The sequence below is a fragment of the Hakea prostrata genome, chromosome 10, assembly GCF_041222555.1.
Source record: "Hakea prostrata isolate BN-2017 chromosome 10, UWA_Hpros_2, whole genome shotgun sequence".
Taxonomy (NCBI): domain Eukaryota; kingdom Viridiplantae; phylum Streptophyta; class Magnoliopsida; order Proteales; family Proteaceae; genus Hakea; species Hakea prostrata.
Genome location: NC_142609.1, coordinates 9975157 through 10047245, shown reverse-complemented (window position 1 = coordinate 10047245; position 72089 = coordinate 9975157). Strand labels below are relative to the sequence as shown.

At 39.7% G+C, this 72089-nt stretch overlaps 2 protein-coding genes across 2 annotated transcripts in view; both read right to left on the bottom strand.

The window, feature by feature from the left end:
- Window positions 1-50182: 50182 nt before the first annotated feature.
- Window positions 50183-51031, bottom strand: LOC149001833 (uncharacterized). The gene has a single exon (XM_089138589.1). It carries the CDS (start codon window positions 51029-51031, stop codon window positions 50183-50185), a length of 849 nt encoding a protein of 282 aa, XP_088994715.1.
- Window positions 51032-62913: 11882 nt separating this feature from the next.
- LOC149001832 (binding partner of ACD11 1-like) overlaps window positions 62914-72089 on the bottom strand; it is a 9566-nt gene continuing 390 nt past the window's right edge. Inside the window, exons 2-8 of the mRNA XM_089137516.1 lie at window positions 72047-72089; window positions 71764-71839; window positions 67020-67085; window positions 66864-66929; window positions 66083-66423; window positions 65122-65245; window positions 62914-64513 (exon numbers count right to left, since the gene is read on the bottom strand). The exon at window positions 72047-72089 is cut by the window's right edge and continues 61 nt beyond it. Of these exons, the coding sequence (XP_088993642.1) occupies window positions 64493-64513; window positions 65122-65245; window positions 66083-66423; window positions 66864-66929; window positions 67020-67085; window positions 71764-71839; window positions 72047-72089 (737 nt within the window). The 3' untranslated portion in view covers window positions 62914-64492. The remainder of the gene's footprint in view (window positions 64514-65121; window positions 65246-66082; window positions 66424-66863; window positions 66930-67019; window positions 67086-71763; window positions 71840-72046) is intronic.

Sequence of the window (72089 nt, the reverse complement as noted above, 5' to 3'; positions counted from 1 at the left end):
CCATCTCAAATCCGTGTGAGATGATTACCTGATGAAATTTAAAATACCATTGACGAGAAGCTTGCTTAAGTCCATAGATGGATTTATTTAACTTGCAAACCATCTTCTTCGCATCTCTAGATACAAAATTTTCTGGTTGCACCATATAGATTGTCTCATCAATGTACCCATTGAGAAACACAGTCTTAACATCCATCTGATGAAGCTCAAGATCAAAGTGTGCCACAAGTGCCATTATTGTTCTGAAAGAGTCCTTCGTTGAAACTGGAGAGAAAGTCTCTTTAAAATCGATGCCTTCTATCTGTGTAAAGGCTTATAGCAACAAGACGTGCTTTGTACCTCTCCACATTGCCTCTTGAATCCCCTTTGGTTTTAAATATCCATTTGCATCTAATGGGTTTCGCACCTACAGGCAATGGGACAAGATCCCAAATGTTATTGTCCTTCATTGACTTCATCTCATCATTCATGGCATCGATCCACTTTTGAGCTTTAGAACTTCCCATGGCTTGACGAAAGTTGATTGGATCGTCTTCCACCGCACCAATGTCATACTCATGTTCTTGGAGAAATATGATGTAATCATTTGGCACTGCACTTCTCCTCTCTCTAGTGGATCTCCTTGGTGGCACAGGTTCTTGAGGTGGCGGAGGTGTTCTTCTGGAATAAGAGGCTCTTGGATATTGTCTTGATTTTGGTTTGCTTCTTGAACAATGTCAGGAACAAGACCTTGATCAATGTCAATAGCAGTTGTAGGAATTTCAACTAATTCCTCTTCTTCTTCAAAGAAAAAATCCCCAACCTTATCTCCCCTCGCAACCTCAACATCCTCAAAGAACCGAGCATTTCCCCTTTCAAAAATTGTCTTAGTAGTGGGATCGTAAAATTTATAACCGCTAGACCTTTCAGAGTATCCAACAAAATAGCAACTTACCGTTCTTGAATCCAGTTTACTTTCATTAGGCCTATAAGGCCTTGCCTCAGCTGGACATCCCCATATGTGTAGATGCTTCAAGCAAGGCTTCTTACCTGTCCATAGCTCATAAGGGGTTTTGGCAGTTGCTTTAGTCGGAACCCTATTAAGGATATATGCTGCAGTCTTAAGTGCTTCTCCCCAGAGTGATTTAGGTAAGGTGGAATGACTAATCATACTCCTTACCATGTCTTTAAGTGTTCTATTTTGCCTCTCAGCAACACCATTCATAGTGGGTGAACCTGGCATAGTGTATTGTGGGACAATACCGCATTCATCTAGGAACTTAGCAAACGGTCCTGGACGTTGTTCACCTGAACCGTCATACCTGCCGTAGTATTCACCACCACGATCAGATCTGACATTTTTAATCCTTTTACTTTGTTGGTTTTCAACCTCAGCTTTGAAACTTTTGAACACATCCAAAGACTGTGCTTTTTCATGAATGAGATATAGATAGCCATATCTGGAAAAATCGTCTATGAACGTTATAAAATATTGTTGACCATTCCGAGTGGCTACAGGGAATGGCCCACAAATATCCGTATGTATAAGTTCCAAGACATCTAAAGTTCTATTGGCTTCAAATCTCCTTTTATTGGTTTGCTTCCCCTTAATACAATTAACACAAATGTGAAAATCTGTAAAATCTACAGGTGCAAGAATTTCATCTGACACAAGTCTCTTAATTCTCCGTTTGGAGATGTGACCTAATCTCTTGTGCCAAAGCGAAGCTGAATCCTCACTGGTTAATTTTCTTTTAGTACCTTGTGTAGTTAATTGCATGGATTCATTAAATGAAGCAACTAATTCAATTAAATAAAGATTATCATAGCCTGATAGAGAACCAAAACCAACCAATTTTGAATCATGAAACAGACTAAATTTCCCATTCCCAAATGAACAAGAATAACCAGATCTGTCCAAAGTAGAAATAGAAATCAAATTTCGTCTAAACGACGGTACAATAAACGTTTCATCAAGATCCAAATAGTATCCAGTTTTTAACAATAATCTAAATTTTCCTATTGCCTCAACTTGAACCATCTTGCCATCGCCTATATAGATGTATCTTTCACCATCACTTGGCTTTCGGCAACTCAGGCAACCCTGCATAGACATACTGATATGAGTTGTTGCACCGGAATCTATCCACCATGTGTGTCGTGGTACCGAAGTTAAATTAACCTCAGAACAAACCAAATTAAGAAGCATACCTTTCTTAGCACGCCATGCATGATAGTTAGTGCAATGCTTCTTTTGATGACCTTCAGCTCCACAAAAGAAGCAACCTTTACCGTTTGGTGTCTTTTGTTGTTTCTTATTAGGTGCTGTATTTGCAACCTTATTATCCTTCTTCCTTTTCTTCCCTTTGTCCTTGGAAATACTAGTCAAATGAGCACTTTTTGTCTTCTCTTGCATCAACCTTTCCTCTTCTTGCACACAATGAGAGATGAGCTCATTAAGAGACCAAGTCTCCTTTTGACAGTTGTAGCTCACTTTAAATTGACTGAATTGTGTGGGAAGAGATATAAGAACTAAATGCACTGACAAATCTTCAAAGAGATCAAGCTTAAGTGCTCGTAATTTAGAAGCAAGATGACACATTTCCATGATGTACTCCCTAATGTTTCCTTTGCTTTTATACCTCATTGAGATTAGGTTTGCCAAGAGTGTACTTGTTTCAACCTTTTCATTTTTGGCAAACCTCTGCTCAATATCTTTAAGGAACTCCTTGGCCGTAGTTATTTTTTCTGAAATTGTGCCCCTAAATGCTTCGGGAATGGCCTTCTTGATGATCATTAGACACATGCGATTTGACCTCTCCCACCTTTCCTTGTTCCTTTTTTCATCAGAGGAACTTTCATTTGTAAGAGGTGCTGGAGGGTCTTCCCTTAATGCAAGGTCAATATCCATGACTCCGAGAACTATGTAGAGGTTCTCTTGCCATGATTTGAAGTTAGAACCATTCAACATAGGAATAGAATTAATGTTGGCTGATATATTAGAAGCAGATCACATAGCTGAAATAGAGAATATAACAATTCAAATAAACATGCTCACAAATAATAATAACTTTAATCTATAAATTCAAATAAGAGTAACCCATCACAAGATATCGGACGTTCCATTAATATTTATTCTTTGGACAGAAATATTAACTTACGATTGATATCTTGGTGTGATAATCAAACACAGATAATAAAGAACACGTCGAATCAATAAATCTTCATTCAATAAATCTTCCTTTGGGCCGATTTATCAATCACTTGTAAAACTGAATAATTGTCACATGCTTATTACCACAAATGTATATGCAATTCTGTTGAATATCAATCTTCCTTTGGGCGGATTAATATTCACATAAGTCACATGCACATAACTGTTTGTAATTTGGAATAAAATTAATTTTCACAAAGAGGTCACTTTGGCGACATATTGTTTCAACCGATTTATTCCAAAATACATATACTAATATTTGAATTATAAATTATACCAAAATTCAAATACTGAATCCATAATGAATTTTCAAATGAAAATAACATTAACTAACTAGGAAATGTACTTTCATAATTAATTAATCACTTAAATAACTTAATTAATTGACATGAATAAAGGGAACAAAATAATAACATATTAACCATAATAATGAGAAACAATCATCTGAATCCATAAATGTGTAGCCAACAAGAAAATTAGTAATCCACGAATAGATTTGTTTCTGAATAAACCCCCCCCCCCTTTTTTTTTTTAAAAAAAAAATATATCCCTAATTCTCAACTCACATTTTTCATATGATTTAATCCCAATGATTCAACATGAAATAGCTCTGATGCCACTTGTAGAATCTTAATTAACCCAGGATCAAACATGTCAAATCATTGAGAAAATATTAAGTGCAAAAATTTACCTGAATCCATAAGATTTAGAAAAGATTCAATTTGGATCGTTGATCTGAATCCTTGAGATTGAATGATGATCGTTGATCTTCCAAGCCTTGAATGCAAGCCCTCCTTTTGAGAAGATCTTTGATCTCTCTATTCTCTCTCTAATGACGGGAGTTAAAGAGAAAAGCAATACATTTGGCTTGGGGACCATGAACCTTTTATACTACTCAATATTGAGCAGTTTCTATTACTAACTTAACCCATCATAAAGTTTAGTAATTATATTGATTTTATAAATAACCTTAACTTCCATTTGCTCTCTACACATAGGAGGCCACACTTTACGATGCTTTATAACTAACTGATAACTTTAATATGTTATGTTATAAGATAAGCATAAATACACATTAATTTAGTTAATATATTGCCCATAAATTATATATATATATATATATATATATATATATATATATAGAAATCGAACAAACATATTTAAAATGCTTAACCAAATATTGTCAGACAAATTGCAAATTTTTTTTAAGAGAAAATTTTAGAGACACCTCAAAATAATTGGTGAAAAGCAACAACACCTCAAAACTATGTTTAAATTGGCATTCGCCCCATTTTCTATTACAATCATTAGATAAATGAAAAATATACCCTTGATTGTACTATACTATATCTTATGATATAAAATGATGAAAGAAGGAAGAAGAAAGGACCTATGGGCTATGGAGGAAGAAAAAAAGATGAAATCTATGAGTTTTTTTTTTCATGTTGATGCGTCCAAAATCTGCTCAGCCCTTGGATCTCCACGTGATGTCCTGCAAAACGAAAGCGTCAGATGTGGCCCGACCGCTGGAGTCGGGAGTCCACCTCCGAAGGCTAAGTCAGTTGATGAACTTAATCACAAACGGCTCTGCTAGAAGCACAGAGCTAATGAATGAAGAAACGGGAAAGGTGATCTAGATAGCAGGACGCTGATAGTTTGGATCTATCAGTATGTATCTGAACCTGAGTCTCAGATAGTATTCTTTTTGATCGATTGATCCCTCCCTCACCTTGTATGGTAGTGAGGTTTATATAGAGTGTACCTTCGAATCTCCTTCGTTGGATGCACTCAAGCCTTCTTCGGGTAGTCGTTGGATCTTATCAATGAGATCCGTTGAGCGATAGACTTCTACTAGTTTGGACTAGTAGAGGACTCCTGAGATAACCGTTAGGTTATGCGATAGTTATCCCTTTGATGATGATTATCCGCAGCCGTCAGTTTGAGTCTGCTGTCATCAGGGTGATTACCCTAATCCATAAGTAAGATTAGGGCACGCTTGCAGCCGAATAAGCTTTCTTCTTCAGCAAGCCATCTTCCGGATCCGGTTCGCTCGGGAGCGATTCAGTTTTCTCCGTCTCGACCGGGGTCGAGGGTCGGACCAGGTATGAACCCGGTCTGATCATAAACTCTCCATATCACATGTTGTCCACTTATGTTGGGCCTAACTTTAGTCTACCCACTTATGTAGTCAATGTTACATGTTGCCCAAACTAGTGAATTTGAGAAATTACAAGTTACCCATAGTTACTTTTCTATTAACTTTGAAATTGTAATGACCATATTGCTCATGGGTTGAATAGAATATAAGTTTTTTTATTTTACAAAACTTCACTTAATTTTTCCAAATTTACAAACAAAACTCCATATTCACTTGAGAGCCACTGGCACCAAAAAAAAAACCCCTAGAATGAGCAAATCGAAGCCTAGAAGAAGGTTGTCGATGTTGTTCATGCCAAGGGCTCTGTGATATTTGAAAAACAATACTACCTGTGATGAGTTAGGATTTCTGCTTTAACTTGAAACTCTTGGTTTGCTTGCCATCTGATTCATCCACTTGAAAACATTGGAAACTCAAATTAGTTGCTCCCACATAATCAAAGTTTCTAGAGAAACTCAGTTCATCAATTGAGATTTTGGAGCTACCCTCTCTAGAGAATCAAGGTGTGTCCAATCTCCCTCACCCCTTTATCAAAGTCAACATGACAAAGACGTTACCCAGGATAATGTGAAAAAGTTTCTACTATATAACCAACACGATCATGTATCTGCTTTAAAATATCTCAAATATAGAAAACAAAGAGTTTCACCTATAGTGTGGACGCTTTGTGCATTGTGCTCCATATTCTCGCGTGGTCTTGGAGATCTGCTACTCAAAAGCTACTAGGTCAATGCCTCTTCTCCAACACCGGAAGTCTTCCTCAGTCTCCCTCAAAATCTGTTAAATGAATGAACTCATGATCTCAATATGAGATCATAATGTTTATATTTATAGAATATGACAATTGTACAATATGTAAAAAATAATACTCATGTGCTATACTCTAACACCCTCCCGCAAAGTCAAGGGTCCCTCAAGAACCTTGAGTTTGGATCGAAGAAAACAAAAACAAGCAGAAGAGAGAGCTTTAGTAAGAACATCTGCCAATTGGTCAGTGGTACAGACATAGCGAATGCAAAGATCATGCTTAGCAACATTGTCACGAACAAAGTGAAAATCAACCTCAATATGCTTCGTGCGAGCATGAAACACAGGGTTTGCCGTCAAATAAGTGGCATCAATATTATCACACCATAAGACCAGAGGAGAAACTTGGGGACCCCCAATTCCCTTTAGAAGTGACTGAATCCATGTAAGTTCAGTAGTAGCTAGGGCTAAAGCACGATATTCACTCTCAGTGCTAGAACGAGCAACAATAGACTGCTTCTTGAATTGCCAAGAAATAAGATTGGAGCCCAGGTAAATAAGATAACCACTCTGTGATTTTCAATCAACAACTCAACCCGCCCAATCAGCATTAGAGTAGGCTTCTAAAGATGTAGAAGAAGATGGCGTGATATGAAGACCAAACAACAGAGTACCCTTCAAGTAACGCATCAATCTTTTAAGGGCAAACCAATGAACCTCCTGTGGAGATGCCAAAAATTGATAGAGCTTATTTACCGCATATGATAAATCCGGGTGAGTAAGAGTGACATATTGAAGACCACCAACTAAGCTTTGATATAGTGTGGGATCAGCCATGGGTTTATCAAATGCATCAGAAAGATGAAGAGAGGAGGACATAGGAGTGGAAATAGGCTTCACATCCAATAAGTCAGCTCGATCTAGAAGAGTAGTAATATATTTTTGTTGTGATAAAAGAATGACGTTTTTTAGAGGAATAAGCTCAACTCCCAAAAAATAATGAGCGAGGCCTAAATCTTTGAGAGCAAACTCAAAAGATAAAGTGCGTAATAAAGCATCTATAGCACATGAAGAAGGCCCAGTGATGAGTATATCATCAACATAAACAAGGACATACAGTGGTGTTGTAAGATGATGCCATATGAACAATGATGAATCAGTTTTAGAACCAATAAAGCCATGTTGGAGAAGAAAGGTACTAAGGCGCTGAAACCATGCCCGAAGCGCTTGTTTGAGACCATATAGGGATTTCTGTAGTTTGCAAACATAAGAAGGATATCTAGAATCCACATATCCTGGAGGTTGTTGCATATAGACTTCTTCAGTCAGGGTACCATTCAGAAAAGCATTGTTGACGTCAAGCTGTCGAATAGGCCAGTTGGAAGAGACAGCCAAGGCAATAACAATGCGAATGGTAGTGGGTTTCACCACGGGACTGAAAGTTTCATCATAGTCCAACCCGTATTCTTGGGTATACCCCTTAGCCACTAAACGAGCCTTGTAGTGGTCTATAGTCCCATCAGCCTTATGTTTGATACAATAAAGCCACTTACATCCAATTAAGTGACGGTTCAAGGGTGGAGGGGTGAGGACCCAAGTGTGATTGGCTAAAAAAACATTAAACTCATTATCCATGGCAGTACGCCAAACAAGGGATTTGGATGCTTGACCATAAGAAGTTGGCTCGTCGTTAGAGGAGAGATGAGTAAGAAGAGCTAGTGGAACCAGATACCTAGAAGCATAGTACTAACTCTTAGGTACTTTGAGAGTACGGGTCCCATCTTTGGAACGAGTCACCATATGATGTTTAGAGATCACATTAGGATGTGAATTGACATCAAAATGTTGTGAATTAAAAACATCATTAACAGAAACAGTCCCTGGTAAATGTTCATAGACAGTCCTTGGTTTATTTACATCAGCATGACCAAAATTATAAGGCCCATTAACAAAATCAGGAGTAGTTGCAGCAAGCTTATCATGTAAAACAGCAATAGTAGGCCCACAGGGAAGTTGAGTGTGTGCTGCAGATGTATTCAGTTGAGATGGATCAGCAGCAACAAGTACTCCATTCAGAGAAGTATGAGAGCCATTTGAAGAAACCAAAAGAGGATCACTTGAATAAACAGCAACTTCATAACGTGCAGCTAAAGAAGCCAAATCAATTGCAGAATTTTCATGAACAGCAGCCTCTGAAAAGTCTTTTGTAGGAACAGCAACCTCATAATTCGCAGGCAGAGGATCCAAAACAGCTGCAGAATTTTCAGGAACAGAAACCACTGAAGGTTCATGCATACAATCTGAAACAGAGGCGAAGTCTTCTTGCAGTAGTCTAGAACCAGGAACAACAAGCTTTGAAATGTTGTCCAGAAAATGTGAGTCAGATGCAACAGCAATGGTTGATTTTGCATAACAGTGGGTGCAGGGGTGGATGCTTCAGAAATGTTTTGTAATATATGTGATGTATTATGAGGATTCCCATGTGAAGAAGGAACAGCAGAAGCACAATTTTGAGAAGCTGATTTGAAAAACGAATGTGCTGGTAAAGAAGGATAAGAAACATATAAAGGAGATTCTAATAGAGGAGAAGAAGGGGGAGAAGGCAGTGAACGAAAAGGAAAAGAAGATTCATCAAAAATGACATGATGAGAAATGATAACTCTTCTAGTGGATAAAGACAAGCATTTATACCCATGATGTTTAGAACTGTAGCCAATAAAAACAGAAGCAGAAAACCTAAAATTGAGTTTGTGATTATGAAAAGGTCTTAAATATGGAAAACAACTACAGCCAAACACTTTAAGAAAAGTATAATCCGGATGGCGATTGAAAAGCTTATGAAAAGGAGTGTCAGACTTTAAAGCAGTAGTAGGCATGCGATTAATAATGAAGACAGGCAGAGAAAAAGCCTCAGACCAAAATTTTAATGGCTGATAAGGAAAGAACAAGTCAGGGGCCGGGCGGGGGGGGGGGGGGGGGAAGGGGGAGGGGGGGGGCTGTTGGGGGGGGAAGGGGGGCCCCCAAACTAGGGTTTGAGTCTCACTCGAACTCGTACGTGGAAAATCTATAAAAAGGTAAAGGAGCACAAGAGAAAGGTACGCTGAATAGAATTATCACTATTCGTATTATTATTGTTCATTACTTTCTTGCCTCCCTTAGTCGGATTTCTAACTAGATCGTCGGAGGTGAAAACTCGACCTCCACGGTCGAGCTCATCTGTGTAGGTTTAACCGGTTGAAGGGACGAACAGGATTGTGCAGCAACAATTGGCGCCGTCTGTGGGAACTTGATCAAAAGGCTATTATGAAGACGAGATCAGGTTTGGTAATCGAGGAGTTGTCTGGTGGAGAAAAGGAGGTCGACCAGGGTGGGATGGAAAAAATTCCCGAACTCCGATTCAGCAAGATTCTCCAATTCTCCGCAGACACCCAAACAAATCCATATGCGACAACACATCAAATTGTTGAAGTTCAAAAGGAACAAGTTGAGATGAGAAAAGAAATCTCATCTTTAGGCGAGTTGATCAGGATGGCCATACAACACATAATTGCTCCAGAGGCAGATTCTCAGAAAAAACAAAAAAGTCTCGAGGGGAGCAGGCGTGACCGACCACCAGTGATCGACCGGATCCCTCAACAATCTCAAAAAGAGTCACGAAATCTCGAGCCTCGAAGGAGGATAATCCTCCAGTCAACAACGATGAAGATCGAGGAAGCAGTACAGATCCAGCAAAGGCCTCAAAGGGCAAAAAAGATCATAATGGTTCAAAGAAGCGTGACGACGAGATGAATAAGAAAATCGCCGACCTTGACGAAACAGTCAAAAAGGCGTTAAAACTCGGCAAGGAAGAGTTATACGCCGTCTTAAAGGAGGACCCTTTCATAAAAAGCGTCTCGGAGGCGGAGATGCCAAAAGGCTTCAAATGTCCGACCTTCAAGGCGTACGATGGATCTAAGTGTCCTAAGCACCACATCACCCATTATAAGTCTGTCATGTCTACTCAAAGACATAATGAAGCAGCCATGTGCCGTAGTTTCCCAAAGATCATTGACCGGAGCTGCTTTAGATTGGTACCAAGCTCTGCCTCGGGGCACAATAAAAAGTTTCGAACATCTAGGTCGGACTTTCTTATTGCGTTTCCAAAGCGGAGTAGAAACCAAAAAGAGAGAAGATACCCTGTTTGCCGTAAAACAGGGGCGAACGGAGTCCATTAGAGATTTCCTTGAGAGATTCAATAAACTGACCATGCAGATTGAGAATCTGGATGAAAAGATAGCCTTTCACGCTTTGTACCAAGGGCTCAGCCATGAAGGCCTACTTGAAAGACTTTTGAATGACATGCCAGAAACATATAACGATCTCCGTGAGCGATGTCACAAGCAAGCTGAGATATCAGAAACAATTGAATCTCGAAAGAAGGAGCATCCGACCATGGAGACACGAACATATAAAGAAAAGTACCAACCTGTCAGAAGGTCGACCATAAACCCGACCAGGGATGGTCGACCTGAACAGGAAAGGTTACCGACCATGAGGAGATCGGAAATCCTGATGCAGATTAAAGATCGAGGAATCCTCCAACAACCCGAAAAGTTACATTCTTGACCAGGAAATCGGGACAAAAGCAAATATTGCGACTTCCACAAAGATCATGGACACTGGACAGATGACTGTCGACAACTAAAAGAAGAAATTGACAGAATCATCGATCAAGGACGACTCGTAAAATACCTCAAACCTACCCAGCCTGATCAAAAGCAAGTAGAAGGGGGTAGGAAGAGGCATAGATCTCCGAGCAGAGATGGACGCCAAAACAAGTCCCGACCACGAGAAGGAGGAGATAATCAAAAACGACCACCAATATTTACTGTATTTGGTGGTCCAACTGAGGAGTCTAGTAGGCAAGCCAAAAGAAAAGCACGATATGTGGGGAATGCCGAGCTTGAAAAACCAGGTGAGAAGATCACTTCAGAACCAATCACCTTCTCAACCAAAGATAAGCAGGGGGTAAATACTCCCCACGATGATGCCCTTGTCATCAAAGTCACTCTGGCCAGAACAGAGATCCATAGAGTCCTAGTAGATACTGGATCATCAGCAGATATCTTGTCATTAGAAGCTTTCCAAAAATTACAGCTAGATGAGAAAATGCTGATCCCTTGTGGGACGCACTTGTACGGTTTCACAGGAACCTCAACCCGAGCAGAGGGCACTATCAGATTGGATCTTCGTATTGGTGAACACCCCAGAGACAGGGTCGTCCACACAAATTTTATGGTCGTCCGAGATCTGTCAGCTTATAATATGATCTTAGGACGACCAACCCTTTGTACCCTGGAGGCGGTAGTATCATCCTTACACATGAAGATGAAATTCCCAACAAAAAAGGGAATAGGAGAATGTTCCGCCGACCAAAAGGGAAGGGCAGCAGCTACGCCAATTACATGAGAAAGAGAGTAAAAACAAGCTCTACCATGGCGGTTGAAGTCAGAGATGATCGCGATGAAGAAAACATGCAAAGAGCCGAACCGGTAGAAAAATTGGAAAAGATTATGCTGAATTCAAGGGAAGATCAAGGAACTATGATTGGAGCAGAACAAGAAGAAGAATTTAAAAATAGTCTAACCAGCTTTTCTACGAGAAAAATACCGACGTCTTTGCATGGTCCGCCGAAGACATGCCCGGAATCGACGTAAAAGTAGCCGAGCACAGGTTGAATATTGACCCGCATGCAATTCCAATAATACAAAAAAGAAGAAATTTTTCTTTGGAAAAGCATGAGGCAATCCGAACAGAGGCTCAGAAGTTGAAGCAGTCCGGATTCATTAAACCCATCGACCACCCAACTTGGTTGGCCAATGTGGTGATGGTAAAAAAGACCAACGGAAAATGGAGAATGTGCACAGACTATACCAACCTCAATAAAGCCTGTCCAAAGGATTGTTATCCTCTACCAAGGATAGACTTGCTCATCGATGCAACCGCCGGGCACGAGATGCTCAGTTTCATGGACGCTTATTCAGGATACAACCAAATCTTGATGAACCCAGACGACCAGAAACACACAGCATTCATGACAGACAGGGATAGTTATTATTATAAAGTAATGCCCTTTGGTCTAAAAAATGCTGGGGCAACCTACCAGCGAGCGGTCAACAAAATTTTCGAACAGCAGATAGGCAGGAATATGGAGGTATACGTTGATGACATGCTGATAAAGAGCACATCTCAAATCAACCATCTGAAGGACCTAGCAGAAGTATTTGAGGTACTCCGAGCATACAAAATGAAGCTTAACCCAGAGAAATGCGCTTTTGGAGTATCTTCAGGAAAATTTCTGGGGTTCATGGTATCCCGAAGAGGAATAGAAGCTAATCCAGAGAAGATAAAAGCCATACAAGAGATGAAACCACCAAAAAGCATCAAGGAAATACAAAGTCTCACTGGGTCGGGTAGCAGCCTTAAACAGATTCATAGCCCGGTCAGGAGAGAGATGTTCACCTTTCTTCCAAGCCTTAAAAAACTTATCCAAGAAGGGAGTACCAGAATGGAGTGAGGAGTGTCAACAAGCTTTCGAACACCTAAAAGAAAAGCTAACTACTCCACCTCTGCTCGTACGACCGACCACAGGAAAGGAACTGATCGTCTACTTGGCAACTTCACCCCTGGCTGTTAGTGCGGTATTAGTGCAAGAGGAAGGAAAACAGCAAAACCCGGTTTACTATGTGAGCCATGTGCTCCTTGATGCTGAAACAAGATATCCAGAAGTGGACAAGCAAGCTTTGGCCTTAGTCATAGCAGCCAGAAAACTGAGACCATATTTTCAGTCACATCCTATTGCAGTACTGACAAATTTTCCCTTGAAGAAAATACTGCACCGACCAGACTTGGCCGGAAGATTGGTATCCTGGGCAGTCGAGCTAAGTGAGCATCAAATAGAATTCCGACCAAGGCCAGCTATTAAAGCTCAGGTCCTAGCTGATTTCATCCTTGAAACTTCTGAGCCAGAGCATGAACAAGAGGAAGAGGCCACTCCCGACAACATCAAGAGATGGATACTTTCAGTGGATGGTTCCAGCAACGCACAGGGGAGTGGAGCGGGATTGCTCCTAATCAGCCCAGGAGGATTCCACATCCGGTATGCCCTACGCTTCCAGTTCAAGGCCTCAAATAATGAAGCAGAATATGAAGCACTGATAGCCGGTCTTCGCATAGCAAAAGCCCTCGACATTCAGAATATTGAAGTTAGAAGCGATTCACAACTAATTGTGAATCAAGTGAACGGGCTATATGAAGCAAAAGAAAAAAGGATGACTAAATATCTGACCATGGTCAACCAATACAGACAGTTCTTCAAAAACATCCAAATCCAACAAGTCCCTAGAGCAGAAAATGAACAGGCAGATGCCCTATCTAGGTTGGCTACGGATGAGATGGAAGCAGACCCGGTTGTATATATGGAAGAGCTACAGTTTCCGAGCATCAATCTGACCTACCAGATGCACATTCAGTCCGAGCACGGTTGGATGACTCCAATAATCAATTATCTTGAAGGAGATTTACTACCAGAAGATCCAAAAGAAGCTCGAACTGTAAAGCAGAGAGCAGTTAGATACACTGTCAGAAATGACAAGTTGTACAAAAAGTCTCTCACCCGACCATTGTTACGATGTGTGGGGGCTCCAGAAGCAGCCGTCATCCTAAAAGAAATTCATGAAGGAAATTGCGGAAGTCATATAGGAGCCAGAGCCTTAGCAGATAAGGTAATAAGGCAAGGATATTATTGGCCCACACTACAACAAGATTCGAAGGCTCACGTCCGCAAATGTGACAAGTGCCAGGCACACGCCAACATACCTCATGCTCCCGCAATGCCTCTAACATCAACTCTTTCACCGATTCCATTCGCTAGATGGGGGATGGACTTGGTAGGGAAACTACCAAAGGCCACATGAAGCAGAGAGTACTTGGTGGTGGCGGTCGATTACTTTACTAAATGGGTGGAAGCTAAAGCATTGGCATCCATAAATACCGATCAGATGAAAAAATTCGTCACGCATAATATCATGTATCGGTATGGTATCCCAAAAATCATAGTCACCGACCACGGTAAACAGTTCGAAAATGCTGAATTCGAACGATTCTGTAAAGAGCAAGGCATAGAGCACCGTTGGTCTTCTGTAGCATATCCACGAGCAATGGTCAAGTGGAAGTGACTAATAGATCAATGTTGGAAGGATTAAAGAAAAGATTGGACCAGTCTAAAGGCAGATGGGTAGAGGAGCTACCTAAAGTTCTGTGGTCTTACCGAACTACTGCCAGGACGACCACCGATGAATCTCCATTCCGACTAGCTTATGGAGTCGAAGCTCGGATTCCCGTAGAGGTTAAGGTCGGATCTATCAAAGAGGAAGAATTCAATGAAGAAGCTAACATCGAAGGAATGAGGGCCAACATAGACTTCATCGAGGAAATCAGGGATAAAGCACAATATCGATTGGAGGAATACCATAGACGCATTGCAACACATTACAATGCAAGGGTCAAAATGCGACAGTATCTTCCTGGAGATCTGGTCCTCCGCAAATCATCTGCCTCTGATCCTACAAATCAAGGAAAGCTTGCGCCTAATCGGGAAGGACCGTACATCGTAGTACAACAAGTTGCCCCGAGAGCATACAAGCTGCGCGATCCAGAGACCGGCCAACTCATACCTAGGACCTGGAATTCAAACAACTTGAGGAAATACTATCAATAGTATAAAAGCCTCAACAAATTTTGGAATTTTCTTTCAGTTTTCGTCTTTAAATTGTTTAGATACTCACTCTAATTGGTGATTCAGACATTTTGATTTGAATAAAGTTTTTGAAATTTCTACATATCATTACAGCTTAAGCTAAAATGATCATGGGGGTATTGACAGATAACTGAAATTCATCAACCGACCTACTAAGGTCGGAAAAACCAAAAGCCCTAAGTCAGGCATCAAAAGCCCTAAGTCTCTTAGGCCACCGACCTACTAAGGTCGGAAAAATCAAAAGCCCTAAGTCACTTAGGCACCAAAAACCCTAAGTCACTTAGGCACCAAAAGCCCTAAGTCACTTAGGCATCAAAAGCCCTAAGTCTCTTAGGCCACCGACCTACTAAGGTCGGAAAAACCAAAAGCCCTAAGTCACTTAGGCACCAAAAGCCCTAAGTCTCTTAGGCCACCGACCTACTAAGGTCGGAAAAACCAAAAGCCCTAAGTCACTTAGGCACCAAAATCCCTAAGTCACTTAGGCACCAAAAGCCCTAAGTCACTTAGGCACCAAAAGCCCTAAGTCACTTAGGCACCCAAAAGCCCTAAGTCACTTAGGCACCAAAAGCCCTAAGTCACTTAGGCACCCAAAGCCCTAAGTCACTTAGGCACCCAAAGCCCTAAGTCACTTAGGCACCCAAAGCCCTAAGTCACTTAGGCACCAAAAGCCCTAAGTCACTTAGGCATCAAAAGCCCTAAGTCACTTAGGCACCAAAAGCCCTAAGTCACTTAGGCACAAGAAGCAACTTAGACATACAAAGACTTAAACTTTGGTGTTCGGAAGAAAGGGGTAACAATTGACAAAAAAAAAAAAAAAATCTGTTATAGATTAAAAATGTCTTTCTATTCCGAACAAATAAAGATTACATTAAGCCTCAAAAAGAGGGCAATATAACAACAAAAAGACATTTAAAAAGTCATCTGAACTAAGTCTTCTTCTCAGATTTACTGGAAGAGGTCGAGCATCCGACCTTGGGCATTGGATCTCAGTTCGAATCCAAAAAGTCGGTTGCTTCAACATTTGAGGGCTTTGGGAATCGAGGCTGGTCGGCACACCACTGGGGACGAGGAACTTTCAGATCGTCATAGATGCCCGGATCAATGAAAGCTTTGAAAGCCTCCAAATTCAAATCCCTAAAAGCTGCTATGATCCCCTAGTAGACTTGGCAACGAGCATAAATATACCCAGGGGCAGCAACCTTCGCCATAAACTTCCTGCATCCTGCAGTCTTGATCCACCTCTTAATGACTTCATGACGAAGCTCGTCGGAAAGATCTTCGAAGACACAGGGAGCTTTTTCTTCAATCATCGTGGTCAACCGAGCAACCTCACTATCCGAACTCTCCAACTTTGCTTGCAGACTGCTGATCTCTGCATCCTTTCCGACCAAGGAGCCTTCAGCCTCCTCCAAGCTAGTTTGCAGAGTAGATTTTTCGAGTACTAATGCATCATTAGTACCTTTCACAGCTGCAAGCTCGCTTAGCAGCTCGGCTTCCCGAGCAATCAAAGAGTCATTACTCGACTTCAAAGCTGACAACTCCTCTTTTAACTTTTCGTTACGTTGCTCGGACTCTTGAAGAGAAAAGTAATCTTGCCGAGCAGAGCCAATACTTTGAACCAAGGATTGGATCAAAGCACAAGCCATCCTGTACACCAGGAAAAAAGGGTAAGATTACATATACAGTAAAGAGAACAACAGCTAAAACAGGAAGAAAGTACACATACCTCACAGTAATATTATGTGCCTGAAGACGACCAAAGGTATGGAGGTATTCAAGGTCGGATGGCAGAATAGCCCCAGTCAACCACTCGTTGGCAACATGGGACATGGAGCGAGGATCGCCTCTAAAAACGGATGAGTTACCATCCAACGACCAATCTGGTCGAAGAATGTTGGTAGACCCTGAGGTCTTCACTTCATCAGGATTACCCTGACCTGAAATATCTTCACCCAAGGAAGGATGAGAATCAGGATCCGAGCTACTCTTGCTAGCCATCCTCTTGGTCGGTCGAGGAGGAAGATCGGATGAGTTGCCTTTCTGAACACGGGAAGATGATTTGTCCTTCATTACACCCTTTTCTTTCGAAGGGGAAGACCGATCAGTAGTTGGGGCCTTATCTGGTTTAGTAGGATGCTTGGCCTCCACTTCCAACATACTAGCTGCAGCATCCTCAAAATCTTCCTCACCGAGCATCACTGCATCATTTTTTCCGAATAAGGTGACTTTGGAAATAATAAGATGAAACGAAAGCAGGATGAAAAGGAGAAAAGACTCGTCTTACCGGTCAAAAACCCCCAATAACGGAGGATGTTTGGATATTCCGGACAATACCCATTAACAACAAATAAATTCCGATCTGCGGTTGGGATCTTCCGAATACGATCCCGGGGTTCCTGCTCGGAACAAGTAAGAGGAGGAATGGCATTTGAATCCTCCTTAGGTGCCTTTGGCCACAAGGTAGGGAAACCAGGAGAAGAGGGAGGACGAACAAAAAAGTATCTAGACCTCCAACCCTTAGTGTTGGTAGGGAGAGTACCCTTCCCCACAAAATTCCCTTCCCAACCAGAATGAGAAGGAGTACGTTTGGAAAGATAGAACCAACGATCTTGTTCTTGTTTTTTACACATAAAGAACTGAAGAAACAAATTCAAGGTCGGCACTACACCGACCTCATCATGTTTACAGAATCCCCAAAAACAGATGATATTACGCCAACTGTTGGGTGCTAACATTCCCGGACACATCCCAAAGCGATTAAGGAAATCAGCAAAAACAAGGTGCACGGGAAGCCTAAAGCCACTAACAAAGGCATCTTCGTATACAGCAAACTCACCAGGAGGAGGTCGGTGAGCCCGATCATAAAAAGATGGAACGCTCAGTACGAAGCTATCAGGAATGGCATACCGAGCTCGAATTTCCTTCAGATCAGCTTCTGTAAGCTCGGACGGATAGAATTTGGGACCTGAAGTACTAGGGTCGAAATCTATGTGTTCGGAAGTTTTAGGACGACTTCTCTCAAGAGCTAAGGCTGAGGGGGAAAGGCTAAACAACCAACGCTTCCTATTCGTACTAAACCGACTACGAATGCTCAATGAAGCTAACTCAGCATCACTAAGTAGGTTTGGACGAGTACCTGGAGACAAGGTAGGGTCAACAGCAGTGTCACTATCAGTGTCACTGTACCCAGAAGAGGAAGCCCCACTGTCTCCAGAACGAGCAGTGGAGCTCCCCGAAGAGGGTTGGCTAAAGGAGGCCCTGGCAGGCTTAAAAGCTTTCCTCTTCACACCCATTACTAAACAGAGGCGAAACAAGCAGAAAAGAACAGAAAAAGAAAATACAAAAGAAAACTCAGAGATTGAATACAAATGCAATGATAAAGGTCATCAAAAGATTCAGAAGAGGCAGGTAAACTTACTCGTGAAGGAAAAAGCAGAACGAGCACCAGGATAAAGCTTAAAAGGACTCTTCAAAAGAACTGCAACTCCTTTCGTTTTCACAGAGAATGGAAATGAAACAGCAGAAGCAAATGAAAGAGGAAGAAGAAAGGTTTATGTACCCCCAAATATTCCAATCTAAGTGATAAAGTAAGGGGGCTGCAGAACTTCCAAGAAGATTCTGATCCTACGACTGCAATAACACCCACCTTCTGATGAATCTCCAAATGATGGCAACCGTACATCTTCCTTAAAGATTCTAATCTAAAAGTGAGGATTGAAAATCAAAAGAGAAGACAAACGGTTGCAATTCCAGATTTTTTAAAAATTAAAGCATCCTCATCCAAAGTCATAAATGCAAGGCCACGTCTCCAAAAAGTCTTCCTCAAAGAACGTGCACTGTCATTCTCAGCTGTAATGGCGCAGTACCTTGACAGCTGACGTAAGTCATCAAACTTCCACATATCCGATCACTAAATCTCTAAAGTCCGAACAGGAAAAAGCTCGGATTTCAGAGATTGGGGGGCTTATGACAAGGAAAGAACAAGTCGGACTTAAACCAGCCGCGTTTGAGCCGCCTCAGGCCACCGAGATCCGAATCAAACCAGTTCGGTTTGAGCCCAGTCCGACCAGATCATAATCAAACCAGTTCGGTTTGAGCTTAGTCCAACTAGAACGGATCCTATCAGACCGACCAAGTCAAAGTCAGTCGAATAAGTACAAAAGCTGAATAACAAGGTGAATCCGAATAAGATTCTAGCCAAAGTTATAGTATTCAGTTACGACTCAACTACTCGTATTTGAGTAGGACACAATGACTAAGAATCAGATTACAACCAAACTAGGGTTTGAGTCTCACTCGAACTCGTACGTGGAAAATCTATAAAAAGGTAAAGGAGCACAAGAGAAAGGTACGCTAAATAGAATTATCACTATTCGTATTATTATTGTTCATTACTTTCTTGCCTCCCTTAGTCGGATTCCTGACTAGATCGTCGGAGGTGAAAACTCGACCTCCACGGTCGAGCTCATCTGTGCAGGTTTAACCGGTTGAAGAGACGAACAGGATTGTGCAGCAACAATGGGAAACCAAAATGAGCAAGCAAAGAAAGACCCATTTCCACAATATGACAGTGTTTACGTTCGACACGGCCATTTTGTTTAGATGTGTGAGGACAAGACAATCGATGAATAATACCACAAGACTGTAGAAAAGTAGTGAAACTCCTAAATTCCCCACCCCAGTCAGATTGAAAGCTTTTAAGAGTGCAAGAAAATTGGTTTTCAGCAAGAGCCTTAAAGATTTGAAAAACCTGAAGAGCATCAGACTTTTTAGTAATTGTGTAAAGCCATGTAAAGTGGATAAAGTCATCAACAAAGGAAATATAATAACAATGACCTTTAGTAGAAAGAACAGAGGAAGGCCCCCACAAATCAGAGTAAACTAGTTGAAGTGGGGCAGAAGTAGTTGTAGAGCAAGAAAGAAAAGGTAATCAATGTGATTTACCTAATTGACAAGCAGAGCAAACAGAAGAGGGGCAAGAAGCAGAAGAGGGTAGGTGAAATTGATTTATTAAACGAGTCACAGTGGGAAAACTAGCATGGCCTAGACGAAAATGCCAAACATCAGAAGAAACATAGAGACTAGAAAAAGCAGTATCAGAAGTATCATGCAACATCACTAGGAGTCTGTAAATTCCATTATCAACAGGACCTCGGAGAAGGACCAAGCCCGAGCACGAATCCTTGATAACAAAACCACAAGCACCAAATTCATTCACAACATCGTTATCACAAGCAAACCGATGCACAAACAACAAGTTATGAGCAGCAGTAGGCACATGAAGAACATTAGCAAGATGAAAATTATGATCATTAACAAAGAAGGACGAAGATCCAGTATGAGAGATTGACAGACCTGAACTATCACCAAGGCGAACGGAATCAGGACCAAGATACTCTGTCGGTGAATGAGAGCACTCAAATCATAAGTAATGTGATGAGAAGCACCCGAATCAGGGATCCAATGCATTACATCACGATTTTCTCTACATGACTCATATCTTGAAGTAGCAATATTAGCTCTAGGAGAGTTCCAAGACGAAGCAGATCCTGAAATAGAGCTTGAAGCATGATGCTAAAGATGAAAGCAAGATCGTGCATTATGACCGGGATGATCGCAGATTTGACAAAACAGGGAAGAACCACGACTACCATGACGCCCTCCAGAGGAGGCAAACCGACCACCAAACCGACCATTAGAGAACCTAGAATTGAAAGAACGAGAAGCAGAACCACCGTGAGACAAGCGAGAAGTAGAGGTAGTTGCCACTTGAGCAGTAACATTGGTAAGATAGTGCAAAGCAGAAGATAACCGCATCTCTTCACAATATAAAAGACTATACATATTGGAAATCCTAATCGGAGTGTCGCAAGTAGTGACTAAGGTAACGAACGCCTGATATTCAGAGCTCAAACCACCAAGAATAAACAACACCAAATCTGAATCAGAGATCGGCTGAGAGGCGAGAGCAAGGGCATCAGAAATTTTCTTGAGTTTGAGCAAATAGTCTGCCATTGAATCATAACCCTTTTTAACGTGATGAAGTTGCATACGCAACTACATAACCCTCACTTGAGAAGACGAAGCAAATGCCGATGACAACGTAGACCAAACCTCAGCAAATGTGTGAAGACCGACTACTTGCGAATGAACAAGCTCCAAGAGACTTGACAAAATCTAGTTGAGCAGAAGTTGATCTTGATACTGCCAAGTTAGGAATGCAAGATTTTCGGTTGGTGAAGCCGAATCGGAATTCAAAAATGGTGAAGGCCTAGGGTTAGTACCATCAATTAATCCCATCATGCCAGAACATCGAAGTAGAGGAAGAAATTGACTCTGCCAAATGAGATAGTTTTCAGAAGTTAACCGAATCGAAAGAAAATGATGGATGTGGAAAAACCCATTGATGGAGGAGAAGAACCAGTCGGAGACACCATGGAAGGAACATATGCAGATGTAACCGAATCAGAAACCATTTTAGGGCAAGAAAAGAGCAAGAACCGAGCAAAAAACAAGAAGAGAGGAGAGAGAAAAGAGCACAGGTGAGCAAGGAGAAAAAGACCAAAAAGTCCTCAGGAGCGAACCTTCGGTGATGATACCATGTTAAATAAATGAACTCATGATCTCAATGTGAGATCATAATGTTTATATTTATAGAATATGACAACTATACAATATGTAAAAAAATAATACTCATGTGCTATACTCTAACAAAATCAAAGGTAGATGAAATTTTTGTTAAAGTTCAAACCAACTTGTGGAAGTTGTAGAAACTTAACACCTAGCAAGGACGATGTCAGAGAGCCATAGAACTTTGAAGAAAGGCGTAGAATTTTGAAGAAAGTAGAAGAACCTTGAAAAAGCTTGTAGAACTCTAAAGAAATATGAAGAATCTTGAAAAAAGTTGTAGAATTTTGAAGAATGTCGTAGAATTTTAAAGAAATATGAAGTTTGAAGAATGTTGCAAAAAGAAGAAGAGGTTTGAAAAACATTGTAGAATTTTATAGAAGAGAGTGGAAATTTGAAGAAAAATGTAGAAGTCCGAACAAGAGAGAAGAAATTTGAAGAATGTAGAAAAAGAGAGTAAATGATTGAGGAAAGAAGTAGATGATTGAAAAAAGAAAAAAAAATATATTATTTTATTCGTATTTGTCAGTTTACATCCCTTATAAATATAAATGAATCTCTCCCCATTTGTAATAAAAAAAATTGAGGTAGAAAGAGAGGTAGAGCCTTTAAGAAATTAGAAAAGTGTTGCAACACCCCAGCTGAGTATAAAGTTTCTCTATTCTTAGTACAATTCTATTTTTTTATCCAGCTCGTACTATCTTTGTGAGTGTGTTATACCACCACTCCGCTGCGCAATAATAGTCTATAATGATAGATCTGTGAAGGTACTTTGTTCTTTCCTTTTTTTCCCCTAACTCTTGTTTAGCTCTAACATTCCTAGGAGCAGAAGCAAAAAAATCACTTAATGGCTTTTGGAAGCGGGTGACACAGCAATGAGTTGGAAAATGACAAGACTCAGAAATCAGAAGTTGTAGAGTCTCTAATCAAATCGAATTTGAATAACATGAACAGTATCCGATCACTCTTCAGTTCCAAGAAGGAAAAGCCAAACTCTAATCTCAAGGATCAACCATCTTGAATCATAAAATCGTATTGCTTGACAGAAATTCAAGAGGAAAATCTCAATCCTCTGGCAGGAATTAGAACTTAGAACCCTATCCCCACTCTTGTTTATTAGGAAGTCCACTATAAAGTCCCAAGAGATTAATGGCAATTTCAAAATTGTGAAATTTATATCTAATTATTACTTGACAAAATTTCTCTAGAGTATACAATTGTGCAAATCAAGTGATATCCAGCTGTGGAGTTCATTGTCAATTTGGCATAGTTTTGGAATATATGTACTTTTTACCAATTATCTTAGGATGTTGTAAAAATTTATTAATTAAATATTACCTACAAAAAAAAGACGGTTTATCATTTGATCCCAGAGTTTCTCAGAGGTTTGTTTATTTTGCTCAGGTGACGAGAAAAACGCATCTGAAGTTTTGTGCAAAAAACACAAAGGTTTGTTACTTATCCAAACATAACAAGCTCACCACCTACCCTAATATAACCACAATCAGAGATGGTTGAAAGTTTGAAACACGATTTGGAGAATAATTTAGTAACAATATGTGGATTTCAAAAAGAAAAAACGCAGTCAATTAAAGAAAAGAAAGACTTAAGACTTGAAAAGATTAAGTTGTCATTAGTCATAACTAATCTTCTGCAGATTCATCTATCATCCACCCACCCTAAGTATATTAGCAAAGAAATAGTTGTGGAAGGGGAAAAACATAATTTAAATTGAGGATGGACATTATTAAGAGATCACAAGTTCAAACGAATTTGTTACATAAATGGTAGTATGTCTGTGCACCATTTCAAATTTTTTTCTTTCTGGAACTGAGATTCATCCGGACCAACTTACATGCATCACCATGTAATTCTAACAACCGATTGTTTCTTGAGGTGGTAGAGTTTGGAATTGAAGATTTCTTTGTCTCCGTGGTTGTAGCTAGCCTTGTGGCTTTCATTAATTATCATACCATATATATAAGGTTGGATTAATACAGTTCAATTCATCTTCCCTAACTGTATTTTATTTTGAGGCTAGGGTAGAATAAGCAGGTAGGAAAGGAAGTGCAGAAGAGAAATTAATGGCTTCTTATCACCCATTAATGTTTCTAGTTCCTCTGCTGTTCTTTCTTTTCTTCCACCCTGCGACCTCCTCATCTGGAAGATCAAAAACCCAACAGTCTCCGATGAACCAACATACAGCAAATATTCTAATTGATGAGATTTGCTCTTTCAGTGGTGCACTAGAAATCTGTTATGAAGCTATGAACAAATCGGTTAAAGTCCCTCCTGCAAAGGTGAAAGATCTTGCAAATGTTGGAGTCAATCTCACCGAATATGCAATTCAGAAATCAGGAGATACTATGACGTACATCAACACTTTGAAAATACACTTTCCGAACCAAAATTCGACTCTCAGTGCCTGTTTGACTTCATATAATAACCTGATCGATTGGTTTAAAAGTAAAGCCAGAGTTTTCTCCAGCCAAGATATGATAGCATACGAAACTCTTGGCCCCGAGTTGTACATGGCCTCCCACGACGATTTTGTGTGTGAGTCCACCGATCGTGGACTAGCTGCTAGAATCCATGAAATTAGGGTTCTTGTTTCAATGCTTGGTTCCATTGGAGATAAGTTGTATAATGCCATTAACTAATTCGATAAACCTTGGCTATTATCATTGGGAAAATTTCAATGTCATCATTTGAGTTACCCAATAATATTAATGTCATTCCTTGAGTTTATTCAATTTTTTAGACAGATTCTCTACTACTAACCCCATTAGTCTTAGTTAGTTTTTACTTATCTATTTCTAGTTCCCCCATATCTTGAGTTTTAAAAAACTTTCCATGATATATGATTCCCAAACTTTGTGAGGATTTATAATTTGAAGAGGAAGAGGTCCCAAACAGTAGAGGGAGACGGAGAAAACGAGTCAAAGCGTGGGTTTTTTATTCGTAGTTATTCTTGTCCTTTTGAAATATTTATCTTACTTACATCAATACCTAACTGTGATTTTCTAGCGTCTCTGATATATTTTTCACCTTTAAGGAGTCTAATTAATAAATTGTATAACTTACGGGGTGATACAATTTTAGGGGGTAATTCAAGGGGTGGCACTAAAATTTTCCCATTATTATTTGTTGCATGTATTAGGTATAATTGAATTTTGATTTCCTAAGAAAATATATTCGTCTTTTTTTTTTTTTTGTGCTTAATTGTCTTATCATACTATCATATCATATCATACTACTATTATAAAAACATGAACTCAAAAGTCACGGCTACATTTTGGTTTCCTTAAATACCCTTATGTATTCAATTAATTAGAACTTTAAATCACTAATAAATAATGTTTAAAATTGTAAATTTCATTAACAAATAAAATTTTGAAATTATTAAAATTAATTTAATTCTCATTTTCTCTCCTCATTTTTCAAAGAAAACCATTAACAATAACTAACTTATACAATACGAAGAGTTTTTTTCCAGAAAACCAAGAAATAGTAATGAAGGAAGAACAAAGTGAATTAAAAACATTTAATTTAATAAATAAATCACATATACGAATGGTTTCAAGAGACCAACTGCGAGAAACGCAACCGTTCCGTTAACCGACTGCTCTGTCATTCCACGATAAATCATGGGTAATTAATGTCTCCAATTCTCCACTTCTCTTCGTTCATCTCCACTATAGCTCGTAAGCTGATACTCTGAAGAGCTCGCCTTCTTTGTTGTTTTCTTCTCCTTCCACGTAAACACTTTAAGCTTTCTCATGAATTTATTTACAAAGTTCCTTTATTTATCTTAAATGATGTAACTCTTAACATCATGGTGTAAGTCTTCTCTCTTTGATCATGTAACGTTTAATCTATCTACTTAAGAAGAGGATAAGTAAAACAAAAAGCATGGACGACGACCATTTCTTGCCAAGTGCGGGTAGGGCGCCTCGGGCTTTTTTTGACAGAGGTTCTTTGTTTGCCCATTCTTCCAATTCTTCGGTGTTTTTAGTGGATTTTTTTAATAAAATTATTTAATGTAAATTAGGAATGTAACGATACCTTCCTTTGATTTCCTAGTTTGCGCTATAACTCCTGTGCATACTGCTGTAACGCCGCATCACATTTCACCAGGTTCCCCTGTCAGAGCTCTGTTAGTTTTCATCATCGCGGACTACGGATCTGTCTTTTTGTTTCCCTGTAATTGTTCAAAGATTCACAAAGCTGCTTTGGAGGATTCAGAGGTGAAAGATTTTGATGAACCAATTACTGACCAGGTTAGTGTTCCAAATTATCACTCACGATTTCGATCATTCGCGATTTAGTTTATTTTGATTATTCAAGAATTCATGCTAGTATAAAAATGTTTAATTGCATGTGCTGGTAGTGGTAGAAAATTGGGCTTCGAAATTTAAAGGATTCGTTTTTACTTCTGAATGACACGCAATTAGTTTCGTTATTTCATTTTATTCCATTTAAATGATAGCTTCTTTCTGTTGAATTGGTAGTTCCAGGGTTTTTGGTTATTTATTTATTAGCATTTTCCTATTAGATAATCAATCAAAACAGGAATGACATTCCTATATTTAATGATCCATCATTGTTACATTCATTAGACGAAGAAGAAACTATATATATATATAAAAGTAGGAAAAAGGAGAACCACTGCTGACTAATTCCTTGTACAAGTTGTTGCATCTGCATTTTTGTTTTACAGATCTTTAATTACCAGGGTAATTGTATTTAGTCTATGAACCTTGCTTCGGTCACACTTTTGCTTTGGCACTTCAGAAGCCTCACAAGGAGAGAAACAGGATCAGATATAGTCCATATAAAACCTTAGCATATCCAAAGATACTCTTGAATATGAGTAAAGCCTTTGAAAGTAGATTTTTATTCACAACTGGCTCACCACTCATGAATGAAAGACAAAGATAATGATTAATTATTCGAGGGGAACCTGAAAGGACAAGTTTTAAAAAAAATGCTCCGACTAGAACCAGGGTCTGTCTTTGATGTATTTTATATGGTGATTGAAGCATAGGATCAAGGACATCTGAACATGTGATCCAAGGTGAGAAGACTTAGACCTCATGAGCACTTTCTTGGGGGTGGGGGGTTTAGGACAGGATTAGAAGCTTAGTATTGTGTGGATAAGTCTTCCTTTTTGTGTGAAATGGATTGTTTAAAGTTTGGGTCTTAAGAAAGGGAGGTTTAGGGATGACCCAAGAGTTTTCTTAACTTACCAAGTGAAGCAATACATGGACCACGGTTGATATTCTTTTGAGTTCTTATAAGCCAGAAGTGTGCATCCAATTGACAGATTTTCCTTAAGCGAAAGCGTAGCATGTGGTGTGACCTATCCTCAGGAAACATTGGATGGAGCAGTGCAAAAGAACAGCAAGAGGGAAGGAAAAGCCCTGTCAAAAGAAGGGACTCATCACAAATAAATTGAATTGGAATGTGATTGTGTTCGTCTTCCCTATGCTTTTAAGCAGTTCACCAACCCATCTAGATTTCCTAGGCAAATTACTTGGTAGTGGGATTAGATATGGTAGTACATCTAAGAAAGGATGAGAAGAAAATAATCCCTTGCATTTTCAAATACTCTGGCAATGTTTTTAGGTTCGGCTTCCATCTCTTAATCATTCATTAATGGCAATTCAAGGCAATCTCCTCACCTGCTTTCTCTTCATCTCGTACTAGGAGGAGATTCTTTCAACATGATCTCACCAGTATGCAAACTCAGCCTTTTCACCTCCATGACCTCTACAACTTCGACTTGGTGTCTCCCACCCAAAGGTTCCCTCACAATGTCCTCAGTGAGGATGGGTATGCCATTTTTGTTTATTTTTCCATCACTGTAATCTGGTTTTGTTCTCTTCTAGCTATGTATTTTGTCATTCAGGTTTCAATTAGATAGTTCCTAGCTAAAATTATTACACTTTTCTCCTGTTAGGCTTCATCCATTTGAGCGATTGTGATCCCAAATTGGTGTGTGCTGGGATGTTTATATAGTTATGCTTTTTTCAGCTTCTTGGTTATCTATCTAACATTAGAGGTTAGTCTAATTTTTGTTTTATCTGGGGATCCACTTAAATTTGTAATAATAGTTGAGACTGTTGTTTTGTTTTGGTCAAAGATTTGGTTAGAGGTAATATAATTAAGTTTCCTCTTCTATGATTCAGCAATTATTTTCTTTTCATGCTTATATGATTTAATCTTATCTTTTGTTAGGTACTTTGGTTTACATTTTAATCACATGGTTTTTTCTTTGCAGGGCTAGGTAGCCCGCATTCATTTGATATTTGGAATTGCTTTTGGGCTTGCTCTGACATGGGATCTGAGGGAACTCTATCTATCACTGTCCATGTCTCTAGATTCAAAAAAAATTGAAGGTGTTGTTGAGAGTCCTAACTACTGAGACAATAGCCAACAACCTGCAAGAGATTATGAAAAATAGAAATGCCTAAAGGAATTATAATAGGAAGCTGCACCATTCTTGAGACAACTGGTGTTGGTGCTTTGTCCATGCTCTATTGAACCATGGATATGGCATCCCTAAGTCGTATGTGGGTTCTAAATCTTAATGAATAAGCATCTAGGTCACAACTTCAATTATGCAATTCTCCGTTTCTTTGTTGTTTTAACCCTTTTTTCTCTCTCCTAATTTTCTTGGTGACTAGGCTAAAATAGTTCTACTTATGTTTTTTCTTGAGTTCCCTTTGGAAGGTATGATAATTATCCGCTCATGGATGAGCTAAGGTCTGGTGAGTTGACTTGTACTTGATGATTAAATACCTGTTTGTGTAGAACTTATTTAGCTAGACCTAAATGGAAGTGAGAAAGAATAGTTGGTTCAGTTTCTTTATGAGTAACAATGCGACTCTGAAGAAGTAGCTGAATTGTGGGGTGACCATATATTTGCTATTGGTATTTGGATTTTAGCTAGGTATATTTATCTTCCTTCCAACATTAATTCGGTAGTGAAACCGATTGCTCAATTCTATGAAATCTATACTTCCTAATTCTAAAACTCTACCTTCTAATTTCAAGACCTGTACATATCTTTACATCGGGTGATTAGAGTCAATTGATATTTGGAGGGCTTTACAAACCCACAAGGGTCTCCACTTGAGGGGAGTTTCAGGCCCATTGTTGATTAGTTGTTGATTAGTTGTTAGAGTTCTATTACATAAGGCACCTCTTGCACTACGGAAAAAAGAAGAAGACAGGATTAAAGATCGATTACCATTAGAAAATTGTTCTCTTCATTTTTCTATCGAATCATACTACTAATATAAAAGCACGAATTGAGGGACAATGCTTACATTTTAGTTTTCAACAAAACCCCTTCCCATTTACACATATACCCTATGCTTGCAACCACTCCGCATTTCAACTTGTGAGGTTCATCTCTCCATTTCTTTGTTCATTAGGCTAATCAGTCGTTGAGTCTTTGTTCCACTACTTTTTTTTGTTGATCCACTTCATTTGTGCATTTTTTTCAATAATAATTGTGCAAGAACATCTCTGCCTAATCTTGATGATGATGCGGCGCTTGTGAGGATAAGCACAGCCATTTGCACCAATGAACTTCACCACAAAGTAGAAAGTCTAAAATAAATTGAGGCCAACCTAAATATCCCAACCTTAGCCATTGTTAACGGTTCACTTATGCACATGTCATTCAACTTCCATGGCTAATACATGATGATTGATAAATACCACGTGCATTTGCACATGTCACTTTACTAGTATATATATATATATATATGGTAGAAAGAAGAGTAATATATTTCATATACACGACATGGTAATTAATTTCTACAAAAAAAATTATAGTAATTAAATTAATTTTTAGATTTAATGTACAAAATTATCAATAGGGGATAATTATTATTGCCCCCTATACTGCAACTTAATTACTTATCAAACCCTATACTTTATGAAATTGCTGTTGTCCGGTTGTCCCCCTCACTTCTAACGGTATTAAGTGTCTGTTAAGTGGTAGTACATAATGTCCATGTTATCCTTCATTCATATAAATCTGATTAATTTTTACTTGTTTTAAGAGATCCACCTTCTTCAATCAAACGTGAAAGAGCTTTGATCTGCCCTATGGCGTTGCTACTATGATGCTTGGTGACGAGTTTAGTCAACTTTGCAAGATTTTCTAAGATGGATAAGTAAAGTAGTCTAATAGAAGGAGATTGACAAAAGAAACAAGATCAAACATTAAACAGAATAGAAATTAGTGTAGTCACCAATAAACCTAGATCAACATCAGGAGAAAGGTCACTGGTTTTTCATTCTTTTGTTTTTTTTTTTTAATGGATTTTTTTTTCATCTACATAATGTTCTAATCATGAAAAGGAAGATAACCAGCCATTAAAACGAACAAAATCATTTCCCATGACCAAATACTCAGTGACATTGCAAGCCAGAGCTTCAGGGGCTATATACGCAAGGGTTCTACAAAAGGTACGTAACAATCCATCCTACCTAATCTGATCTGATACCGCGCTAGGCCAAAATCAGAGACCTCAAGATCGTCATTCTCATCTAATAACAGGTTTTCAGGCTTGAGATCACGGTGGTAAACACCTTTTGCGTGGCAGAATCCAACTGTAGAGCTAAGTTGTGGGAAATACTTTTCCAACAATATTTGGATGTTGAACACAATGAAAGATTGAGATCTCATGCTTGATCTGAGCAACCAACCATCCTGATGCATCCAAAATCTGCTCAGCCCTTAGATCTCCTGAGAATGACCTGCAAAAACGAACGTCAGATGTGGCCCGACCGCTGGGATCGGGAGTCCACCTCCGAAGGCTAAGTCAGTTGATGAACTTAATCACAAACGGCTCTGCTTGAGCACAGAACTAAGGAATGAATAACGAGAATACGATTCAGATTGTATATATCATTCTACCTTGTGAGTAGGTGATGTCTTATATAGAGTGTACCTTCGAATCTCCTTCGTTGGATGTATTTGAGCCTTCTTCGGATAGTCGTCGGATCTTAACAGATAGATCCATTGAGTGATAGATCCCTACTAGGCTGGACTAGTAGATGACTCCTTTGATATTACGATCATTATATGGTAGTTATCCATATAGTAGCGATAAGTGACAGCCGCCAAATGATGCTACCCATCTCTTTGTTGAATAGCCTATTCCGATCATAGCGGATTAGGGCGTGCTTGTGACTGAGTTAGTTTTCTTCCTTAGCAAGCTATCTCCTGGACCCGGCTCGCTTGGAAACGAGTCGATTCCTTTCGTCCCGACCGGAGTCGAGGGTCTAACCAAGATTGAACCAGGTTCGGTTATATTTTCTCCATATCACGAGCCCCCTCAGACCAAGCGTTCGGACGATCCCGAGGGCTTGGTTTTTAACTGGGTTCTCTGTCAAACAATAGTTTTGCATAATCCCCAACCCATTAAATGTCATATCACATTTAATGCGGTTGTGTTGCTTTTTCCTCGAGCATTGTGAGTTTTTTTCACTTTTTGTGGGGGTGACGCCATGCGTCCTCTGTAGCCGAAACTATCGTTGCTCACGAAATCGAAACAACGGTTTCTGAACGCCTGTTTTTGATTCGTGAGTTCAAACTTTTGAACCATCTCCAAATCTCGATCATTGATGTTGAATCCATCTCGATCGTACACGTCCTCGAACACTCGTGTGAGTACTTAAATGCGGTTCGTTGTCTTCGTAGGTTTCATTCTCTTTGTCTGGAATTTTGAAACCTCGTCGTCTTCTTTGCACCCTAATGATCTTCTTGCTCTTGAGCATTCTGCTTCAGTGATTCAGTAAGTCTATTGACTCCTTTGCAAAGCTTACTGTCGTCTCTAAGTTTCTTTTTTCATGCTAGAAACCACAATTAGACTTTTTAGTTATGGAGGGCGGTAGGATTTCTTTTGAAATTCCTCCTGAACTTAGCGCCGGTAAGGGCGATACTGGTGATGAGGCCTTTGCCTCTATCCCCTCTAAACAGTCGGATAGCGACAAGAAAACCCTAACTGCTCTCTGGCGTGACTTCGCAGAAGTTAGCCAACAGAGAAAAGCAGAAGAAAATGCTGAGGCTTCTTCTGCCCTTCCTGAGTCTGGACCATCTAGGACTCCGTAGGTCACTGCCGAATTCTCTGGGCAGTCCAAACAACCTATCAAGTCCACTGATGGACCTGGTACTGTTGCCTCCTCCTTTACCAAGGAGAACCTTCCTTTAGCCATCAAACGCTTCGACTTTCCTTCTTCGTACCAACTTAGGGCTCCCACTTCTGATGAGAGGGTTGATTCAACCCTTCCTGGCAAATTTTCCCTGTACATAGATACTCTGGAAAGCGGAGTTCACTTTCCCTTCTTCAATACTTTGTTTTCTGTTGTTCTCAATCATTGGGACATTTGTCCCAGAATGCTTCTTCCCAATAGCTGGCATCTCATCGTCGGCTTCTTGGGTTTATGTTTTGAACTCAGCATCATACATTTTCTTCCTCTTTTTGTATATTTTCATGTTCTTTCTCTTTCCCATCCTCCTGGCTGGGTTGTGCTTTCCAAGCGCAACAAAGTTGAGCTTGACTGGTCAGACAGCATTCTTGCCAGGGGAACTTGCCCTTCCAATCACAAAGGGTGGTGCAAGCGGTATTTTTTCTGTCGGGCGCCTCAATCAGATCTTAACTTCCCGACCACCTGGAAACTGTACACTTCATATTCTGAGGGCAACCGGGTCCCTCAACTATCCAAAGAAGACCGAGCTGCTGTCAGGAAGATCAAGTCAATTCCATGGTATTAAGAGATACATGGATATGAGATGGAATACAACTCCATTCTTTAATATTGGGGGCTGGCTCAACGTGAGCTTTCTAACTGCCACGTTTCGCTTTCTTGAATGTACAGCGAACTTTTTCAACTTTCTGACTTTCGTCTTTCTTTGTAATGCCTCCAAGAATGAATCCAAACAACCTTCGGGTGAAGGCTGCCAAGGCCGTTGTGACTGCAGAGCAACGGTCTTCTTGAGCATTGACTGTAGAATAGGTGGCTTCTATGCCTCCTCCAGACCCTTCTTTTGAGGGTATTAGAAACCTGAAACCAGTGGTTGAGGCTTCTGGGAGAGGGAAGAAACCGATGGTGGAAGAGGTCGAAATTCCCTCTCCTGTCCGAACCAAAAGGAAGCATGACTCGGTCGATGCTTCTGCCCCGAAGAAATCCAAAAAGAATAAGAATTATGAGGAGATCTTCGTCCCTCAGTGGTCGTTGACGGAGACAGACCAAGTTACGTAGGACCACGAGAAGGCTGCCGAGTGGAGCTCTCTCTACCTTATGCCTGCCGATCGACAGGCCTTTGAAACCCTGCAAGACGACACTCTGATTCGTCTTTCCACGAGGTATTACTTTTCTTGAGTTTTTCACTAGTTGCTTTGTAATCTCTCCCGGGATTTCTGATAATTTTCCTGCCTTTCCAGGAATGCTGTGTTGAGCTTCTATCAACACATGGAGGCATTGAGCAGAGTTGGTCGTAGCGGCTCCTTGCTGCAGACCTGTGAAGAAAATTTGGTGAAGGCCAATTTTGAGGTGGACCGGCTGAAGAAAGTAGCCGAAGAGTCAAAGGAGAAGAAGGACGAGGCCATGAGTTCTCTGAGAAAATAACTTGACCTGTCGGTCAGTCGTGCTGCTACTGCCGAACGCGAAGCCAAGAAACAGAAAAATTTTGCTACCGCATTCGGTGAGAGCCTTGAGCTTCAGGCCCTGGATAACAAACGCCTGAAGAAGATGGCAGTTCCTAGCAAGCCCGAACATCTTTCACAAGATCTTCGGAGGGACTGTATTCGGAAGTATCTGAACAGCGTTCCTTTCACTGACCTGATGGGTTCATTCAACCTTCAAGCTTATCGAGAGGGGCAGAATGATGTCTGGAAAAATATCCTTGAAACTGACCCTTCCTTTGACACAACTCCCTTTCGAGGGGTGTGTCACAAGGAAATCTTTGAGAAGCTTAAGCTGCCTTTCCCTGATTGGGTTTTGGAAGAGGAGGACCCCATTCCAGCAGATCCATACATCGAGAAGTATCTTGCTGATTCGTCACCTCTTCCCGAAGAACCTCAAAAGTCTGCCTCAACTATCCTTCGGCTGAAAATGTAAAAAACCAATAGGAAGCTATCTTTTTTTTGTGTGTGTAAGGGTTGGCCCCCCACGGCCTTCTATAATGAAATAGAAATTTGCCTCCTTTTTCTCGAACTCTTCCAATGATTGCCATAATACTTTCTCATATCATATCTAGGGATTTGTCTATTCCCTCCAAGAGATATTTAAGAATGAGATAAGTTATCATGTAGATCAACTTGTACCTTAATTGAAGCCAACGCTCGGGACATTAGAGAGATGTGTTCGGGAGCATTAATTTGATTCTTCCGAACCTTTTATGACACCAACTTTATCTTCTGACTGCTCTTTCTTTATGATGAAGCCCAAACGTTTCTTCGTATTCGCGTACAAGTTGCTCTTCCCAAGGAATTGGAAATACTCTCTTATTTACTATTGGTGCGACGGTTGGTGTTTGGCAGTATCCTTGTATAAGGTGTACACTGTTCCACGTGGAAATTTAGGGCAACCTTCAAGTTTCGAATTTGAAGCGTCATTATCTCCTGACCGTTGATCTTGCATTTTTCGGAATTCGAAACGTCTCTTCCATCCTATCCCTTGATTAACTTGGGCTTTCAACCGTCGCATCACTCCTTGAGGCTATTTAAGTTCCTCAAGGGTGCTTCATCCTTATCCTTGCTATCTGCAAAGTACTTTGTCTTCCTTTGCTGTCTCTATACTCTTATCTTCCAACAATATCTTCAATCGAACCTTGAACAAGTAAGTCTTCTCTCTTGTTATTAAGTTTTATCACGAACTTCTTCCTTCTCCCTGAGTAATCTCCACAGTATTTGTACTTGGGGTTTACTCATTACAGAAGTTCCCTGTTGGGTATTCGTTGCTTCATCTGTTTGACATAAATCTAGGGTTTTCCCTTTTGTGCAATATTTTGTTGGATTTCTCATACTGACGACGCTTGCCTTTTATTTGCAGTGCCTCCTAGAATTAACTTGGATAATATTAGGGCAAGATCTTGCAAGAAGACTGCTCCAGTACTGGACAAAGGTTGTTCCCTCGAAGTGATTGTTGTTGGTGAATCTTCTAAACGTGGGGAGATTTCTGTTGGTGAATCTTCAGATTAGATTCCCACAGCTTCTATTGATGCTTCTCCCACGCTTCCTTTGCCCAGAGAGACCGTTCGATCTTCTAAGGAGGATGTGGCTCCCTTCGTCGTTGTTAGCACTGTTGAAACCTCTGCTGGCACTACGCTGGAATCCTCTTCCATAATGAAGACCCTTCGGGCTTCTAAGGAAGATGTGGTCTCTGCAGTCGTCGTTCGGGCCTCCGAACCCAACTTTAGTGCTTGTTTGGCATCCTCCTCCAATCCTTCCAAGGAGGTTTTCCAGGAGGCCGAGGATTTTGCCACTAGGAAGCGCCCTCGGTTGGCGGATGATGTGTTCCATCCTTCCTGGTCGTTGAAGAGGTCTGACTTGGTGACAGGCAATTTTGACAAGGCACTAGAATGGTGCACCTCTGTTCAAATGCCTGCTGAGAGCAGAGCCTTCTCTACGGTCCCGATAGGGATTTTATGAAATCCCTGGTGATATAAGTTTTTCTTCATTACCTTTTGTTCTGAAGATTTTTCTTTTGCTCTTGACTAACTTTTAAGTTGTTGCAGGAGTCTTACTGGTAACTTCCACAACCAAGTGGGGGCAGCCTTTAGACTCAGTAGACTAAGTGATGAGCTCTCCAGGCTTCGGGAAGAATCCAGAGCCAAAGATGCTGAGAGTGCTCGTCTTGGAAACCAAGCTTGGGAGATTGCCTGAGAGAAGAATTCCGAGAATGAGCGTCTTCGTTCAGATTTGGATGGTGCCAAGGAGAAGATCTGGCAGCTGGAGCGGGAAGTTGGAAAGTTTTCAGCAAGGGTGAAAGGGTCTGGAGCTGTGTCGACGCCCCAAAGGCAAGCTGTTACCCTTTTGCCCGAGTCCCTTCCGACTGATGTTCGCAGGGCTTGCATCTTCAAATATTTGCAGAGTGAGCCTTTTGTTGACATGCTGAACGCTTATAACTTGCAGGCATACCGGGATAGTGAGAACGAGGTATGGGATCGATACTAAGGAGAAATCCTTATTTCAACACAACTCCCCACCGCGCCAATTGTCATCCTGAAGTGTTTGCAAAGCTGGGACTTCCTCTTCCTGCCTGGGCCAAAGATGTGATGGACCTTCCACCTCCAGATCCGGATATAATGCATTATCTTGACGACTCTCCTCCTTTGTCTCCTCTTAAAGGATTCAGCTATGAAGAGCTAGCCTTAAATGCAGGTTTGATCAAAGATCACGCTTCTTCCGGACAAGCTGGATAAAGAGTATGGAATTGCGGAGGATTTTGTATTTACAGAATGCTTCGCAATCCCCGAGGGAGATAAACAAATGATAAAATATGTTTTACCGACTCTGTTCTTCTTCTTGAATCTGTGTTGCTTCTTGACTCTGTGTTGCTTCTGACAAAGCTGCTTCGATCTTGTTTTAAATTCTTGATGATCACCGACGATGACTTTCCTTTTTGACCGAACGAAGATTGTACCTCAACACTTGTTATCTCATATGTATATTTGATGTAAAGGTTGGCCCCTTCTGGTCATTTAAAGGAATAAAGAATTAACTTCATCTTTGAACTTTGTCAGTCACTTGAGTCTCTGTTGTAGTAGGTCTTAGTCGTTTCAAAACAATGCCTTTACTTAGAGACTTCCGTAGAAATTCAATAAGTTTGAGAAGGAACTCACTCGGGTTTTAATCCGATGCCTTGTAGAAGGTCCCACACGGGTTTTAAATCGATGCCTTTACTTAAGAATTTCCATAGAAATTCAATAACTTTGAGAAGGAACTCACGTAGGTTTTAATCCGATGCCTTGTAGAAGGTCACACACGGGTTTTAAACCGATGCCTTTACTTAAGAAGTTCCGGAGAAATTCAATAAGTTTGAGAAGGAACTCACTCGGGTTTTAATCCGATGCCTTGTAGAAGGTCCCACACGGGTTTTAAACTGATGCCTTTTCTTAAGAATTTCCAGAGAAATTCAATTAGTTTGAGAAGGAACTCACTCGGGTTTTAATTCGATGCCTTGTAGAAGGTCCCACACGGGTTTTAAACCGATGCCTTTTGATTTTGTTGCTGGATCTGATCTTGAGTGTTGTGTGATGCCCCCAATCAAAAGACAGTATGTTGAAAACTGAGAATCGTATTGATTGAGTTGAATTTTGTTACATCATGAATGAAAATGATAATCTCTTCAAGGATAATATTTCTTCAAATGCCTGGCATTCCACGAACGATCCAACTCCTTCTGGGTTGTCATGTTCTTTAGCTTATAAGCTCCCGAACCAACCGGTTTAATAACCATATATGGACCTTCCTATGAAGGGTCCAATTTCCTTTGATGGCATGAATCTGAAGCTAAGGTATTCCTTAATACCAAGTCTCCCACTATGTATCGGCGATTCATCACTCGGGAATTATAATGTGACGCTATCCTTCATTAATAATGTTGAGTTTGTGCTATTGCTTTTGCAAGAACTTCATCTAACAAATCAAGGCTATCTATCAATCCTTGTTTGTTCGCTTTTTCTTCGAACTCTCTTTCCCATAGTGTTCCAGCCATTACTACAACATGTGCCAATGCTTCAGATCCATAAGCCAGTTTAAAAGGAGTTTCTCCTGTGGGTGTCTAAACCGTAGTTCAATAGGCCCACAGTACTTTGTGCAATTCTTTGACACATAAGGCTTTATCAGCTTCGAGTCTTCTCTTTATCCCCTCAAGTAATGTTTGGTTTGTAACCTCTACTTGGTCGTTGCTTTGGGGGTATGCCACTGACGACATACGATGCTCGATCAAATAAGTTCCGCAAAATTGTTCAAATTGTGGATTATCGAATTGAGTGCCATGATTGGTCACGATTATTTTTGGCATCTCGAACCAATATATGATAGACTCGAGCTCGAACTTCTCCACCTTTCTTTCAGTGATGGTTGCCAGGGCGCTAGCCTCAACCCATTTGGTGAAGTAGTCAATTGCTACTATAAGATATTCTATTCCACCAAATGCCTTGGTGAACTTTCCCATGATATCGATTCCCCACATCGCAAAAGGGATGGGGTCTAGAATCGAAGTCAGGGTTTCAGCTAGGCTTTTAGATACCATAGCATGGATTTGGCAATTGCTACATTGACGAACATATTCCATAGCAGCTTGCTGAAGCTTAGGCCAATATAGACCGAGCCTCAAAATTTTGTGTGCCAGGGCCCGACCGCCCATGTGAGCACCACAAATTCCCTCATGTACTTCGGCCAGAGCTAATTCCGATCCTTTGGGACCCAAGCATCTCAAGAGGGGTCAGGAATAAGATCTTCTATATAGCCTTCTTGTTCGCATAATGAATCGTGCTGATCGCACCTTGATTAATCTTGCTTCCTACGGATCTTCTGGCAGTTTATCATCTCTCAGATATTCCATGATCGGATCCATCCAGCACCGTTCCGCTTCAATATAGGATATCTCTTTCTCCCGATAACTTGGGAATGTTATTTCTTTTATGTAGACCGAAGGGTCTAAATTCTTTTCTTTGGCATTGGCTAATCTTGGTAGCTCATCTGCCATTGTGTTTTCCTTTCTTGGGATCGACATACTTTCCAGACACTTGAATTCCTTCTGCAATGCTTGCACAATCTCTTGATATTTTTGTAATCGGGGTTCTTTGATGCCATACTCCCCTTGTACTTGATTAACAATAAGCTGTGAGTCACTAAAAATAGTTACGTCTGCTATTGCCAATGCTTTTGACAATCGAAGTCCATCTATTAGGGCCTCATACTCTGCCTCATTGTTACTCGCTTCAAATGCAAATCTTAATGCATATCGAATAATAAAACCTGCTAGACTCTTCAAAAGAATTCTAGCCCCTGCTCCTTGGTTATTACTCGAACCATCCACATATACCTCCCAAACGGTTGGAATAGTGGGTTCAGCAATTTCCTCCACCGGTGCAGTAGTCTCTACTACGAAATCGGCCAATGTTTGAGCTTTAATTGCCGTTCAAGGCTTAAAGCTTATTTGAAACTCACTGAGTTCGACCGACCAAGCTACCATTCTTCCAGACAAATCAGGTTTACGAAGAACTTTACAAAGGGGAAAAGTAGTAAATACCTCGATTGGATGAGCCTGAAAGTATGGCAGCAGTTTTCTAGCTGCTATCATAAGAGCCAGAGCCTCCTTCTCGATCTGAGAGTACAGTGTCTCCGCTTTGAGTAATACATGGCTGACATAATAGATTGGCCACTGCTTTTTGTCTTTTTCCCGAATGAGTACCGCACTTACCGCTGAAGGGGATGCTGCTAAATATAGCTGTAAAGTTTCTCCCTTCTCGAGTCGAAGGGAGAAAAGTAGTAAATACCTCGATTGGATGAGCCTGAAAGTATGGCAGTAGTTTTCTAGCTGCTATCATAAGAGCCAGAGCCTCCTTCTCGATCTGAGAGTACAGTGTCTCCGCGTCGAGTAATACATGGCTGACATAATAGATTGGCCACTGCTTTTTGTCTTTTTCCCGAACGAGTACCGCACTTACCGCTGAAGGGGATGCTGCTAAATATAGCTGTAAAGTTTCTCCCTTCTCGGGTAGGGACAATAGCGGTGGTCTTCCCAGTGTTTCCTTCAGATCTTCGAAAGCCTTCTGACACTCCTCAGTCCATTTTGCCTCCTTACTGCCCCTCAAGTCTTTGAGTGCTTTGAAGAAAGGTAGGCACTTTTCTCCTGACTGTGAGATAAAACGATTCAACACAGCTACTCTCCCCATTAAGCATTGCACATCTCAAACAGTCTTGGGGGCTTCCATATCAATCAAAGCTTGTATTTTGGCTGGGTTAGCCTTAATACCTCTTTGTGATACCATAAAGCCCAAAAACTTGCCCGACGAAACTCCGAAGGCACACTTTTCCGGATTCAGCTTCATTTGGTATTTCTATAGTACTGAAATACCTCTGCTAAGTCTTCAATGTGCTTTGTTCTTGTAGTGCTTTTTACCAGCATATCGTCAACATACGCTTCCACGTTCTTCTGGATCAAGTCTTTAAAGATATTGTTGATGGCTCTTTGATAAGTAGCCCCTGCATTTTTCAGGCCAAATGGCATGACTTTGTAATAAAAACTCTCATGATCAGTCATGAAAACCGTAAACTTCTCATCCTCTTTATTCATGAGGATCTGGTTGTATCCTAAGTATGCATCCATGAAACTCAATGTTTCATATCCTGCTGTTGCATCTATCAACAGATCAATATTGGGCAACGGGTAACAGTCTTTTGGGCAAGCCTTGTTGAGATCTGTGTAATCTGTACACATTCTCCACTTTCCATTTGCCTTTTTTACCATTACCATGTTGGCCAACCAGATTGGGCATTCAATGGGTTCAATGAAACCAGAGTTCTTCAATTTTTCAACCTCTCCCCGAACGGCTTCGTACTTTTCTATGGAGAAATTTCTCCTCTTCTAAATTACTGGTTTCACCTTCGATCTATCCAAAGTTTGTGCTCTGCAACTTGCCGATGAATTCCTGGCATATCGTCCGCAGACCACGCAAACACATCGCTATTTCGTTGAAGAAAAGATTTCAACTCCTTTTTGAATTCTTCCAGTTGCTCAGACTCGATATAAGTAATTCTTTTTTCATCATCAGGATATAGCTGGATTTGTTCCAACTTTTCTACCGGCTCGGGCCTTTGCATTTCTACTTTGTCCCGATCATCTTGTACTTCTATTGGTAACACAGTTACCTTTCTTGGGCCCTCCTTATCCTTTAGATATAATACATAACATTGTCGAGAGATTCTCTGGTCAGATGAGACCTGACCGATCCCCATTTCTATCGGGAATTTTATTTTCAGGTGCTTCGTTGAGACTATAGCACCTTACTTTGATAAGGATGGTCTTCCGAGGATGACGTTATAAGCTGGAAGCTCTCGAACCACCAAGAAGTTTACCTGAACAATAGCCTCTTTGGGGAAGCTTCCAATCGACAGATCTAGCTATACTAATCCTTCCGCTATTGCAGACGATCCCGCAAAGCCATATAAATGCGTGGATGACAGCTCCATCAAGTCTTCATCCACTTTAAGCTTTTAATAAGCTGCATAAGACAAAAGGTTTGCAGCAGACCCGGTGTCAACTAACACCCTATGTACTTCTCGGAGCGCGATTTCTACCTTGATGACTATGGCATCATCATGAGGTAAATAGACACCTCTCTCATTTTCCTCGCCGAAGGTGATCGAACCCTCACCATTCGGCCTTTTACGCTTCTGTGTTTCTCCGGTCCCAACAAACTTGGATTTCGCTTTCAGCTTCCTGAGTGACTCAAGTTCGGGACCCCCAAATATTGTTAGTGTGGGTGACCGAGTGGCATCGATCACTTCCTTACCTTTCTTAGATTTTGGAGCCTTCGTCGGTTGTTTTGGGCTAACCGAGAGGTCCCTTTTGTTACTTGCGTCCCGCGGTTTCGCTCGTCTTCCTCTAACGAAATTGGACAATTGCCCTTGAGATATCAATCTCTCAATATCTACTTTTAAATGTTTGCAATCATTGGTATAGTGACCGTAATCCTTGTGGAAACGGCAATACCTTTCTTGATACTGCTCCCCAGGCTTGGTGGGAAGCTTTGGAGGCCACTTCAAGATATTCTGTTTCTTGATAATATTTAAAATATTAGCCCGAGGAGTATTTAATGGAGTATACTCACTTTTACCGGGAGATCTTTGCTGCCACGCCTGGTGAGACTTTCCGACTCGATCACGAACATTTTGTTTCGGCTTCTGCTTGTTCTCAGGAGCCTTCTGTTCTTTTGTAGAGGCTTTATTATCCCCTTGGCGTGCGTCTAGGATCTCCATGACCTCTGCCTGCTTTTGGCATCTTTGCACCAGTTCAACATAAGTGTAGGCATATCCTGAAGTAATAACTCCAAGAGTCGTCGGTTAGTGAGTCCAGTGAACAAAGCAGTTTTAGCCACTTGCTCATCTAGATTCTCTATCTCCATTGTGACCCTGTTAAATCTTTTCAGGTATTCCCGAATCGATTCACTTTTCCCCTTATCTGATAGTGAACAAGGCCTCCTCGGTCTTTTTTAGATTCCGCTTTGGAATCGTCCTATGAATTTGCGCGCCAATTCTTCAAAATCCACGATCTTTCCCGACGGGGGATTCGAGAACCATTTCTGTGCTGCTCCAATCAAGGATGAACCGAAAACCCTGAAAAGGATTTCATCGGAATTACCCGCAACAGCCATAGTCTGTTGATAATAATTAATGTGAGCGGTGGGATCTCCAAAAACCATCGAACGTGGAAAAAGTGGGCAAATGGAAATTGTGAGGAAACTGATATTCGACTATGGGCCCGACAAACGAAGTTTTTCGAATAACCGAATAAATATCATCGGTTATCCTCCCTTTCGCTAATTGTCCAAGTTTCTAATTGATATTGGCCAATTCTTGACCAATATGTGCTGACCAATCTTCGATGACACGATCATTCTCTTGAGCAACACGTCTGATGGTTGGTGAGTGAGTTCGTACTCCTGCACCCAACCTTGTATTTGAATCGATTGTACTTCCTTGCGGTCCGTCGAACCGATCGTCTTGCATAGGGAATTCTCCAGTTCTCCTAGGCTCTCTTTCTCGCCATCAGTCGCCTTCCCAGAAATTATGACCGACATTCTATTCATCGATCAGTCGTTGCTCCCATTGTAATGCTCGTCTTCCAGCATCACAGTTGGGTGCTTGCGGTGCCACCACTTGTCTGGTCAGCACACAGAGCGCCTGACTTACCTCCAACATCTGGAGCTTCAATTGATCCAATTGATACTAGAGTGGATCTGAAGGATTATTACCTCCTTGACCACCATCTTCCCGCACTTCAAGGGGTCGACTTCCCTTTGGGATATCTGGATTATTTACTCTGGGAATTTGGACTCCAGCATCTCGTTGGGCCGCAGCAGCCGCTGCAGCTGATGATCTAGTCACCATGGCTTTCCGAAACGTTTCCCACAGACGGCGCCAAATGATCTGCTCAGCCCTTAGATCTCCTAAGAATGACTTGCAAAAACGAACGTCAGATGTGGCCTGACCGCTAGGATCGGGAGTCCTCCTCCGAAGGCTAAGTCAGTTGATGAACTTAATCACAAACGGCTCTGCTTGAGCACAGAGATAAGGAATGAATAATGAGAATATATACGATTTAGATTGTATATATCCTTCTACCTTGTGAGTAGGTGATGTCTTACATAGAATGTACCTTCGAATCTCCTTCGTTGGATGTATTTGAGCCTTCTTCGGATAGTCGTCGGATCTTAACAGATAGCTCCGTTGAGTGATAGATCCCTACTAGGTTGGACTAGTAGATGACTCCTTTGATAATACGATCGTTATATAGTAGTTATCCATATAATAGCGATAAGTGACAGCCGCCAAATGATGCTACCCGTCTCTTTGTTGAATAGCCTATTCCGATCATAGCGGATTAGGGCGTGCTTGTGACTGAGTTAGTTTTCTTCCTCAGCAAGCTATCTCCTGGGCCCAGCTCGCTCGGAAATGAGTCGATTCCTTTCGTCTCGACCGGAGTCGAGGGTTGAACCAAAATTGAACCAGGTTTGGTTATATTTTCTCCATATCACATCCTTTAAGAATTTTCACTGTCAAGAACTTCAATTGCAATAATTTCTCTAGTTTTGATGCTCTCTACATTGTAGATCTCCACAAAGGTTCCATGGCCAAGAATGAATAAGACTTGCTTTCCAGCCTGACAGGGAATCCAAAAGTAAAAGAATTTGGAAAAGCAAAGTTGAAAAGCCATTCAGGATTATTTAGATTTTGGAACCACAACGAATAAGATTTCCCTTTTTGTTTATCTTCCAATCACGACAGTAGAGGGGTTCGTGATTCTCTTGTTTTGGAAAATGAAGAGGATGGGTGAAGGTCACCGATCTTTTAAGCTAATTAGTTATTTAAGGATAATTTTGTAATTTAAATCAAGGATAAAACTGTAATATAACATGACTCAGGGTTAGTTTAGGTATTTCAGAAAATCATATAGATGCTATATCATCAGTTAAGTCATAGTTCTTAATGGCAAGGGGAAATAGTAAAAGTAGGTAAAGTACAAAGATGAATTAGTAATTATAAAAATACAAAGGATAAAATAATAATTAAGCTATAGTACAAGGGTATTAGTAACTATCCTTTTTTTTCTTTTTCTTTTTTTTCTTTTCTTTTTTTTTTATTTATTATTTTTAATAAAGTTTGAACATTTGGTAAAAATTATCAAGATTAGGTTGGGTTAGCTCTCTGGTACCCATTCCAATTAATACTCATAGGTAACCTTACTTATAAGGTTATTGGATGCATTGTAAAGGCAAATCATATTTTGTACTATACAGGTGAAGCAATGAATACAAGTGAATATAAAAAAATATTTAAAATTGTGGTGTTTATTAAATGCTAATCACGTGAGGCATTTTAAAAGTACTTCATTTTTTTTCTTGGTAATTTATAATTACTTTATTCATGCATTATGCATGATATTTTTTGGAAAAATTTTAAGGACATCCCAAGATAATTGGCCAAAAGCATAGATACCTCAAAACTATGCCAAATTGGCAATCGACCCCTTTTTTCGCTAGAAACATTAATTGGTTAACAGAAATGATGAATATACCCTTAGTTGTATTATTCTATATTTTAATATAAAATGACAAATTGAAGGGGGGGATAAGATAAATTTAAGATTCACTTTTTTTAGGGGCAACATTGTAACGTCAAATGAAATAACGGTAATAAAGGAATTAAGAAATTATCTAATCATGACTTAATGGAATTTACTAACAGAGTGTACTACTGAAAAGCTTAAAAGACATTTTGGGGTGACTCTATCAAGTTGATCTATCTATATAGTCTATATTTTTTGTCAAATTGTCTTAAGGTATCTCTATTTTTTTTTTTTAAATACATTATGCATGATTAAGAATAATAAATAATTATACAAAATCTACATGGATAATCGGAATGTATGTGGCTATTTTATGTATTTAGTTACTATTTAACACAATGATTTTCAAAAAAATAAAAAAAATAAAAAAAATAAAAAAAATTCTACAATAAGTTTGATATAGTAGAGCAATTGAAATAATGTTATAACATATAAGAAAAAAAATCTCGAAGTAAATTTGTATTTTTAATTTCATAACCGTATGAACTAAATTAGACTATTTATTTTTAATGAGTTGATCAAATCCTTCAATTACAAAATTGCACATATTTCAATATACAGCCTAGGTATTTCTTGACATATTCTTTTTAGGGATAATTACTATTGACCCCCTGTACTTTGATTTTATTACTATTGTATCCCCTATACTTTTCAAAATTACTAATTAAACCTTTAACTTTGTCTACAATTACTATTGCCCCCCCCTACCGTTAAGTTCCGTTAGTTTACTGATGATGTGGCTTCTTTATATTTTCTCCAAAACCCCAAAATACCCTTATACTTATCTCTTTACTTACTTACCACCCTTTGTCAAGTTACAATGGTACCCTTAATTAACTATGGAGAAAAAAATAACTATAATCCATTCTATTCTTAAAAAAAAAAATTACCAAATAAAGAAAGAATGATTAAATAAAACTCAAATAGAAACTGAAGAGGAAGGAAAATCTAATTCAACTCAAATTAGAAAGTGAATATCACCTAAAATATTTTCAAAATAAATGAAGTTTGGTGAAGGTGGGAAACCAAATTGGATTTGGATTTTGCTCATTTCTTTAATTCAAAATAAATGAATTTTTTTTTAAATAAATGAAGTTTTGTGAAGGTGGGAACCAAATCGGATTTTGATTTTGCCCATTTCTTTAATTCAAAATAAATGAAGTTTAATGAAGGCGGGAAACCAAATCGGATTTGGATTTTGCCCATTTCTTTAATTCAAAATAAATGAAGTTTAGGATAAAATTGACATTTAATCTGGTTTTATAAATGGGGTAGCATCGTCTTTTGATTTCTTAATTTTAATGAAGGGCAAATTAGACATTACATATTCAAACTTAACGTCTACTTAACACCGTTACAAGGAAGGGGGGCAACAGTAATTTCGTAAAGAACAGGGTTTTATTAGTAATAAAATCAAAGTACAGGGGGACAACAGTAATTATCCCTTCTTTTTATTATGACCTATAAAGTTTGAAGTATTGTTATATTAGAAGTGACTTAATAAAGTTATAATTTTGTATTTGTGGAGTAAAGTTGTATTGAGATTGTTGGGATATTAGATTAACCTGATAAGAGGACTTTTTAGTGTTTATTGATATTCTAATTTTGGTTAAAAATTTTAAACATATATATTTTTTTTTGTTCTATAGCAATGGGTAAATAAACTATCTGATTTCTTATAATTAAGAAGAGAGAATAAATAATTAGTTAAATTAAACACATAGCAAAAAAAATTAAGTATTACAAAATTAATTAAAAAAGAAGAAATAAAATGATTATCATGTAATATGGATTATTGAACATGGGATTGTAATTAAATATTAAATATTATTATATTGTGAAATAAAATTACAGCTTGGAGAATTATTTATTATTATATGCAAATCAAATAATTAGAGACTTTTAAAGAAATAAAGAAATGTGGCCATTTGTCTCGAATAGATACTTTTATAATGGTAGTGTGATATACAATAATACAACCATAAAATTGTATCATTTTGATTTCCTTAGTAGAAGTACCACTTATTTTAAAAGAGTCCTCATATGATCATATGATGGTTTCAAAAGGCACAGGCAAGTTGTCCTAAACTATAATTTGCAACTGGATAGAGGCAAGAGGTCTCAATTTGAGCCTCTGCTCTCCCCACCTTCTCTCTCCCCTGAGTGTATCCGCTTCTATCAGACCAGATAAATATGGATAGAAGTTATGACATAGTTGTATTGTTTAATACATGGTATGGTGATGGTATAGACAAAGCCTCAAAAGGGTAGTTGAGTCGGCAATAGATGATTGCCTAGAAAAGTGTAAAATCCTGAATTCAAATATTCATACCCTTGAAGCCACTCAAAAGGAGGTTTTTTGTGTTCTTCACTACTTTAGTGAAGGTTGTACCATTTAATAAATGGTATGGTAAATGTATCCTTACAATGCCAAGATAGTTGAATTGGCAAGGGATGACCTAGTTCATGTGATTGTGAGGTCAATATAGACCTACAAGAATAGTCAAACCACAGGCTAGCAACCCATGTTAAAAAAAATAGGTACTCACATAGACAAATGGATTAAAATGGACCCTACCGCATCGATACGGTACCAAATATCAGAATCCTTTTTTTTTTTTTTTTTTTTTTTTTTTTTTTTTTCGGTACAAAGACAGGGTTAAACAACCCAAAGGAACAAACAGAAAACTTAACTTAAACAAGACTCTCTATCCACCATGAGAATTCCTTCTAACCCAGCTGGAGGATCTGGGAAGAAAACCCATGGGTCTAAGGGACAAAGTTGCACCCTAGACATCCAATCAGCAGCTTTGTTTGCTTCTCTACCAAGATGAACAAACCTCACCCTTCCATTAACGCCTGAAAGGGTTTTTATTTCTTCAATGAGGCGAACAATACTCCCTTGTGCATGCCTACAAGGGTCGAGGAGAGCAACAGCTTCCTTAGAATCAGATTCGACCTGAATCTGACAAAACCCCAAACTCCAAGCCAACCTAAGGCCTTTGATGATCGCTATTAATTCTGCTTCAAGGACTAAACAGAAAGGAAACTTCCTTACAAAACCTCCCTTGAACAGCCCCTCTTGATCCCGCAAAACACCCCCCACCTGCATATAGTTCTTCTTTCTATTAAGAGAAGCATCCACATTGCACTTTATCCAGTCACCTATAGGGGCTTTCCACACATCCAAAACTTTTGAATTCTTCTTGTTTGGCAGCATTGATGAGCACATTGACCAAGCAGCAACCACTGTTCTCATGTAGTCCTCGATCAACTTCAACCCAGCACTTGGTCGAACAAACTCCTCTTCATGTATATCACTATTTCTCCAATTCCAAAGAGAATAGGTAGCACAAGCGAACCAAGCTGTCCAACTCCCCATCGATTTGGACATGGAACCACAAAGATTAATGGAGAACCATTCTTCCAACCCACACTCAAAGAACATAGTATGCTTTTCCTTAGCCACCAAACGCATCCATACTCCTTTAGCAAAGGTGCAATCTCGTAAAACATGAAGACAATCTTCAGGTCTGCTCATACAAAAGCTACAATAGCCATGCTCCATTAGTTTCATTCTCATCTTGCGATGGTTATTCAATAATCTGTTATTCACTGCCAACCAAATGAAGGAGCGAATACGATAGGGAACCCTCAAGCCCCATACCGTCTTCCAAAAATTCTCATCAAGGAAAAGGCCTTGATTCACCCTACCACCATCCACCAAGATGTCATACGCCGAGCTAACAGAGAAGATTCCCACATTCATCTGGCTCCATAGAAAGACATCTCTACCTACCCTAAAAAAGGGAGGTCTACAATCATCAAATTTTTCCAAAACATCGCATGGGAGGAGATTCATGATGTGATCTCTTCTCCACTCGCCATTTCCATCAACATATTGACTCATCGTCTCTTTCCTCATGCTTGGGTTAAGGTTACCATTTACAAGGGAACCCAACGTAACCCCTGGAATCAACCAAGCATCCTACCAAAACTGAATGGTCTGACCATCACCCAAAATAATGCGACAGTTCTCTAACACTCTAGGAGCAACCCTGCATAATGCCTTCCAAAGAGGGGAATCAATGCACGAAGCCGAGAAATTAGCCTTTCGCCGACTAGAGCCATATTTCTCCTTAAGAAGCGCTGCCCAAAAGGAATTTTGCTGAAGAACACCCCACACCAATTTCATTAAGAAAGCATCATTGACTAGAGAAAAGGAACGAAAACCCAAACCTCCTTGTGCTTGAGGCCGACATAAACTCTCCCACTTGACTAGATGCATTCGCTTTTTATTCTCTGTATCACCCCAAACAAAAGCATGTATCGACTTCTCAATCTCTGACAAAACACCCTTAGGGATAGGAGTAGATTGCATAGTGTAGTAGGGGATTGTCATGAGTACAGATCTAGCCAAAGTAACTCTCCCTGCAAGTGACAGAGAACTCACCTTCCACCATGCTAACTGGTCTTTCACCTTAGAGACAATATAATTATAATCTCCCTTCTTTGGTCTACCACTCCAAATGGGAACACCCAAATAACGCCCAATATCATTAGTCAAAATGAAGCCACTCTTCTTAGAGATGGCCTTGGCTAAATGATCATCAACATTCCTAGAGCAATGAACTCTGGTCTTCTCAACACTAACTTTACTCCCTGAAGCACAACAAAACTTATTAAGGCACTCCATAATCACTTCCACTTGGGTTAGAGAAGCCTCTGCAAACAAAACCACATCGTCCGCAAACATAAGGTGGGAGACTCCCACACCCTTACGCCCAATTTTAATAGGCTTCCACTTTCCCTCAAACACAGCATCTTGAATGCAATGCGTCAATCTCTCCATGCAAAGAACAAAAATATAAGGTGAAAGAGGATCACCTTGCCGACGACCACGAGCAGGCTTGAACAAATCTGTCGCCTCCCCGTTCCACAAAACCCTCATGCTAGCCGTCGAGATGCACAACATAATCACCTCAACAAGGTTGTTAGGTATCCCAGCTCCACAAAGAGATTCTCGAATAAAATCCCACCTCAATCTATCATAGGCCTTCTCCTGGTCTATCTTAATGGCCATGAAGCCCTGCTTATTACACTTCTTTCTCATGGTGTGAAACAACTCTTGAGCAATAATTATATTCTCTTGGATGTGTCTCCCTAGAACAAAACTAACCTGATTAGGGGCAACCCAACTTGGCATGAACTCTTTGAGTCTGTTGGTGATAGTTTTCGTGAGAATCTTGAAACTGATATTACAAAGAGAAATGGGACGCAACTGGGTCACCCTTTCAGGTTTATCCACCTTGGGAATTAAGGCAATCAATGTTTCATTAAGCTTGGAATCTAACTCCCCTTGAAATGCCCCCTTCACCATTTGCATAACTGTACTCCGAGTCACCTCCCAATGTTGCTGGTAAAAGGCGGCATGAAAACCATCTGGGCCTGGAGCCTTCCATGGCCCCATTTGCTTAATGGCTCTGAAAACCTCTTCTTCTGTGACAACACCTGCAATATTTAACAACCAATCAACATCCAGGGAGGGGTAGACATGGTTGGAAACAAGTGCCTGCATTTCAGAGGAATCATTAGTGAAAAGATTTTTATAGAAGCCCTCCACATGGCTTCTGAGCTCAACCGGATCAGAGATCCATCTGCCACCCTCATCCTTCAAAGAAACTATTTTGTTCCTCCTTCTGCGAGTTATTGTGGAAATATGAAAATACTTGGTATTCCTGTCACCTTGTACCATCCAGTCCTTCCTAGCCTTTTAAGCCCAGAGAATCTCTTCCCTATAAAGAACTTTTTCTAATTCCAATCTGAGGTCCTGTTCAAGTCGAATAAGGAACGGGTTTCGACGCCCATTAGCCAGAATCCGTTGAATACCTCCAAGCCTAGCATGGAGACGTCTCTTTGCACGCTCAAGATTCCCAAAAACCTCATTAAGAGCATCAGGGAGCTTCATGTTTCCATTCCACCCTTCTGACACCACCTGGGAGAATCCCTCATGTGTAAACCACATGGCCTCAAGTCTGAACGGCCTCTTTTGAAAAGGCCTAGTAACCGGAGAAAGATCCAACATAAGAGGGTGATGGTCTGATTTGAGTCTTGGAACCACATGAACAACAACCTCTGGAAACAGAAGACACCAATTTGTCGAGCAAAGCCCTCGATCCAATCTTCTAAAGATACGCTTGTATCCACTCCAGTGAGGACCCCTCCAAGTGTACTTCGGCCCAATAGATCCCATATCAATGAGACCACATTTATCTATATTCTCCTTAAACTTTAAGCACCTTCTAACAGAAACTGGAGCACCTCCCCTAACCTCCGAAGGATCCACTACATCATTAAGGTCACCCACCACAAGCCAAGGACTCTTAAAGGTCTGCATTGCAGAAAAAATGCCATCCCAACAGTCTTGTCTAGAAGATTCAACCGGACTAGCATATGTAGCCAATAGAACCCATTTGTTGTTCGCCGAATCACTAACTTCCAAGAGAAGAAATTGACTATGAGATTGAAGAAAAGAGATCTTCCAGTTATTATTAAGCAAGATGCACCAAATTCCTCCAGACCTACCTACCGCTTCACTTCTAAAGCTTTCAACACCCCTCATTTTCTGTATAACCCTGTTTGCCTTCACCCCACTAATGCGAGGTTCTAATATTATAATACAATCCGGATTGGATTTTTTCCTATAGTGCTTTAAGGTGGTGGTGAAGCTCCTGTTCCCCGCCCCTCTACAGTCCCAACAAAAAATCTTCATAAAAAACATGCAACATTAAAGCCGAGGGTCAACCTCCATGCTTATTTCTTCATTCAAATTCTGAACCTCCATTGCAACAAAGAAATTTTGCCTTGGAAGCAACCCTCCTCGATCGGGTGGTTCGCTTTGGTTCAAATGAGATCGAGCCACATCCCTAGGGACAGCCCGCATCCCATGATACCCTTGGTTCACCATTTGATTAGCACCTGCTCTTTCTCCATCAGCCTCTAGATTCTCGAGAGACCCATCAGGAACCACCAAATTTGCCGAGGTCAACCTTTCCCTTGCACGAGCAATATCCTCTGGCAGCTCATATGGAAACCGAATTTGAGATCCCAACACATGCCTTGATTCTTGTGCAATTAATAAAGAATCTTCTCCCTCACCCATATATGGATCCAAGGCTCGTGCATGTAAAGAGGAATTACCTCCTATATCCATATTTGACTCTTCAATTTGAGATCCCAACACATCCCTTGATTCTTGTTCAATTAATAAAGAATCTCTTCCCACACCCATATAGGGATCCAAGGCTTGTGCATGCAAAGAAGAATTACCTCTTATATCCATATCTGACACCTTATTCAAATCCATTAATGAGTTGGCTTTTTCAACTCCCTCCACCATATGGGTAGAACGTTGACTAGTACTTACCATATTGGCAAATAAAGGATTATTCATTATACCATCTATGCCATCCTTTGTGTCATCTTCACGTAACGCATCAAATCTGGACCCAAACCCCAAGAATCTCGCCAAATTGCCTTGCTCACCCCTTGGCGTGTTCCCTCTTTCCACATTTGGACCATCTCTCCCATTTCCGGTGACAGCGCCGGCACCGGCACCTTTACGAAAATCTCTCTTGTAGCGAGGTTTCTCGACGGTCATCCATGGACCATAAGTGTTCTCCGGGGCCACAGGAGTCTTGCTTGCAATAACTACCCCCTCAATGCCTTGTGAAGCATCCCTCTTGGCTTTAGTGTTGCATGATTCATCGTTGGTTGAAGTAGCACTACGTTGTTTTTTCTGATGGCCGAACCTACCACACTCGTAACATAACAAATGCAGAGATTCATACAAAATTTTATAAACCTTCTTTTTTCGCCTGAATTTAGAAAGCAAGGGTTTTGATAGATCGATCTCGACATACACCCTCGCATACTTGCCTCGTGTAGCCATTTCAGTCGTACTATCAACCTTGACAACCCTTCCCACACGACTGCCCGAATTAAGAAGAAACCTCTTATCAAAGTACTCTATTGAAACGCCCGGAAAATAGATCCAGACAATTAGGTTTTTAAGCTCAGCACTGCTAGGATCAAAATCCGGTTCCCATCTCCTGATGGACAAGTAGTGATCAGAGATTATCCAAGGGCCTTCTGTTAACACCCGTCGGAAATCTTCCTGTGACCCGAACTTCGCAATATAATAGTCATATCCAATATCTATTAGTTCCAAGGAACCCCTCGGCTTCCAAAGGATCTGCACCCTCTTAGATAATGCCTTATACCTCACGATCTACCCAACTAACTTGAGAATTACTGATTGTTGCCATGGATGCCTGAATCTTTCCTTCTCCTTCTTTGATAGGTTGATGGTTGGACAAAATGGGTTATCCTCCACCTCTTCAGCCCCCTCATTTTCGCTATCAGTCTCCCAATCCGAGGAGTCCACTTCCAAAAAACCTTCACTGTCCAGATCTTCATCTTCTTCAGCTTTGTCGGATCATTAACAGGATGATTAGCTACTATCTCCGCATAAGATCGCCGAGCAGGGGATGTGTTCTCAGGACCACCATCTTGCAATGCACGTCCCCTCTTGACCTTCTTGCTACTACGCTGCAACTGGTCTGCTTCTTCCTCCGTCATCTCCACAGGCACACCTTCACCGTTCACCATCTTTAAATGTTCATCAGAATCCTTTTGTACCAAACAAACATGGTACAATAGTGGTAATACATTGTGTCATTTGGCATTTGATATGATAACTATATGAGATGGATTATTTGATGCCGTACCAACACTGTACCAAATGTTGAGTTCCATGTCGAATTGACACCCTTAGTTACCCTTAGAATGAATGTTTAGAGATATAATTGAATATCACATTCACTGGTTGTCGTTCAAAATCTTTTTGTTAGAATTCATCAAGAAGAAAATTTTGACATCTTAACGAACAACCAAACAATAATAAAGATATAAACCATAAGATCAATCATTGGGTTATACAGTGAAGGAGGTCTAAGACTAACCAATAATTTTCTTCCCTCTTACCCAACCCAACTACCATCACTGTTGAATCTAAAAAAATCAATTTTCTGGAAGATGGCAGCGACAGTAGGATTATATAATTACCGAGTCACCAGTTCATGGCAGCAACAGTGGGACTATATATCAGATCACATCAAATGAGTTCAGTTAACAGAAATTGAGTTCTTCCTATCAAACAGAGTAGACACACATCTTCCTCATTTTGCTCCTCCAAACGGCAGGTCTTTCTGAAATCACTTTCAGTATCTATCTTCCCCATCCTTTCTGCTACTCAAACCTATTCTCTCCTCTCTCCCCTGTGTTTCTTATCTCTTCCTCTGAGTAAATAGTCTCTGGGGGATGTTGGTATGTTGAAACACTAATGTGATGGAACAACTTGAGGAGCCATGAGATTCAAAGCCGTTGAGAACTATCAGGTTTTTATTGGGATGTCTTTAATTTTAACCTCAGCTACAGTGATTGCTGCCAACTTCCTTTATGTGGACCTAACACATTAATTTCTTAATCTTTGTCTTCACTTCATCTTCAATACTCGAAGTCTTGTCTCTCTACTCCACATGTGTGAACTTTGAAGTGACAATGAGAATTGAAACTCTAGAACTCGAAGTAAACTTCTATTTCATGCCACTGTCGCTTTCTCTATTTTTTTTCTTTGTCCGTTTCTTCATTTTTTTTTTTCCTTTTGTTCGTTTCTTGTGGTCATCCAGTGGGCTGTACTGCTTTTTTTTCTTTCCTACTCTCTCTCTCTATGAGTTATACTTGCTGTTGAAACCACTGCTGGAAGGCAAACTGTTCATGTGGTGAAGCAAGATGGGAAGACAGTGAATATGGGAAGTTTGCAACCCCCACCTCTAGAATATGTGCAAAAGGAAACTCAACAAATAATAACAGATTTTCAACAAGGTTTAAATCAAATTCAAGGGAGAACTACAAGGGGTATTCAAACAAAATGGGATGGAAAGAAGGGGGATCATCTAATTTCTCTGCACGCTACCTAGCTTCCAATACTTTATATGGACTGGTTATTGGAGAACACTTTGAGTATATTTCTGAATTTTGCAAAAGGTTGGTGGAGCTATGGATTCCTCTAGGAGCCTCCATTATCGATAGAGCAGGTTTTCTAGCCATCTTTGCCTCTGAAAATAACAAAAATGAGGTTTTATCAATGTCATCATGGTGGGTGGACAAAATGCTTCTGCATGTGGCTATGGATCTGATTCCAGAGAACAAAAACAAGGCCTTCCTCCGATTGTTGTTTGGGTGCAGATTAGGGGCATTCGTTTTGTTTGTTTTGAGTATGGGCTGATATTGAAGGCAGCCAGTGAACTCGGGAAGGTGGTGGAGGTCCAAATGGCTGTTGAAGCTATGAATATACCGGAAGGGTCAGCTCGTATTAAGGTGATGCATAACCTTAATCACTTGATTAGACTATATGTTCAACTAAAAAGTTGTGGGGAAGAATGGCTGCATATTCAACTCAAATATGAAATGTACTTCATTTGTGACAATTGTGGGAAGATCAACCACTCTTCTACTCAGTATCCCATGGTATAAGATGAAGGCAAAACTCAATATTGCTAGGAGAAAATCTATCAAAATCTTATCACTCATCCAATTAAATTTGGAAACACCCGAATGCTCTCAACAAGAAGTCGGGAGAACTTATTCATGCTTCCTGCTATAGTGAGTAGGGAGGCTGATGGTGATAGAGGTGTGGAAAGTGCTGATACTCATAATAGTAGGCTTCACCTTCAAGGAACAAATCCAAAGTCAAATAACTTAATTCATGATGGAACTACTGCTGGAAGTAACAAAACACCGAAGAAGAAAAATGTTTAGGGACTTGAGGTGATGGAAGTGTTATCCTCGGGTGGTAAGGAAAGGCCTAAGGGGCTACCTCTTGTGAATGAGCAGGCTAAAGATGAAACAAGGGATGATGATGATGTTCAGAGTAAAAAGGGACTTTTCAAAGATATTTTGATGGGTTTGGTGTTTTAGGATGAAGAGGGACTCAACAACAAAGTGAGTCAAACCTCTGATCCTCAAAGTGGTGTCAACATAAACAAAAAGAATGAGGGGTTGGATGTGAGCATGCTGCTAGAGTTGACCGAGGAGATGACTTTAGAAAAAGGAAAACAGAAAATAGAGATGGGAGAGGAGGAGAGGGGACAAGATGATACACATGGAGCTGAGTCGCAGAAGATGCTATTGGCCTTTGATCGTTTAGAAAAGCTGGAGAGGGTGACAATCCATTCACTTAACACTTAGTCTATTACACTGGTGTCCAAATGTGATTGTACTAAACCTGAGGAGAAAATCAATGGGTCCAAGGTTGACTAAAAAGTTTCTACAACTGATGCTCAAAAACTCAAACAGATGAAGGGATTCACATGGAGGGTGGGGTGGAAGAACAACCCATAATAACTGTTCCAACCACAGGCAAATGTCGCTGGACATCTCTAGATTTAATGTAACTCCTACCTCTTGATCGTTTCAATCTCTTTTTGGATTCACTCCTGAGGGAATCTTTAGACCCTAACACCTTGTTCTGAGCTGCTTGGGGATCCATGGAAGCACTCTATCTTCTTAATCCAAACCTAGTTATACCAATACAGCAGATGGCTCAAACTCAACAGGCTCCTCAAGTTGTGTTCCAGAATGTAGTAGTGCAACCGGCGACTAGCATCCCCCAGATCTTCCCATATCATAAATATTTTGCATCATACTCTTTATTTCAATACTTGCTATCTTGAATAGTTGGTTAAACAAAAGTCATCCGAAGTCTAGAAATAGGTTTTCTACTTGATTTACATTTCTTTGGGTTTCACTTTTGTTATTTTATGAATGACAGTGTTTAATAGGTGTAGGGATCTGTATAATCTATTTACTTCTTTCCCTTTCTTGTTTTTAGTTCTACTTTTCTATTACTATATTTGATCCGCACTGTGATTCGATCCTGGGAAAATAGGTGGTGGAAGAAGTTATCAGTTTCTGGAGGTTTATATTTGTGCTTAATTATTTGTCTACTACTATGAAATTCTTGGCTTGGAATGTGAGGGGTATCAATGGTAAATTTACTCAGCTCTGTTTGAAAAAATTTTGAAGAAACACAAACTGGACCTAGTTTTTTTGTGTGAAAGAAAATGCTGGGACCATCAAGCGCTAGTGCATGGTAAGAAGAAACTTTTTAGTGGGTATAACTTGGTGGGACAAGAGGTTAGCCTTGGAACCAAAGGGTTAAAGGGAGAGATGGTGGTTTTAGCCTTCTCAGGTTTTCAAACTCGATTGATTCATTCTGATCCCTCATCCTTTATGATTTGATGCGAGAGGAATGATTGTCCCTTTGTGGTTGTGTTCATTTATGCCCCCCCCCCCCTCCTTATTTTGATCAAAAGGTGTTTTGGTCACATGTGACTTCCTTATTATATTCGATTAAGGAACCATTTGTGATAACGGGGGACTTCAATGAACTTCTGGAGGCTAAAGATAAAATCGTTGGGGCTTTTAAGCCTTTTGGTGTGCTCCCTGCTTTGAGAGCGATCATTAATGCGGAAAACACCTCTTTAAGATTTAGGCATCAGGGTGCTCGTACACTTGGACTAATAGACAAAATCCGCCTAATCTAATCAAGGAAAAGCTAGACCGGGTCTTTTCTTCTTCTAACTGGTTTAGTTGTTTCCCAAACCCGCAGTTTGCAAAATTACCTGCAACTGTGTCTAACCACAACCCTCTGATACTTGAACCCTATGTGACATCGAATCATAATCGAAAGCTCTTTCATTTTCAAAATGCATGGTTTTCTCACCCCAATTTCTCTTCATATTTTCAGTCTGCATGGTTTGAAAACTCTTGTATACCTCTCATAAAAAGTTAGCCAATATGTCTCGTTTCTTGCAACCTTGGAATAATTCGGTATTTGGTAATGTGGACAATATGTTCCATAGAACCACCCTTGAAATTGATGTTTTGGAACAAAATGTCAATCTGAATTGGAATCTCATCCATCAAAAGAAAGAAATGTTGGATTGGGCTCTGAAAGCTAATGAGATGTTTTGGTTCAAGAAGTCTCGAGGTATGTATATTTCTTTGAGGACCGAAACACTAGATTTTACCATCTTTCTAGTAAAATCAACCATTGTTGGAGACGGATCTCTTTAATTGAAGCTAATGGTCAACGTTTCTCTAACCCAAGAGAGATAACTGGGGTATTTGCCAAGTACATGAAACAACTTTATCAGTGTCACATCCACCCAGCCGGTACCCTATCTGGCATACCCGGGATGTGATCCACAGCCCCGAAGATCCATAGTTCAGAGACCAAATCAACCACATCGACAATAACACAATCATGAACAATCAATATTAAGCTACAATCAATAAAATAGAATTTAGGAATAAGATATCATGGATAATCAGAGTGCGGAAATAAATATCAAATCAGATAATTTAAGAAGGCAATGGGCGGAATCCACTCCTTCACCATGCGGAAGTGAGGTCAAAATCTAGTTAAGTACAAGTCTCAAGTTATGAAGATAAGTTAAAGTTATTACAATTCTTCTAAGTTTAACTGTCACAAAAAGAAGGGGTAACTACTCATAAGTCTCCTCCAAAATGGATATGTCCTCTTCAAAGGTGAGGACCATGGAGATCCAACATGACTGCTCCCATACAACTCCAGGGCTAACCCTGGTACGCCGGGTGATCTTCTTCGGTATGGTCACCGAAGTCTTCAATGTAGCTAGCCTCCGGATAGTAGTATGAAGTATCCGGGTCCGCCTCAGGGAGGGTGCCATCAGAGTAATCACCTGAAGAATAGCCTAACAAAATATTGCAACAGAAAAGGAATGAGTTCAAAAGAACTCAGCAAGGAAGTTATTCCATCACACATAAACCACAAGATAATCATAACATGATGCAGATGATATGAAGCATATAATGCAATATGATTTTATTCTAAGTATGCTGGTCATCTATGGTAGACATGCTTTAAGTCATAGCACCATACTTCTTTAGGTAGTCTCAGTCACTCATCACTGGGGAAATTGGGTCCTGCATCCCTCTCGGACAAATCCATGGTTGGGGGTTTCGGTCACCACTCTCTCACATTACCGTTTAGTCTAAGTATTGGCGCATGTCAAGGTATAGCCTAGCCCAATGCAAGTCATCTACTTAATCATATCATGTCAGTTCTAGATACGTCCATTCCTCCCCTCTCGGGATCCTTTCAGGTATCCTTCACACCAGAGTCACGGATATTACTCACCGGACTCATCAACCCTATTGGTCATCCACAAATGGTAAACGGGAAGCTCTCACGTCCCTCTCATGGATCATTTCACCGGTCTTGAGTGCCCGTGAGCCCAAGTCTAGCCATTTGCAACCCTACCAATACATGGCCCCTTTCGGGTAACCGTAATGCAATTTATGTCCTCTCACGGAGTGGGTACCGGTCTTGAGCGCCCACAATCCACACTACTACCACGGGTTGTTTGGTCTCAATGCCCTTCCGAATCGGGTCTGATATGATAGGGACATCCTAGCCATACATCTAGACAAGTCCTATGTATGTCATTCAATAACCCGGGAAGCGTCGATGGACACCTTTGGAGAACATCCCATACTATTCCCTCCGATGTCCAAGGACAGAAGCACCAGTAGGGTACCCCTCAATCCCAAGTTATACTTAAGCAATCACATGCTCAAGTTCATCATATCAGTTCACAAGATACAACATCATAATAAACATTCAATTCATGACATTGACATAAGTCATCATATATTGAAATTGATAAACATGATAAGACATTGAAATAATATAATGTAAACACAAAGCTACTGTTGAAAGACATATGTAGCAAGTCTAACATGATAAGAATATGAAATAGAAACTACATTTACTAAGTTAGGGATACCAAGTCAAAATTCCATATCTTAGGTAATTATATCGATAACTATCCTTACCTTGAATTGGAGAAGAGAATGGTCCAAGATCACAAGCAAGTGGCCCAAATAGCCTTAAAGTCCTAAACAAGCATATATGAAAGGTTAGAGAAGAGTTCAGAATAATTGGAGATCAAACGAATCGGAACTAGGCAAAAGTTGCTGACTGCAACTCTATTGGTCGATACATTTGGTCAATAGTATCGACCAATAGTATCGACCAAATCAATTCCAGGACAGCAAGCTGGCTTTTTGGATTCTTGCCCAGATTTGGTCTTCCGGGTCTCGGATTGACACGAAACTTGGAGGATAGTCTAAGCACAACATGGGGACACTAATTATCAAGAAACTTTCATAATCCAATGGCCCATTTGGAAATCCCCAAATCGACATATTAAGGTTGAGAGTTGTAGGTCATGGCATTGGCTACATCTCAATGCAAATTAGGGGAAAACATGGGGGATTAGGTAGGGAATCGTTTAGAAGTAACATGGAACACATATGCAAGGTATAGATTAGGTTACTCATGAGCTTCATCTCAGTTTTGGTAAATAAAGCAAGTTGGTAAGCAATAAATCATGGAAATGTGTAGTTAATGATCATGAGGTGAATGAATCATAGTCATATCGGTGAAAACATCATTGTATGGGGTTTAGAAGGTTCATGGCAAGATGTATGCAAGGTTGCAGCACCTTGGCCATGGTCCCAACAGTAAAATAGAGAAAAGATGAGTGAGAAAGTGATTAGGAGAGAGAGAGTCATACCTTTAAAGTGGAACAAGAAAGTAGGAAGGAGTGGTTGGCAATGATTGATGAAGAAGATGCTTCACCACTACCAAGGAGGAGTTCTTGGGAGGCTCTCCCACGTTCCCAGATGTTAAAAACGCGAGAATAGGGCTCCAGTCTCGAGGAATAAATAATTAGAAAAGAATATTCCAAGAATCTTTAAATCTGGGTTCAGCAAACTTGTTGGTCGATACATTTGGTCGATAGTATCGACCAATAGTATCGACCAAAACAGTTTCTGCAGAATTTCACAGAATAGTTCAACAACTTTAGGTGCGGACTTGGAGGGCTATACAGGGTCAATTTGCATGAGGTTTTCTCCTACAGTTCACTCAGGAGGTCTAGCTTTAGGGAGTACCTTCGGATTTTGCACCAGAGTCCGTTTGATATCTCAACTGTCTCACTCTTCATCAGTGCGCAGATTCTAACCTAACACTGGTAATGTACTCAAGGTAGGAGCAGCATCATCAATGTCCATAAACTGGAGTTCCGACATTACGTCATCAACCAGTAGGGCCCACAAGTCCCTCCTACCACCACTTCGGGTCTTCGGACCTACAAACACAACAATGACCGGGTCGGGTCAAGGTTAGGTAAAAGCTGGATTTTACAATCAGGCCCCTTGTTCTCTGGATCTGGAGTTTGTAAGATGTCTCTTCCCACCCATTGAGATGAGAGGCAGATCTCTCTCGGCAATCCCGGATCTATTAGAGGTAAAAAGTGTCGTCTTTTTCTTTGGACCTTTTAAAGCCCCTGGGGTCGATGGGTTAAATGCCTTTTTCTTTCAAAAAATTTTGGGATTTAATTAATGAGGATGTAGAAAATTTTGTGACTTCCTTCTTTTTGGAAGGTCGATTATCTGATGGAATCAACAACACCCTCTTATGTTTTATCCCTAAAAAGAATGAGGCAAAAACTGTCTCTGACCTTCGACTTATTAGCCTGTGCAATGTGTCTTACAAAATTATAACAAAAATTATAGCCAAAAGGCTGAAACCCTTTCTCCCCAATATCATTTCCCCGAATCAGGGTGCTTTCATGGATAACAGATAGATCACGGATAATGTCATAGTAGCCCATGAAATCTTTCATTACATGCAAAAAAACCTGTAGCAAGACTGGATTTATCGCTCTGAAATTGGACATGTCTAAGGCCTATGATAGAGCGGACTGGCATATCATTGTCAAACTCTTTCAATTTCTTGGGTTTGATGATAAGTGGTGCTTGCTCATTAAAGCTTTAATCTCACCCCCAACTTTTTCGATTAAGCTTAATGGGTCTCCTTACATGTGGTTTTCGGGATCTCATGGGTTAAAACAAGAGTCTCCACTCAATCCTTATCTCTTCCTATTAATTATGGAAGTTTTATCTCGTTTGTTCGATGAGTACATGTCCCTTAATCTCTTGAATGGCATAAAAGTGTGACGGGGGGCACCAGAGATTAGGGGCACTAGAGATTACTCACCTCTTTTTTGCAAATTATACATTACTTTTCTGCACGGCAAATAATCGAAGAAGTACGGCTTTGAAGGTAGTCTTGGAATTGTTCTCTAATCTGACAGGGCAGGAAATCAACTTAAAAAAAAGTGGAGTTTTTTTCAGTCACAACGTACCCAAAGAAAAAAGGAATCTAATACTTTCAATATTGAGAATATTAGAAATCAAAGGGGGAACTACTTATTTGGGAACAAAATTGCTAATGGAAAAGGGGAAAACAAAACTCTTACAAATGGTCTTGGATTGGATGACCAGGAAGATAGCATGCTGGGAAGCAAACAGTTTATATTATGTTGGAAGAGGAGTATTAATGTAAGCAGCAATACAATTTATGGCATTCTATGAAATGTAATGTCTGATGTTCCCAAAGACAACTTGTACAAAAATAGATGCGACATTTCAAAGGTTCTGGAATGGACAACCAATTAAGAACAAACAACTGAATCTCATATCATGGGGGAAATGTTGCCAACCTAAAGAAAAGGGTGGAATGGGTTTTAAGAAGATGGAGGATTATAACTTAGCTTTGTTATTGAAACAAGGATGGAGAATCATCTCTAAACCTAAACAATTATGGGTGCGAGTTCTGAGAGCCCATCTCTCAACCTAAACAATTATGGGTGCGAGTTTTGAGAGCAATATATTTTAAGAATTGTTCAATCTTTGATCCTAAAGTGTGCACAAAAAAGGGATATTGGATTGGAACAATATCTCTAGTATCCTCCCTCAACTAAGCACAATGGTGATTCGCAACATGGGAAATAGAATACAGACATCTTTTTAGTTTGATCCATAATCACCTTCACAAAGGAAAATTTTGATAAGTCTACAAGATTTCTCTCTATGGCAACGACTGGCAACGGTGGCCGAAGTCTTCAATGATCTACAAATGCTTAATAGGGAGATCTCTTCAATCCCTTCTAACCCCGCCCCCATGATAACTATGCCATTTACCCTATTGGACCAAAATGACTTGTGGTCCTCTCTGCTCTCCCCAAATGGGAAATTCTTGGTAAAATTGGCCTTTTGCATAATAGTAAAAGCGCATTCTTCACCTAATGAAGACCACCATGCGACATGGTGGAATTTTGTGGAAATTACCAATTCATCCAAAATTTAAAGCTTTTTGCTAACGTGTCTTGACTGTTGTTGGATTACCTATTAGAGCAAAATTAGCTTAATGGACAAATATCCAGTCCGAATGTGTCTTTTGCAGGAAGGAGAATGAAACACTCTGGCATATTTTTATCTGTTGTGATTGGGCAAAAAGAATTCATGTTGTTGGACCATTAGGATTACGAACGAAAAATTGGAATGATACATCTCTTTTGTGCTTGTGTCAAAACTTTCGTTCTCAAATAGATAAGTCAAATGCTACATGGCTCCTCTCAATTTTTATAATTTACATGTTACTTCATCTGGCAAGAACGAAATTCGCGGGTATTTACACATAAGATACCGAGTCCATTGATGGTACTTTCTCGAATACAGCAATGAATCGTAGCATTGTAGCTACAAGAAAACAAAAACAATGCTCTCAATACACTACCAACTTCAATACAAAATGATATTATGTTTCCTAGACAATTTGAAGAATATATTTGCACTCATATACCACATACTACTAATATTGTTTTAACGTGCACAAGGATACTTAACAAATAGATAGGAGTTGTAAGATGGAGCATGGGGGTCTACGTAAATGGGCATATGAGGTTCATCAATTTTAGCAAACTAAATACAGTAGATGAATTGGAGGCGACACTTTTTGGCATGCAAGTAGGGATTGATGAAGCAAATGATCAAGGGCAAGAATTTAGAGAAATTTGAAGTAACCATCAAGTACTACCAACTCTCTTACCAAAGCCAACAGCAAAATTTTGGCCTCTTAATGTAATATCTAAGTTAATGCATGTCGTTAAGACAACACAAAGTATGAACATTCCTATCCCCAGTGCTCTTTAACTTTGGATTGTTAATTTAGTTATAACAACATCCAATCATATAGCAGAAATTAGTGGAACCCAAACTAATATCTGTAAGTGTTTTCGGTAAGATAATAAATCTTTTTCTTTCATCAAAAAAAAAGTCACATCAAACATATTTTGCCAATCCATGAGATGTTAGAATTGCATTTTGTGGCCCAACACCAAAAAATAAGAGATGGATTCCATGGCAAAATACGAAGTTTTGGATCTTGTGGATTTGCCAAAGAGCTCTCTATAATGGGGCATAAATGATTTTTAAAACAGAAAATGACCATAATGGAAACACAGAGAAATACAAGATCTGAAGGGAAGTTTATTTTGAATTGACATAGCTCATGCTGTGCTCATTTTGATCTCCAGCTACATCAAATACACGGCAAAGGTTAAAGCATAAGATTAAAACAGTCTTGATAATATATTTGAATTACCTAATATGAAAAGAAACATGAAAGTTCAGAATGCCAAACCAAAGATGTTTTATACAAGGGCAAATCTGCTTGGGTGTACCACAATGCTTTACACTCGTACCAAAAAGAAAAAAAATACAATGCTTTACACTGCCTTTTCTTTACTTTTCTGGATAAAATCAATCTAAAAAATAAAAATGAAAACAATATATAGTAGTTTGCACGCTAAACAACATCAATATATGAGGGCAACAAAAAATAAAATGAATTACTAACCTAAACAAGGTGTATAAACCACATAACCAGCACACATAAATGGGGACACCACATTGACATTTCTTAATTTGCCGGTCTTGAAACAGGGTGGTAGATTGGACTCCTTGTGATAGAGCCAGTGACTTCAGCCCAAGTAACAGTGCTAGATTAGACAGCAATGGGAGGATCCTGCAACAGTAAAGAATGTTAGCATGAGATGATAAGAACATGGATGTATATAAAGAAAATTGAGATTAAATCTCAAAAAGAGACTCATAATTGCATGGCATGCTTGATTTTAAACTCAATTCAATTTGATTTTCCTTGACATCTTTAATTTTATGGACATCACTCAATGACTCATCTAGAATCAACAACCCAGAAGAAAACTGGCAGGGGTTGAATGAGAACAGAAACTAAAAGAACAATCTAATTATTTTCCATTCAATTCTGCAGCGATGAATTTAAGCTATGCAAGTTTTATGCTGTGTGGCTTCAAATGGTCTAAGAACTCAGATATATATGATGAAACTATCCTTCAAAGGCTTTAGAAAAAAGGTCAATATTAATTAAAGCATTGAAAATCGGAACAGGCATTCTGTTAAATGGCACAAAGCATATGGAAGACATGAAAACAAATGCATAGAGATCCAGGCACGCATACCTACTAATTATATAACATATAATACATAATGAAGTTTAATCAGCATTGAGAAAAGGAAAGAGGGCACTCATTCACAAAATCAAGGCCTTAGACTGAAGAACGACTAAATATATACACAGTAAAGAGATTCCACCTTAGCAGTCAAGTTTGACACGGCTAACTGGAACTTTTCTCTAGTTTTTGAACCTGCTACCTGTCCAACCTCTGCAACCTTGTTGAAAGCACCATTTAACCAGGATGTTCCAACTGTTACATACCTGTCAAGCAAATAGGGAAAATTTATTATCAATTCCTCCGATGACACATTTATGTGGCAGGGGGAGCTGACAACCCCCCCCGGCGCCCAAAAAAAAAATAAATAAATAAAAGAAGAAGGGAAGAAAACCAGAAAAAATAGAAAACTCAAAAAGCCTACTCTGGCCAATGGTGTCACCAGAACCATTAGTAACACTGAATTTTACACTACGTCTTATCAAATAACTGGACCTAAAAGGAAGGATTAGTCTGTTAACTAGAGGGGCAGCATGAATACCATCATTTAAATATAATAATTTGAGAATAAAATATGAATCCAACAAACAATAAACTAATTATCTCTGGTAGCATTCCACAAATGGTCAAAAACCAAACCACCTTCAAAGATCAGCTGAGAAGACCAGAAGATGACATGTCTATTGTATATGGGATATGTCCAGAACACCTCTGACAGACCTAATCCCAAAATTAATCCATTAATGAAAATTGATTAACCCATTAGTGAAATTGAAATTTTTATTAACCTTCATCTGATTTACGGGTTTCTCAGCAATGAACTTACTGAAACAGTACCTTCCATGAGGTCATAACTATGATAATATATAGCTGCAAGAAGGCATCAACTGAAACAGTACCTTCCGTAAGGTAATAACTAGACTCTTCAAACAAGTTTGTAAGTTTGTCTTCTGAAACTTCTTTCAAGGAATATTGGCAAGTAATTGCCTCAGCAAGCAAGAACCAATCACATTCTCAATGACTGATATGCAACTTTCCCTGCTTCTAGTGGACTCTAGATAAATGAAATTTCTCCAGAAAGAAAAACCGATTAAATACTATACCTGCTTTGCTTTACATAAGACCCTGTGTCATTCAACTTTCTCTCAGCAGCATATAGTGCAGCCATTGTTTTATCTGATGCATGCAACTTTTCGTCAACAGACTTCATTTTTTCATTGACCATAGACATGCCAACAGTAAATTTCTCCTTAAGCCCAACCCTCCTATCGAATGAGATGACTTTAGCAGATGCGCTAGCTGTCAACCTATGTTTCTCATCAAATGCCTTAGCCTTATTCATCGCATTTTGCCCAATGGCTGAACCCTTAGCCAACATACTTGTGACAACCTCCTGAGCTTTAGTAACATTTATCTGTCCACTAGTAGGAGAGCTGCTTTCAGTCTGCAAGGAGAGAGAGTGAATTACAACTCCATGTCCACCACCTTGAGAGAAAAAAGTGGAGAAGATAATAAATGCTGAAAAGTCACAGAATAACTACAAAATTATGATATACCTGCCGCATTATACCTACAACCTGACAGACCCCCTATTTTACCCAATAAGATGACAGTGACAACTAATTGACTTTACACAGTGACAAGAAATCACAGAGACCAGCTGAGTAGAATTTGCAAATAGCCTCAACTGTTTCACCTAGGAGATCACAAAATGGGATCCTCATCCACTAAACTAAGGATATCAAATATTCAAGCAAGTGAAGTACGTTCATTATACCACCATGCAATTGCCTACAGTTATCATGATCTACTAACATATAATCAGTAAATGATATTTCAAAACATGGTTAGCATAGAGAATCTTATGCTGGAGTCTATCGTCACCTCAACATTTGGTCCAACATCTCCAGAAGAAGCAACATTAACAGCATTGTCAACATTCCTCGCTTCCTGCACAAATTAAAATGGAGAAAATCAGAATCAATTAATGAAGCACTTTAGTATATATTCTAACATGCCAACAGAGAAGTTTATTCATACCTCAAGTTTTGGCACATAGTTTTCTACAGGAGTTATGCTCACAATTTGGTCGACTATGGTTGCTCCCTGGGTGGTTAAGAACAGTAGACTTAAGTAACACTATTATGGTCACAAACATGGTTATTCTGAATAATAAAAAATTATGACAAAACATCAATGAAAACAGTCCAAACAATAAAAAGAATGAGTGCAACAGCAATCACGTCGTGCTGAAATGATGCCCTTCAAAGTTCCAATTTCAGTTGCAGCCCTGATCCAAACAAAAATACACCACCAGAAAATATGCTAAATAGGCTCAAAATTTGGGCAATTTCATTAGTCACAGAATGGCCATTCTGGTGTCCAATGATAAAATTTTGCACTGAAACTCCTTTTAGGTCCAATGCAAACATATCTATTCATGGCTGGATTATCAGATTGTGAAAGCTAGGGAGGTAGAGGGAGGAACCAAAATGATAATTTAGCTTCAGATACTAGCTTGCTAGTTGTTGTGGAGAACATCTAGCCTGAGGGGCCCCCCGAGACGAACGTACACCCCCACTCGGGATAGAGAAGTCTTCTTAAGGAAAGTCCTCTTAGGAGAATTCTGAGAATCCCTTCTGGAGTAAAACACATACCCCCTCGGGACATGTGTCTTCTGCATGCTCGGGAGGAATAGTGTTCTCCCTTGAGAAGCACAAAAAACCCCTTCGGGACATGTGTCTTCTGCATGCTCGAGAGGAATAGTGTTCTCCCTTCCCCCTCGGGAGGAAGCATATTCACCCATTCAGGGAACATGCACGGAATAAGCTCAAGAAGCCCATTTGGACTAAGTCCAAGAGAGACGTTGAAGAAGACGGCCAGGTCAAGAGAGTTAGTTACAAATAACTACTCAATAAGACCGTTCCGAGAAATGGGGAGATGAGCTATCGGATAACGGCTCTATCTAGTCCGCCAAAGAAGGAGCCGTAACTCCGAAGTCATCCCACTCACCCTTCAACTGACGATCTGAAACTCAAGGAAGCGCTGCCTTCAGGTATCTTCTATATAAACCCACCTCTTACATGGAGAAAGGTATGAGAACTTCATCTAATCAATTATTCATTACGTTCTTGAGAACTCTCTCAAGAACTCTTATTGTTGCCTAGGCTGACTTGGGCGTCGGAGGCGGTTCCCCGGCCAAAACTTGGCCGGACCGTTCTTGTTTTCTTTGTGAGTGCAGGCACCTCAGCTATTCCAACTTGGTTAAAGAGCTCTTAAAGAGGTCATCTCAATATCCGGCCCTCGAAGAAGTTCTAGACGCAACACTAGTGTACGTTGTAGCCTACTATATCTTTCCTCTTATATTGAAATAATAATAATAATAATAATAAATCTTTTCCCTTATATAACCAGTATAACGCATAACTTAGTCTTATAACAATATAACTGTTAAAGTCCGCTATATGTGTAACCATGGTAAGAGAAGTCCCTCTATTGAGGATCTCTATCCACTTATCTCCTCTCAGTTTTTTTATCTAATTCCTTCCTATGCTATTTCGGTTTCCAGTTTATTGTGATAGGTTTCTAGGTTGTTGGACATCGGTTTCTACTTCTTGTATTTTCCTACTTTGATTAGGAAAGCCCCTTTTATTATCGGTGATATATATGAATAAGATGGAGACAGGGAGGCATCCAGTGGCTCTTAGTCTCTCAAGATGGCTCTTCCCTCAGTTCTCTTCTGTTGCTGGTTTTTTGCACTGATATCATTACACAGTCTCAGAATGAGAATTAGTTCTGCTCTTCTTCAAATCTATGTAGGTAGCTCTCTCTCTAGTATGAGTAGTATCATGATCTTGGTTGCAGCTACCATAAATCTGCCTATCTAGGGAATTCTCTTATAGTTTATAACTAGACTGCTGCATAAGATCGAGGTTTACAAGCATCATGATTCAAGTTTGTTTATGAAGAAATGAAGCTTGCAATATTTACATTCTGCAGTCTTCTATATATATACATATATTTATTTATTATTTTTTTTTTGGGGGAGGGTTACTTTTTTATCGACCAGTTGATTGAAGCAAGCTTTTGAAGTTTGATTTCAACTGTCACAAGGAACACTGGATCCAATTTTTAAAGCCAACCTGTGGCCTGATTTCGAGCAATTGCATTCTTCCTTCTGACTGGTGGTACCCTGTTTAACAAATCAGTCGCTTTGCTTCTCTAATCACCTGTGAGTTACTCAGCTGATTAGTTTCCTATTAGGAAAGTTATCCCCTAACCAAAAAAAACCTACTTCAATCAAATTTTGAGTCATTCTAACCCGCAGGATGTGAGATACTGATCTCATTACGATTCTGGACACTGGTGGCTTCAACTTTGTATTTCTCCCTGCTGATTATCTGGTTTTCAGATCCTCTTTCCACTGTTTGTGGACTATACCTTTCTGAGTGCTTCCTTAACTTCCTATTCTGCAGTTCTACGTGTCGCGTGATGGCTGAGCCAAAGACTCCTACGGATAATGTCGACAATTGGTGTATCAAACTGTATGCTACAGCCTTAAGCCTTCCTCGTCTAAACTCATGTTAAGGGGAAGACAAAATATGTAACTGATCATCCCCCTTCTTCTGATATGACCATATATTCATGTTAAGTGGTGTTCTATATGCTTCTCTCACTCTGCATATGAAGACTGGATAGATAAGAATTTCATCCTAAAGATATGGATTACAGAAGAGTACTGGTCATACCATTTCTCCCTATGTTTATATCTCATACAACTGAAAAATGAGAGAAATTAATGCTGGCACACGAGTTGTATGAGAAATTATCAACTGTAAGCAGCGTGACAGATTCTTGAATGCATATTTTTAGAAAAAGTCCTTGGCTTCTGATACTGTTGAGCAGTATCTGTCCATAACTCATCTCATTCAGTTACATACTTTTGCCTATTCCCTCTCCAATTACCATGAGGTTTTTTCTTACCCTGGCTGGTAGGTAGCAATAGAAACTGAACTGGTGACATTATTAACTTGGGAAACATTGACACTAGTTGATTTACCTCCTGAAAAAGCGTGGTTTAGTATCACTAAGTTTACGCCATCAACTATAATCACAATGGCACTGTTGAATTATTTAACATTTAGTTGACAAAGATTGCACTCAAACTTATGGGATGACTTTCTTTAAAACTTTTTCCTGTTGTCCATTTGAAATTTTTATTTATTATCATTATTTTTTTTGGGTGTGTGTTCTCATTTCTCTTGATGTTAATTTGGGCTGGCCCGTATATCAGATGGAAATTAAGAATGCCTTTTCCTATTATGAACTCTAAAGGAAGTTTACATGAAACAACCAACTGAGTATGTTGTTTAGTAGTAAAAATCTGCAAAACTATGTGAACTGTATAACACTATCAAGTTGAAGCAGTAACATAGAGCATCGTTTGACAGATTCAACACTATTATTACTAGCGATGGTATTTCTCAGTACTATCTGGTCACTATTTGTGCACCATGAAGATTCCAAGGTGTGGTAATGGTCACTTATAGGGATAACATAATTATATCTGGGAATAATGTTTCACGAATTGTATCAACATCTCCCAGATGAAGGACTCAGGTTCTTCAGTTCATTGGGATTGAAGTGTTGCATGGCAAGAAAAGAATCTTTTTGTTTCAAAATGAAAACTATGTTCTCGACCTTTTATCTGAGATTGGTTTGGTTGCCCCTAAACCTGGTGATACCCCTATGGACCCTCACTATAAACTTAGAAATGATTTAGGAAAAGTGCTTGAGGATGAATGCTAGTAAAGGTGAATCCAGCTTGAGGAGTATTAAAGTCAGCTTTGATACAGGAAGTCCCTCTATCATAGATTTCTACATTGTCATCAAGTTATCTCTTCTCATTTATCTCCTTATTTCTTTCTTACTCTATTTCCATTCGCTAGTAATTTGTTGAAAGGTTCCAGGAATCAGGACTTTGGTAGGACTTGAGTTTCTATTTCTTGTAATTCCCCACTATAAATAGGAAAGCCCCTTTTCCTATACTACTTCTCACCTCTATAAACAAGATTGGAGAGATGGAAGCATCCGTCAACTCTTAAGTCTCTCATGCTGAGTCTCCACTTGCTTCTCTTCTTTTGCTGGTTTTCTTACCTGATTTTGTTACAATGACACACAACACTAAACCCAGAAAACAACAAAGGAAATATGTATTAGGTATGCAATTTTAAACATGTATACTGAAGTTGCAACCATTAAGGTCATTTTCCGAAATATTGACCTCTAAACCGTGTCAACCAATCATGTCCACCGAAGCTATGAGATATAGAGTCCTTATGGAAAATTCAAATTGAAATTAACTAAGATTCTGCCATAATCTTGGTTTAACAGTTAATTTTTTTTCAGGATCCCTACACAAATCTCTAAATTTCTTTCATTCTTATCGTAGTACCTATCTTTTAGTCCTCTTGTATCTACATATCATCAAGATTGGACAGGCTATGATGGTTTCCCAATGTTTAATGTGTTCTACTTAGCAGATTGCTCGTTTCAAGATTTCCCGTTCATCATTCCATGCTCCACAACTTAATAATTTAACCCCCACACTGTGTTGAACATTTGAACTCATATTTCACAGTCACAAATTAAAGTAAAAAACAAACATTAAAAGCTACCACAACCTCAGGGCTTCTTGTAATTAAAGAGAAAAAAAATGTCAGTACATCCGAAGTGGATAAAAATAAATAAATTACTAAGATAAGTAAAAGAAATAGGGAAATACAGATAATAATAGTGCGATTTCCAGAGCTTTTGGATCTTTGAAAGTGACAAATGCAGTCTTCGATTGCCCAGCCTCTCTGCAGGGAAAAAAATAAAATATACATATGATATGCTAACAGGAAGGGAAAAAGGAAGAGTCAAGCCAAAATCATGAAGTTCTCTCAACGTGGGAAGGAAAACTGAGAAAGACCCGAGTCAAAGAAACCAAAAATAGATAAAGCCCATAGCCATGTGAACTGATACAAAAACTCAATCTGGAAGCAGGGGTTGGGAGGTGAGTATACCTTTGGATATCAATGTGTTCGATATCTCCAGAAAAAGAGAAGA

Coding starts and splice junctions, on each gene's coding strand:
- LOC149001833 (XM_089138589.1), bottom strand. CDS start 51,031: ATGAGGGGTGTTGAAAGCTTTAGAAGTGAAGCGGTAGGTAGGTCTGGA.